The following is a 70,019-nucleotide window of genomic DNA, read 5'->3' as shown; positions in this document are numbered from 1 at the left end:
TGAACCTGCCACGAGTGATTTATGTTTTGTTTTGTTTTGTTTTGTTTTGGGGCCACACCCAGCCGTGCTCAGGGGTTACTCCTGGCTATCTGCTCAGAAATAGCTCCCGGCAGGCACAGGGGACCATATGGGACGCCGGGATTTGAACCAACCACCTTAGGTCCTGGATCGGCTGCCCGCAAGGCAAACGCCGCTGTGCTATCTCTCCGGCCCCCACGAGTGATTTATGAGCATAGAACCAGGAGTAACAAACAAACAAAACAAAACAAACAAAAATTCATCTTAAAATAAATATCATTGTGACTGGGGCTGGAGCAATAGTTAAGAATTCAGGCACTTGCTGTGCATGTGGCTGACCTCGGTTCAATTCCCAACACCCAAGAAGATGCCTGAAGTCAAGCCAAGACAAATCCCTAAGTATAGAGCCAGGAGTAAGCCCAGAACACTGTTAGGTGTGGGCCCCCCACCAAAGACCAAAAAGAAAAGACAGAAGGAAAATGGACAAAGAAGGGGTTTCTGGGTGGTAGAGGACTCACCTTGACTGGTACTGCAGAAAACAAAACAAAACCAAAAGTTTTTCACTTAATATGTTGGGGTCACACCTGGAGGTGCTCTGGACCTAAGCCCATCTCAGTAGTTTGGGTCACCTCTGCCGGTGCTCAGGACACCATGCGATGCCAGAATTGAACCTGGCCAATGGCACATGCACTGAGTTAAGTGCCTTTTAGGATTCCAGCTTGGGCACTAAGGCAGTCTACTTGTTGCCCCTCGATCCCCGGGTCCCTTGGGGGATCTTATAGATCCCTCAGAAGACTGTGTTAGCACTGGAGAATATTTCTTCCCCTTTTCCCTTCCTCCCCAGAGCTGTCCAGAGCCCACTTCCCTCACTCAGATAGGCTTGTTGCATGGAGATGGGGCCAGTGAGCATAGGCACAGTTTTCTCTCTCAGGCACTGCTGCTGTCTCCTGGGGGGCGGGTAGAAAGAGAGAGGAGGGAGAGGGGGGGAGAGAAGTATGGATGGAGGGAGGGTGAGAGGCTCCATCCTCCATCCCCTCTCCATGTTCCCTAATCTCTCCTTCTGGTTCCCCACTTCCCACCCCACCCCCATCTAAAGTCTTACAGTGATGGTTTGGGAGTGAGGGGTGAGCAGTTTTTCAGGCTAACAGCAGGGGGAGCTCTGCTCCATCAGCCCTTTGGGGGTGTAGAGATGTGTGTGTGTGTGTGTGTGTGTGTGTGTGTGTGTGTGTGTGTGTGTGAGAGAGAGAGAGAGAGGGGGGGGGGGGGGGGGGGCGAGGGGGGAGAGAGAGAGAGAGAGGAGAGAGAGAGAAATGCCAGCACTCTGCTCATTTCTGTGTGGTTGAGGGCATCCATCTCTGCCACTTTGGAGAAAAGGGGGCACACCATTCCAGGTGCCGGGGGCAACCTACAAGAAGTCTCATGCCTCCTGGGAAGGGACCTCAGCTTGGAGGCCCTGGTGTTTTTTGGGGGGAAGATAGCAGTACTCTGTGATCAACAGGTCTGGTTGTAGGATAGGGTTGCAGGATAGGCAGACACTCTGACATTTCCTCCCTGGCCTCTGACATAGTTCCTGCTTTCGGGCCAGGCCACGCTGAGGAGACAGTGACCTCAGGGGCCTACTTTTCACTGTAACTCAAAGGACTTGGGGTGACTCAAAGGATGTGGGGTGAATTGAAGGATTTGGGAGACATGACATAGCCAGACTCCTGGGGCCACATAGCAGGGGCTGGTGGACACTCCTGCCATGCACAGCCCGTCAGACAGCTGTGGTCAGGCCCCTCTACATAGGGGACACTCTGGGGTCTGCTATGGCTTTCTGTGCCAGGATGAGGAGCAGGTGACCTGGGGGTGACATTAGGGAGGGAGACAGTGGACTGACCTTTAAGGTATTAGTTCTGAGCTAAGGATGGCAGGTCCCAGGGTTGGCCATGAACCCTGCCTGTGGGTCTTGGCCCCAAGTTTCCTATTCACATGATTATAACTCAGGAAAAAGATCCGGGAAGGAGATGGGTGGGCAGGTTTGGATGGGCTGTGTACTCTGAGCAGGGCCCCTCAAGCCTTGGGTCCCCCCAGCCCCCTGTAAGCTATGGGAAGTGGCGCAGACGGCTTCCGGCACCCATCCGGAGGGAGGGACCTCCCCAGCCTGGGGCTCACCCTCCCAGGTTCTGGAAAATTATAGCATGTGCTCCGGCTGCTGGGGGGATCCGGGAGGCTAAGCCCTTATTCACAGAGAAGGAACGAGCCTCATCACATCCTCCCAGAGGTTTCCGCCTGCACCCCATCTCCATGTCCCTGCAGGGGTGTAGGGCTGGGCTGGGCTGGGCCAGGCTGGGCTGAGGCTGGCAGCCTAGTGAACAGTGCCCAGTTTGGAGACAAACAGATGTGTGCGTGGGGGGGGCTCTAAGCAGCCTTTGTGTCCTGTGTGGGGTCTTGGGGAATCCCTGACTTAGGACTGAGGACACTTTCCTCCCCCTCTCCAGACCTCTTTCTGGAGCAGCCTTGTAAAAGCAGAGATTTCCCCCTTCTAGCCATTGGCAGAGGCCAGTAAGAGGCTGGAGCTATAGCACAGCGGGGAGGGCATTTGTCGACCCAGTTTCGATCTTCAGCATCCCAATGATGCCCCAAACCTGCCAGGAGTGATTTCTGAGCCCAGAGCCAGGAGTAACCCCTGAGCACCACCGGGTGTGCCCCTCCCACAAAAAAGAGAGAGAGACAGATAGAAAGACAAGAGAGACATAGGTAGAGACAGAAACAGGCCAGAGAGATCTCTGAGCACTGCTGGGTGGGGCCCCCAAACCAAGACAGCAACTGCTTCATAGAAATGCACTTGAGCAATGGACCAGAGATGGCCAGTATAAACTCAGGGTTACCCAGTCAGCTCTCAAGAGGCCAGTCAGCTGGGCTTGTGACTCATTCTCTATGTCTGGGACTGAGAAATGCTTCCCGGGTCTTGGTGCAGGAGGGTTTAGGGCTGTTTGGAAGAGTTACAGCTCGAGAGGGCTTCCCAGGCCTCTGCTTGGGGGGAGCCCAGCTTTCCACTTCCTTGGAAGTCCCACCCCTGGTAGAGAGGGATGAAAGGGCAGGTGCAGGGGTGCAGGGGAGAGAAGCAGATGTGGGAGGGGGTCACAATGTTCTCTGGGCAGATTATGGGCAAAGTCTGAGCTGAGAACACCTGCAGAGGGATCCCCACCCCCAGCAGTGGGCCTTTGCTCCTTGCCAGATCTACTGGTGGGTGGTATCTGGGGTCTGCAAGGTCTCTTCACGGCATTGTGGGGGCATCTCATCAGGGTACAGGTTGGCTCCTCAATGGGTGAGGAGGAAGGGGAACCCACATCTGTTACCATCTGAACCTCTCCATGGGCTCAAGGTATACGTCCTGCTTAGTGCTTACCTCTTCTTCAGCGCCAGCTCTCCTGCCTGTCTGAACCCTGCACCCCACCCCCAGGAGCTGGAGGCTGCCTTGAGCACCAGGCCGGCACCCCTGGGCTCTACTGAAGGTGGGAATATTGGCAGTGGGTGTGGGGATGTGGCTCCTCCTTTTCTGGGCCCCTGCCAAGAGCACCCGGATTATCTCCCCAGCTCCCATGCTTCAGAGGAGCCAGGAGGGTTTCCAGAATTAGGATTCATGAGATTAATGGCTTTTTGCTGTCCCCCTTTCCCCCTTCACTGTAAGGCTTAGGGAGCTTCTCCCAGGGGCCTGGACCTCACAGGAAGGCCCTGCAGTAGTGGGGAGCCATGTCTGCTCATGAAAGCGAGGGCCAGGACCTCCTCCTAGCTCAGCCCCTTCTCACGCCTCTGCACCCCTGCTTGGCCAGGTGGGGTCTGAGCCAGAGTCTGGGGACCCCAACTTCAGAGCTAGCTCCTAGACCCCTCCTCCACACTCACCTGGGGGGTACTAAAGCAGAAAGGAGCCCCAGGAACTGTGGGGGTTCCCCCGAAGTAGGTGAGATGGTATCATGGTATCATGTCTGGCCCTGCCCTGACCCTTTGGGGGGCCCTGGGACTCATCTGGCTCCTGGGGGTGGGACAGGATATGTGGGATGTTGGGGACCCCCAACGCCTCATGGATCCTACAATGTGGGGACACCTGTCAACCCTCCCTGCTGGCTCTGCCTCTGTCCACCCTCCCTCTGCCCTCACAGCAGCTCAGGCCTAGGGGCACTCCCTGAGTCTCCTCCAGTGCTGGGGTTCACTGTCGATTCTGTGGGTCTTTAGCCTCATCCATCAGACATGACACATGTCTGCTGAGCAGCTTGGCCTGGTCTGACCTCCTTTCCAGGCCCTGTTTGCACCCCAAACAGCCATGGGAATCCTTGAGATACCAGGCACCCCCTCCTCCACACCCCGTGTCCTCAGCCTAGAATGCCTGTGCTTAGGAAGGGAGAGTCCAGGCAGGGGTGTGGGGTGCAGGGACCTAGGTGAGGGCCATTGCTCCACTGTCTGGTGGTCAGGAGGACCCCACCCCACCCTGATCAGGACAGGTCAGTGTCTGGGGGAGGAGAGGTGCTCAGGAACCCCAAATGGGGTCTCCACAGAGGGTACAGTCCTCCAGCTTCTCTGCAGATTCCTGCCTGAGCCACCTGCCCCCTCCTGTCCTTTCCTCCTGGGGGACCTGAGTGGGCGACCAAGAACCCCCCTTTGCTCTAAGGCCTGGCCTCATCCAGGTGCTGTACCCCTCACTACGTGGTTTGGGGCACCTCCCATTCCCCTCGCACGGGCACCTGCTTGGACCCTCTTGAAGTTCTCCCCAGACCTCCTTCAGCCCCTCATAGGAAGGCCCTTCGGTAGTGAGAAGCCTTGCCTGCTGCCTGAAAGCCGCCCTATCCAGAGTCATCATGGGTGAGGGGCCTGGAGCCTTGGGGCTGCAAATGGCACCTGCAGTCCCACCGCTCCCCCAATCGGTTCCATTTTCCAGTGGGACAGTGATGAGTGTCAGTGATGGAGCTTGGTGCTCCCCAGAGGGCACATCCCTGGCACCAATGCTGGCCCCAAGATGGACCCCAAGGGCTCTGCCCACTGCCCCTCACCCCATGGTCCCAGTTGAGCTTCGTGTCCTGCTCCAGCCCCTTCGGCCAGGTGGGTTATCTCCCTCCTTCAGGGTCTTGTCTGACCTTCCCATAGACAAAGCTGAGGGAGGCTTTCTGGGGACAGTGGTGTGGAATGGGGGTGGGTCAGGCCCTGTGAGCTGATGTGAGGGGAGGGCGGAGGGAGCAGGGGGCCCTGGCAGGGCCCCTGGGGGCTGTGCTTGCCTGCCCAGAGCTGGGGGGCTGGAGAAGTCATTAGGGGGGATTAGGGCTGGCTGCAGCTGTCCTGTCACATCATGGTGATTTCTGCGCTCCGGGGAGTCTCTGAGATTCTGTCTGCCCACCCCCCCAGACCTGGGCTCTGGGCCAGACGGTTCCTCACGGATGGGGAGGTGGTGTGTGTGTGGGTGTCTCCAAACTCCTCATCCATTCTAGGTGGGGCAGGGCTGAGACCTCCAGGTAGGAGGTTTCAATTTTATCCCATACTGGGCCCTGAGACCCCAGGTCCCAAACTCAGGACTGCCCTGCTCTGGCAGGTCTGGGAGTAGGGGGTGCCCACTGCTGTGGGGAGGCCCCAAATTTGCAGCCCTTTATGCCTATCTCTGAAGTGGAGCAGTGTGGGACCCTCTGAGATAGTTGCCAGTTGCCAAGCATAAGAGCCTTGGACACTTTTTGGCATTTTTCCCAGCAAAAGACACCATCTGTGGGCATTAGCGCTGCCAGCTGCTATCTGAGCAGTGAACTTGGGGTCCAATGTAGATTCCAGCTCACTTTAGACTCCCTAGGTACCAGGTGACTGTCCTTCCTATGTGTGCATGGGCTGGGGTTGGGGGGGGTGGCTGGGCCTGGCATGGAGTCAGTATGCCATGGGATAGAGCTCACTGCCTGTGCCCTGTGCCAGGAGACAACGTTATCTGTTCACCCAGGTGTCTGGCAAAGGCCCTTACATTGGCACAGCCAGGGGTCTGCCCTGCGTTCCAGGGCTCCTGAAAGGCACTGCTGTGGGCAGAGGCAGCCAGAGTCCCACGGACAATGGCCCTGGCACAATCAAGCAGCTGGCGCAGAAGGAAGGGCTGGCATGACCACTTGTGGATCTGGGCATCTGCGCTAGCCCTGCCTCAATAAAAACCCACTTCCCTGCTCTTTAGCATATATATCTAATTTTCTGCAGTTGTGGGCAGGTGAGGGGCCCTGCCCTGCCAGGCCTGTGTCCAGCCTGTCAGTTCCATCCTGACTCCTGACCAGGCTGCAGGTTTGGGACAGGCTGCTTGGGGATGGGATGGAGAGTTGGGGTGCTTTGCTGGATGTTCTGAGCTCTTTATTGGGGGTGGCAGGTGGGGGAGACCCCCGATCATAGTAGGGCTGCATTTGAGCTTCTTTCTCACCCCACTGAATTTGGGGAAGGGACAACTCCTCCATTCTAGCACTGAAGGTGGCAGAGGGGTTTACCCATCCCCCTAATATAGCACCCTCTCTGGCTGCCACGTAGGCCTGCTCCCCAAGTTCTGCATCCCTTACAGAGACCCAGGCCCATCTGTAAGTTCTAGGGTGCCCAGTGGTGCCTCTTCAGGGAAGAATCTTCCTGTGGAAGCTTCTAGAACAGAGGTTACATCGCTGATGCTGAACACCTCTGATCCCAGTTGCTGTGAAGGCTTCGGGTTCTCTCCCAGGCAGCTCCCTCTATGGTCAGGGTGTGTGGACTGTGATTACCTGGTGGTGAGGAGAAACACTCTGCTCCAGGCTCCGTGCTGCACCCCCCTAGCCTGGGTGCTGGGAAAAGGCACTTCTGGGTGACTTATGGCCTCAGGTTGGAGGGAAATATAGGAGTGAGAATCTCAGCGCTCCCCAACAGTTTTTTGTTTGTTTCTTTTGGGTCCACACCTGGTAGTGCTCCTGGGTTACCCCTGACTCTACATTGCTCTCAAGCATAGATCCTGGTGGTGCTCAGGGGTCCATATGGGATGCTGGGGATTAAACCTGGGTTGTTCCAGCTCTCCCAATCAGTGACTACCTTGTGCTGCCTTTCCCCAGGGAGGGGTTTCAGGGACCCAGAACCCAAAGACTAGCTCAGAAAGGCCCAGGGGCCCAGCACTCATAGAATAGCTATGTCAAGTGAAGACCGGAGTTCCCAGCTCTGCGAGGCTGCTCCAGGCAAGAGGAGGAAGCAGAGAAGCTGATTACATCTCTCTTGAAAATGTTTGGGGGCTGAAGGAAGAGAGGAGGCCACCCTGTGCTGCTCCAGAATCACTCCTGGTAGTGAGCGGGTTGCCCTATGAGGTGCTGGAAAGGCACCTATCTTATCAGCCAGATCATCTCTTCGACCCAAGTGTTCGATTTAACAGATAATAAGTAAAACCTAGCATAAAAATTTCCACACTGTGAGGACCCAAATGGGTTCTTCTTAAATCTTTGCCCCAGGTGAGGCCACACCCCTTCTCCTGGCCTGGCCCCCGATTCCCAGTGACCAATATGGGTTTTGGTTGGCTAGGGAATGTCTGTCCCAGTTTGGGAAAGGGCAGCCCTCACCTCCCAGTCCCTAGGGCTTCCGCCTTCACATTCTGGTCTCTGGATCTGGGGCATGAAGGTGAGGGGGGCCATAGTGGGAGGAGGGGTGCTCCAGGACGGGGTACCCACCCTCGTTTCCACTCTGGCCTGCAGGGAAGATTCCTGTTGAGTTTCATTTTCTTCCCTCCTGACCCAATTAACCAAGCAAATGAGCTCACTGCTGCTTTATCCCCCCATGGGGAGAGAGAGGAAAGAGAAGAAAGAGAGGGAGAGAGAGAAAGAAAAGAGAGAGTAGAGGGGAGATAGAAGAGAGAGGAGAGAAGGAAGAGAGAAGAGAGACAGAGACAGGGAGACAAGAGAGACAGTCCCAAGAAGCACAGGGTGGTATGTCCTGGAGGTCTGCCAAAGCTGGGTGCTGGCAGTGCAGGTTGGGGTGCTGTCTGTCTCCTGCAATCCATGCTGTATGTAGGGGACATGTCATCCATCCACCTCTGGGACTCTGGAAGAAAAGGGCCAAACATCACCAGGCCCAACTGTGAGGACTTGGCTCCTACAGGCCTCACTCCTTCTTCCTGACCCCTCACCTCTGTCCACTCTAGGTGGGGTGTGTGTGACAAGACCCATCTCCACCCTGCTCTGTCCCCTGGTTCCTGCACACCCCCCGCTAACATCTGAGCCTGTTCTGAACATCTTTGATCCTATTTCTGCAGGCAGGTTGGCGAGGGCAGCCTCCTGGGGAGTCTGGGTCTACAAGGAGCCCCCTTAATTTTGCAGCCCCTCTCTGGCTGGTCTGAATTCTAGGGGTCCAGCCTCCAGTACCAGAAGCACTTGCCCTCCAGCACTGTCCTCTCCCCCCTTGGGCTGCCCCATTTCTTTGAGCCTCAAGAATTCACCCTAATCTCCTTCTGCTTCTTCTTTTTTGTTTTTGTTTTTGTTTTTTTGGCCACACCCGGCGATGCTCAGAGGTTACTCCTGGCTGTCTGCTCAGAAATAGCTCCTGGCAGGCACGGGGGACCCTATGGGACACCAGGATTCAAATCAACCACCTTTGGTCCTGGATCAGCTGCTTGCAAGGCAAGCGCCACTGTGCTATCTCTCCGGGTCCTCTTTCTGCTTCTTTATCTGATGGTTTGGACCCTGCCAGGCTGTGCTCAGGGATCACTCCTGGTGGGACTGGGGGTGGGGTGGAGATATATGGGGTACTGGGGGTGGAGCCAGGGCCATCCATGTGCAAGACAAGTATCTTAACCCTGTACCATCTCCCCATCCTTCCGCTTGGTCGCCTTTGTTTTAAAATTGCGTTAAGGTTAATTAGGCAATCTGGGGGTCCATCATCTCCAGCTGTGCTTGGAGACCTGGGGATCTTCCAGGGACACATGGCTAGAAGGAAGCACACACACTGATTTGTACTGTCTCCTGCCCCTCCAATCCATGCTCTGTTCCCAGCAGCAGGCACCCCTCTACCTACTATTTCCCTTCCTCCCTTCTTGCCCCCCCATCGCTGTCTTCTTCAAGCCCTTCTCAAGCCCTTCTCCACCCCTTCACTCACTCTTCTCCCCCTCATTTCAGGACTTTTTCATGTAAAATCCAATCTTCGGGCTCCCCAAAATCAAACCTGCCTCTCAACTGTCCACTTGACATCCTGAGGCCCTTTGCGTCCTGGCCCACTGGTTCTTCGTCCCAGCCCATGGCCCCAATATCTGCTAGCAGGAAGCTGGGGTGGCCCTAGTTGGTATCTGGAATGCAGAGTGTCTGAGTTAGGGAGGTTGGTGAGGGTTTGTGCAGAATGTGGTTCTCAGGGGCATTTCCTGTGTCGTGCCCTGGGGAGTTCTCTGACCTGCTCCCCAGCACCTCACAGCCAGTCCCCTGGGCATGGTAAAAGCAGCCTGGCATGTCCTGTCCCCAGGCCTGGCACAATTGCTTATGTCCTGGCTGGCTTTGGGTTCAGGTTTCTCTCCTACTGGATGGAGCCAGCTCAGCTGTGTGTGTGTGTGTGTGTGTGTGTGTGTGTGTGTGTGTGTGTGTGTGTGGTCCTGGCATATGCAAAGGGCTGTGGGTGCCCACTATAGGGTCTCACTGCATTCAGCCCAGATTGAGAGGTTTTCTCTTCCTCTAGTCACTCTGGGGCACTTGTGCATAATCTGAGACCAGCTGTCTTGGAATTGGGTCCATGGAACAACCTTGGGGTGCCCAGGGCTGGGAGGTGTATGTGGTGGGGTACCAGGTGAGTTCAGGAGCTGGAGCAGCCTTGACTGGACTGGGTAGCCGACCAGATCTTTCTCCGCCTCCTCAAAGACTCCTGCAGCCTAGGCCCTGTGGGACAGGATGCAGTGTTCGGTGCCTCTGGAGGAGGGTGAGGATGATGGGGCAGGAGCAAGCACCCATCTCCTGACATCTATTCCCCCCTGCTATGAGTCTGCACAATCAGCTGCTCGGGTGTCCCAAAGCCACTCCAGGCTCAGCTCAGGCATCTTGCTCAAAGCCATCAGCATATGGGGGACGGAGCATGTTTGACAATTCCCAGTTAGGCTGTAGTGTCCTTTTTGGGGACTCCCCGCTTTCCTGCTCCTTGACCAGTCATACCTCCGATCCTTGGGCTTTGTCTCTGTGCTTCCCCTTAACAGCTGGGCCCAGGGTCCCCAGACATTCTCTGGTTACTTCTGGACAAATCCTCTTCCCCCCCATTCCTCCTCCCCCACTCCAGACCTGTCACCACAAGCACCTGAAGGCAGCTGGAGAGCAGAGATTCAGAGAGAGAGAGGGGGCATGTCCTCATGCTGCCTGAGACTGTAGGCTCCAAAGCCAACATCCTGGTCCCTTGGCCTAGCCTCACACCTGTCCATGTCTGTGTATCCAGCTTCTGCAGCCATCCTAACGGGTCTTGTTCCAAATCTAGTTTTTTTGGAGGGCGAGGGGGTCACACCCAGCGGTACTCGGGGCTACTCCTGGCTCTGCACTCAGGGATGACTTCTGGGGAGCTCAGGGGACCATCTGGGATATTGGGGATCGAACCCAAGTCAGCTGCATGCAAGGCAAGCACCCTCCCTGCTGTGCTGTCCCGCTGGCCCTACTTTCACATCTTCCTGGGTACCCACACGGGGTGCTGGTCCTGCTTTGAGATGGGGGCTAGAGGAAGTGTAGCTCTTCTGTTCCCTGTCCCAAGGTACATACTCTCCTCCTCAGCTCACCAATACAGGCAGGGTGCCCATTGGGCATTTCCTTCCAGAGTGAGGGAGCCCCGTTACTGTGGGGACTTGGACTTCCCCCAGGTTGAGCTATTATCAGAAGCTGTGTAGCCTCCTGCTGTGGTGGCTGACTCCCCTTAGCTGTTGTGACTGCCCCCCACTACTGCATCTCTTTGGGGACAAGGTGTTCCGCTTCTACCCACATCTGGATGGTATCTGCCTCGTGCCTGCCCAGCGCTAGGATTTGTGCAAAAGCGTTTTTCTTTTTGGCCCAGAACTTGCCTCGGTTCTGACCTTAGGCACTGGCCCTTTGTGTAGACCTGGGTGGAGATTGGGGGCTAGGGGTTCTGCTAGCTGACCTCTGCCCTCTGCCCTCTGACTTCAGCAGACTCCATCCATGGTGAGGGTCAGGACCCCCCCCCTGCCCCCTGTTACATGGCTCAAGAGCCTCCCTGTCAGCCTCACTCACATCTTGAGTTGTCATTAGCAGGAAGAGGGCACATGTGTGTTCAGGGCTGGTGGTTCCCCATGTCCCACAAGTCTGCCCATCTCTCCAAAGTCAGGCCAGCTGGGGAGAGTTACTGAGATTTCGCACGCATTCCTGGGGGAGAGGGTGGGGCTGCTTGTAGGACCCTGCTAGGCAAGGAACTGACCCCAGGCCTCTCTTGGGTATTGGGGAGTTCCAGTGGGTGCAGGAGGTGAGGGCTAGGGGACAGGGGAGCTATTTATCTGCCACAATCCCAATGACAGGTCCCACTGGCCTCCCTCATTCCTTCAGCTGTCCCTCCTCCATTACTTCCCACAAAAGGAATCAGTGTGAGGCAGGGATGGCTATTTCACCCCCTTCTTTTTTTTTTTTTTTTTTTTTGGCTACACCCGTTTGATGCTCAGGGGTTACTCCTGGCTATGCGCTCAGAAATCGCCCCTGGCTTGGGGGGACCCTATGGGACACCGGGGGATCGAACCGCGGTCCGTTCCTTGGCTAGCGCTTGCAAGGCAGACACCTCACCTCTAGCGCCACCTCACCGTCCTCTCACTTCACCCCCTTCTAGCTGAGAGGCCATCACCACTTTAGGTCTCCCTCAAGTAAAGAAATGTAGTGGGGTGCAGGTTGAACCCCTTGAGGCAGGACCAGGACTATCAGACCCTCCAGTTAGTAGCTTAAAGTGCAAAGGTTAAAATGGGGGGGCCTGATTTTCTGGGGGGGTCCCATGCCAGACTGTTCCAACACTGTCATCACCCATTGCCCCCCTCTTCCACTGCCGGGCACCCCATCCTCACCCACAGAGCCAGACAGAGCAAAGAGCCCAGATTCTGTTCCTGCAGAGAGCAGACAGGTCAGGGGGCAGTGTTTCCCCAACGCTTTGCCTACCCTCCACTGGAATGAGATTCCAGGGGCTATGAACCTGCTGGAGCCTCCTCTTTCTCCCATTATCAGGCTTCCTGAGGTGAGAAGATGTGAGGGGCGGCCTGAGAGCAGCCAGGGGCTGGGTTTGGGGGTATGCCATGGGGGAATTGAGGTCGGCCATGGTGACCCCAGGATCTGGGCAGCATTTGGGTTTGAGGAGACGTCACCTAGGGCTGTGGTCTCAAGCTAGACCTCAAGTTGCTGCCCATCTGCCCCTTCCCCACCCTAACATACACTCCCAGCACCCAGAAACAACCTGTCTGCTATGCCCCCTGCCCCTTCTGGGGCTCTGATTATCCTCTCAGCCTTGGTGTGCTCCCACAGACACCCCCAAATACCCCAGAACTGGAGGGGTGGGGAAAGGCACTGTGGCTTCACCTCTCGCTTCCTGCTCCTCTCTCAACACACTCTGGCTTTAAGGGGGTGGTCCAAGCCCATTGACCCCACACCCCCTACCAGCCTCAGTGCTTCCTAATAGGTAGAAGCTGCCTTCTGCTTCCTTTGGCCAAGACGACTTGAGCAGTGTCACAAATTGGAACATGCAGGGCTGGGAAGATAGCACAGCAGTAGGACTGTTTGCCTTGCATGCGGCTGACCCAGGATGCACCCGGGATCAATTCCTGGCATCCCATATGGTCTCCCGAGCCTGCCAGGAGTGATTTCTGAGTGCAAAGCCAGGAGTAACCCCTGAGCTCCAGGTCTGACCCCAAAACAAAACAAAACACAACAAATTACAAATTTATTGGAACATGCAAAGAACAGACGAATGGCTAAAGAAGCAGTGGTACATCTACACGATGGAATACTACAGAGCTGTAGGGAAAAATGAAGTCACGGAATCTGCTTTTTCAAGGAAGGTTATGAAGATTACTATGCTAGGTGAAATGAGTCAAAGGGAGAGGGACTGACATAGAATGATCACACTCATTTGTGAGCTATTAAAAGAAACATTGTATAGTGGTAATACCCAAAGATAAAGATGAGGGCCAGGAGGACAACAACAGCAGCAAAAATCTGAAAACCCAGACTCAGCCGCTTCACTGAGACACAGCCCCCTTTCTGGGGAATCAGGAAGAATGGGGAACTCACAGGGCCATGACCTTTCCCAGTTGTGAATGACCGTGATGGCACCCCCATCATGATGGTACACTGCGGATCTTTTCTGTGGGCACAGAACCACTGGCGTCACCGGTTCTCTGTGCAAACCCATGGCTCTGTTTCACCCAGACCAGCACACACAGAAAGGGGCTTTTCCTGGCGTCGGAGTGGTTGCATGGAGCAGTAAGGCATCTGTCTGCCTTGCTGGTGCTAGCCTAGGACGAATCGTGGTTTGGTCCCCCTGTATCCTATATGTTTCCTCAAGCCAGGAGAGATTTCTGAGCATATAGCCAGGAGTAACCCCTGAGCATCACTGGGTGTGGCCCCCACAAAAAAACCCCCATAAAACCAAAAAGGAAGGGCTTTTCCAAAGTTACCCTCGAGCCACGATCAAACATGCTGGGGTGCACTAGCACCCCAAAGATATAGATATAGATTGCAGATCTCCACTTCCTTCAGGGAATCCCCAGATCTTCTTTCCATCTGGTGCATGGAGAATCCCCACTCTGAACCCCCATTTCCAGGTCCACCCAGGGTTGCTGGAGACTTTGGAGATGAATGAGGAGATGCTGAGTTTCATGAGGGCTTATGCATGGTCTGAGGGGTGCTGAGATTCAGCTCTGGGGTAGGCCTGGGAAAGGTGTGAATTCCTTAGCACACCTAAGGAATTCCTCTCTTAGGTTGGGAGCGGTGGACATGGGTGTCCAGCTGCCTGTACCACACTTCTCCTGGGACCCCACCATCACCTCTTCTCAGGAAGAATCCTCCAGATTTGCTGGGTTAAGTGGCCTTGAATGGGGGCAAGGATTGGGAGCAAAGTTCATTATTCCACCTAGCACACTGCTCTGGTCCTGCCAGGGACCATGGCTCGGGAGGAGCACTGAAGATTGGGGGTTTTGGGACAAGGAGGGGCATGGACACTTCACACCCAGGGGGTAAGGGGCACAATTGGAGGAATCTGGAGGACTTTGGGACCCTGGCCCATGCAGTGGGAAGGAGGAATAGGGTATATTAGTTCTGGAAGATTCCAAGAACAGCAGAGTGAGACTTCGGGGATAAGGGGCAGCAGCTGGGATGTAGGATTTGAACAGGGGATGTGGGGATGTGACTCACAGATGGTGGTTTGTCCCCATCAGCAGACTAGTGAGAGAAAGATCGGGGGCTCTTGGATACTACTGGGGGTTTGTGGATATCGGAGACTTGAGGTCTCTATCACCAGCCCCAGCCAGGGGCCTTCAATGGAAGGCAGCTTCTGGGTCCAGAACCCACCAATGGGCACTCAGGAGCTGTGGGGTTCGTCTGGAGCCCTGGGGCTTCCCACTGCCTATGGGGCTTTGGGCCAAAATTCACATGACTGAGCTTCCGGTGAGTCACCAGCTCCCAGGACCAGGAAGACTCGCCTGTTCCCGTGTGTTCCTGACTCAGTTATGGGGTGCCCCTCCCGCTGCTGCCAACCCCCTGTGCTCCCAGATCTTCACTGCGTTACAAAACTACGCCCGATACCATCTTTCCTGGAAGCCTTTCGGCAGGGCCTTGCCTGCCTAACACAACGCCATCTGATACCCAGTGGGGTTCCCATGGGCTCTGTGGACCCGCCCCGGGCACCTGCACCTTGTGGGTGGATGGGACTTGTCATGGTGCCCACTTGTCCCTGGGCAGAGGATGGCCCTGCTCTCAGGGCTGGCACCTTTTGGATTTTAGGTAGTTGCATAGGGAGTCAAGAGTCAGGGCTATAGATTGCAAACTTGGGGTTCATAGTCCTGTTTCTGGCAGCTAACTTGGTTGTAGAGGCAATTCTCAGTGCTTCTCTATTGAGAGGTGCCGGGGCCCACTATTTGGGGTGGCAAGAATTGAGCATAGGGAAGTACTTGGCACTGCAGGCATGTAGGGTGTTGGCTGTTGACTGGCATGCAGGGTGTGGTGCTATTGGCGCAGGGGAAACAGCAAAGTGGGTTCCCAATTCCTGATTCTTCTCTTGTGAATCTTTTGGGTCTCTTTCTACATTCCTGCCCCACGAGGGCTGGGCCAAATGATCTTCTTGGTACTTTTTTTTGGTTTTTGGGTCATACCCGGCAGCACTCAGGGGTTATTCCTGGCTCTCCACTCAGAAATCACTCCTGGCAGGTTGGGGGACCATATGGGATGCTGCATGCAAGGCAAATGCCCTACCTCCATGCTATTGCTCTGGCCCCTATCTTCTTGGTACTTTCTACGACAGGCAGGTAGGGTCATGCTGGGGGTCTGCAGGATGTGTGTGGTGAGAGTCTCAGCTGGCAGTGCACAGTGGCTACTCATAGTGCTTTGCTCAGGAATGATCCCTGGCAGTGCTTTGGGAGTTTTGGAAAGCATGAAACGGGTTGGCGGGATGCAAAGCAAGTATCATTATCTTCTCTAGTTTTCTGCCCCCTCAAACATTTGTTAAAACCCCAGGAACCTTTCAACAACCCCTAGCCCCTGTCTCTGTGAGACATGAAAAAGTGCTCAGTGTTCTCTTTCTGGGAGAGGCCAAATCAAATCATAGTGCAACATCCCAGTGTCTTGGCCAGACTGGAGTTCAACCAGGATAGGCAGTGGCTCTATCATGGACAGACATAGTGATGGTGCCCTCAGATGCTCCTGGCAGTGGGCACCAACCTGTGCAAACACTTTGGAAGTGTGTAGGCTTCCCTGCTATCAGAAAGCAGAGTGCTACCATTTGGGGGAATTGGTGGGATATCTGGGGGGTGGAATAGGGAAGCTTCAATATGATTCAGTGTAAATGAAGGGGACCACCAGTGTTCCCAGAAGTAAACCAAACCAAACCAAACCAAACCAAACCAAACCAAACCAAACCAAACAATGAGCTTATGGGATTAACCCCAAGAGGAAAGTACCTAGTGTGGGCACATCTCACTGACACTATCTTGGCGAAAAGATGGGCACAGGAGTGAACTCTAACTTCCCCCACTTTGGAGCTTCCAGAATGGAGGATTGCTGGGAAGGACCTAGTCCCCCAGTCTTGATTTGGAGGACCACACCTGGGTATAGCTGGTGAAGTTGAACAGAGGCTCCCTACTGGGGTTGAAACTTCAGGGGGCAGGTTGGAAGTCTGTGCTGTGGATGGAATGTCCCCAACTCTGTGGTGTTCGCCCAGGGCAAGGCCCTCGCTGGGCTCACACCTTATAGGACACAATTTCAGTTTCTCTGTGCCCATGTCTCTCATTTGGAGGGTGCAGGCCAAGGAGGAAGAGACTACGAGGGGTGTCACAGGACTCATAAGGAGGTGCAGAGCCGACCCCAGGATGGTGTCTTCCTGGATGATGCAGTTTCCATGAGGGATTTACTTCCCTGCAGCAGTCAGCTGTCCAGAACCAGGCAGGGGAAAAATAATAGTCAGCGATAATACGATCTTAGCTTTGCTCCACAGAACACTTACTTGTCCCAGGCATTGTGTTAAGTACTTTACAAAGAAATGATTCTCCTTTAATCCTCAGATCAGTCCCTGGTGGTGGGGACCACTATTATCTGCTTTACAAATAACTTGCTTTCTACCCAGCACTTTTTTTCCCATTCCATTCTGTTCACATAGATTGAGAAATAAACCTCAGGGAAGGTAAGCGTCTTGTGTGAGAGTTACACGGTTGATAAATGGTGGGGTTCGAAGGGAATCAAGGTCTCTTGGACCCTTTTTTCTTTCCCAGATTTTCAATGAATGTCCACTGTGAATTGAATTGACAATAAAATCAGCATCTAAAAAGACTGCAACAAGGCTGAAATGCTGACCCTGATCATTAAAATAGAACATAGAAAAGAGACAGGGAAATGACCACATTTAGGAGAAAAAAATAGATTGCCTAAGTATAGGGTGAAGCCTGCTTAGAGAAACACAATTTAGACTCAAAGGTTCTTTATCCACCTATCCATTCACTCATCTTTCATCTACCCATCCATCCACCCAGCCACCCACCCATCCATTCATCCACCTATTTATCTATAATTTATCCATCCCCACCCATTTCCCTGTCCATCATTCACCCATCTATCCATCCATCCACCTATCATCCATCATTCCACTTACCTACCTATCCATCCACCTATGCATCCATTGATCCATTGATTTTCCCACCCACCTGTCAGTTCACCTATCCATCTATCCACCTACATAACCACCAGGAATCCTCTGTTTTATGCCTAGTTAATTGCACCCAAGATGTATGAGAGTTCAGGGGAGAAAGGACACATGACTAATGTACCCCATACCTCTCTCCTTGCTGGTTACGTCAGTCTCAGGGAAGAGTATTTTACCCCGGTCTTAGGAATGAGAGGAAGCAGTTGGTGTTTCTTAGGAATAGAAGGAGTAACTGGGATTGAAAAAAAAATCTGCTCTTTTTAAAAAGAACTTTTTGGTTCTTGGCAAAACTGCAGGAAATCCCATGTTGCCTGGCCCCAGTGTGCACAGTCCTTTCCCTTCTACCACAGTGCTATGGCAGAACTTCTGCTGGCTGTGAGCCTACTGCACATGCTTGGACCCAGCTCATCTGCTGCTGCTGCTGTGTCAAGGCAGGCATGTCACTAGGCTGGACATGTAGTGTGGGGATTAGATTAGACTGGACTAGATTAGATCACTCAGACTAGAGCTCAGAAGCAGTGATGGGAGTGAGACCTGCTGGACAGCCACACTACAACTCCTAGGAAGGGCCAGATTGGGGGGGGGGGCTGTGCAGGGAGCACCTCGCTGTAGGCAGTGTTGGGAATTGGTGGGGTCAGGCACCTACTACCCTTTCTGCTACCATCACAGGGATGTTCCAGCCACCAAGGTCTGGCCCTTGGTGACAGGTGCCCTTGCCCACCTTGAGCTCAGGCTGAGCTCAGGCTTCTTGGGGGTAATTCCTACGTGACTTTAGCTCTTCATTTATTTTTGATCCTAGCATTGCTTATGATTTATTGCTGATTGGCTCAGGGGACCCTATGGGATACCGGGGATGGAACCCAGATTGACTCTGTGCAAGGCAAGTATACACCCTGCTGTACTATCATCCCAGCACCTACAGCCATAGCTTTTAGACATACTCTACTTCAGCTAGGGGCTTACAAATTCCTATGAGGTCTAGATGGACCCATCACAGTATCACAGAGACTGGCCAGGGAGGCTGAGTAAATGAGCAAATGAATCCTGTAATTGGTCGCATTGACAGTGGAGTGAAGCTCAGGTCTTGTATGCCGGAGATCCAGGTTTGATCCCCCAACTCCGCTCAATCCCTTGAGCACCGAATCTGAACACTCCTTTTGCAGTACTAGCCGCAAATCTGGGGTTTAAACAACTGCCCCTTGATTGATGGTGAGGGCTGGAGAGGACCTTGGGGGAGGTAGATCTGTTTGGGCTTCAAAGTTGGCTTCATCCTGGACCTTCAGCCAGGCTGGGGCAATACTAGGCCCAGCTGCCTGGAGCCTTTATTCTGTGTAGGGAGAGGAGCTGGTGCCCGGCCTGGAGCGAGGCATCCTAAGGGGCTTTTGGGGGAGTGAGGAGGGCAGCATTTCGGGACCCCACCACTTCTCCCACCCGAGAGCTGTGCCTGACACTAATTGACCAACCTCCCCCTGCTGCTGGGGGGCCCTGCTTATCTGCCGGAACGCTCTAGTTAAATGCCAATTAGGATGTTCTGTCCACTGCTCTCTCTCGATATATTAATAATGTAATTAAGCATTTATTGCCTGTGCAAATGAAAAAGGAATGGAACCGGGCAGTCCGGAAAATGGGGGGAAGGGGCGCTCGAATTGTCAGTGGGTGTCTGGTTCACATCGGGCGCTAGGCTGGCATTTCCAATTAGGGGCCCCACCAGCTGCCAGCAGCTGCTGCTGCTGTGTCTCCCTGTCCCCCCTCTCCCACCCCCCCCATCCCCGCTTCGGTGCAGGGGCTGGTAGGGCCAGGTTCCAGGACTCCCAGCTCTCCTCCCCCTCCTTTGGGGTACAGGGTGTAGATTTCAGTGAAAGGGGATGCTCGTGGGGGTGGGGTGGGGTGTCATTGAAGCTGATGCGATGCCCCCCCCCAGCTCAAGATGAATTGGTCCTGCATTCCAACCTGGAGATGGGAAGCAGATGGTGTTGGGGGGTGGGAGGTTGTCAAACAGGAGCTGGGACCATCTCCCCAGCCAGTCCCCTGGATGGAAGGGGGAGAGGTTAGCAGGGCCCTTCAAATCCAAGGGGAGGCGTTGCACCACCCTCTCTCCCTTGTTCCTGGGATCTGTGGGGCATGACACGTGTGACTTGACTCCAGAAAGGGACCAGGAGGGAGGCTTGGTGGGGGCTCAGCTCTGTCCCATAGTGAGCCATGCCTGCATAAGGACCTTGCCCAGCCTGGGAGCACAGCACCTAAGATGGCAGCCGGGTGGAGGAGCGCACGGCAGGCAGAGCTGTTTTCAACACTTTATTTATAAAAAAGTACATTTTTTTCCCTCCTCAGTACAGTTTTCAACCCATTTTTTTTTAATACAAGTGAAAGGGGGTGAGGCAAGCACCCCCTCAGTCAGGAGAGGGACACGGGAGGTCCCTCCTGGTGTCCGGTGTATATAAAAGAGGAGGGCCCTCGCGTTCCTGCCCGGAACCCCACTCCACACGGTTGAGTCACAGGGCAGCACCGGTGGGGGTGGGGTGAGGGTTCCTCTGGTCACAGGGTCCCCCTCACGTGCTCCTACCAGTGCAGGGTCTGGCTCCAGGGTTCTCTGGGGGAGCCCTTTCTCCAGAGGAGCTACTGTGTCTCCCCACAGTTCCCGATTCTGCGGTATGAGGGGGGCATGTCGTGCTGTGCTGTGGGGACTCTGGCTTGACTTTTCCCGTTCCTTCTGAAAAGAAGCTGGTCCCACCCCAGGTTGGACCCGCAGCAGGGTCAGGAGGAAACGGAATGGGAGTGTGTGTGGACACAGGGCAGTGAGAGGCCGGTGCTGGCCAGGCAGCGGATTTGGGCTTCCAGTGAGGGTGGCTTGGGTGGGGGGCTGGGAGGCACTGCCCCAATGGCTACCCTCATGCCCACCTCCCACAAATCCCATATCCCCGAGCCCCAGAGCCACCCAACCCTGTGCTTGTTCTTGTGTGCCCCACCATGCCTGCAGCCTCGACCCCACAATTTGTGCTTAGTTTTCACGGTGTGGGGAGAGGGAGGTGTCTTCGAGGACCCAGTACTTTGGCCGGGCCTCAAGTCCATTGTGCGAAGAATTGGGGTGGCAGTACAAGGTCAGAGGAAAGGAGGGCGGGGGGTGCCGGGGAGGCAGTTTCACTCAATTTCCAGGGTGCAGAGAATCCCTGGTGGTCAGGCTCCCAGAATCTCATCCTGCCTTGGGGCAAGGGGGACCCAGCAGAGGGCTGGCTTGGTATAAGATTGGGGACGGGGGATATAGACGGATACATGATGCCTTGACTTGGGGCCAGTGTGCTCCCTACCCCCTCCAGGGTAGCAGAACCTAACATGCTTCTCATCCCAGCCTGGCATCCAGAGACCCCGAATGGCATGGCTTCAGACTTGCTACGTAGCTACTAGACGAACTGGGCAGGGGCAGTGGGGGGGCCCAGGAATGCCAGGGCCTTGTGTAGCACCAGGTGACAGGGAGGTGGTCAGTCAGTGCCGTGGGCACACCGTGGTCTGACCCCCTAAGACTGGCTCCCTGACCTCTGACTCTTCTCTAGGACCAAGCTGCCAGGCAGGTTTGAGCTTCTTGTACCCCCAGATCTTTTCCATGTGGAGTGGAGGCTGAGGCACTTGGAGCTGGGGGGCCCGAGAGGTGGGAGTGGGGGTGGTAAGGGAGCCCAGAACTCCTTGCCTTGGTCTCTGGGGAGCCTCCCTTCTTGTAGAGGGGACATCCTGTTGCATGTCGTGGGGCTCTGAAGGGCCACCACAGGGCATCCCCATTCCTGCCCTAGTCATTCTCTCTGCCCTCACCATCTTCCCTGCCCCATGGGTGCTCTCTCTTACAGGGAGATGCCCAGGACATGCCCTTGCTCTGAAGAGGGGTGCAGGTGGCCCCGGCAGTGAACAGCCTGGCTAAGGCGTGTGACCCCAGAGCCGGGGAAGGTTGGGTGGCAGGTAGGTGTGTGAGGTTGGGATCGGCCGGAGCGTACACTGAGTCCTGCTCCGTGGGGCTCACCTGCTCTCTGGGTCAGTGAGGGACACGGGGAGACCCCCCCACTCCTGCACAGGGCCTGCCTAGGGGCCCTCCCTCATGCACACAGGGCCCAAGGCTCCCAGGCAGGACCTGCCCCCCTCATTTTGTCTCTCAGGGCTGGAGCTCATGGTGGGGAAAACATGGGGAGGTTCCTCTCCCTGGGAAAAGGGGAGCAGCATTTGGGTGGGGGGAAGTGAGGCTTTTCCCTCTCAGAGCCCCTCCACCCCCAAGGGAGAGAACATGAACAAATTCCAGTGTCAGGGGGCTAGCACCCCAAACCCCGGGGGGTGCCTAGCTACAGAGGGCAGACATAGGACTCCCATGAGTAGGGAGGGGGTGCTGGGGGACAGCGAGACCAAAGCCACACTCGAACACAGCACCGGGGGGGGGGGTCAAGGAGGGCCACCAAACCTGGCAGGGGCTTGTGCCCGTGAGTCTGAGGGGCTTCTGGGCAGTGAGGGGCAGGTGGGGGGGCGTGCGGGTGCTGCTGGGGGGTGTAGGGTCCTACACGTACCACTCCTTCTTGGAAATGAAGGACCCGTCATTCTGGGACACCATGTTTTCAGCCAAGTCCAGTTGCTCAGGATCATACTGGTAGCCCAGGGTCCGGTCCCCGTAGCCATCTTGCCGTGCCTCGGCCTCATCTACTGTGAAGTAGGGCCTCTTGGCGTCCTCGTCATACTTGGGGTGGGGGCCCCCCAGCTTGCGCTCGCCGCCACCCTCATCGTCCTCGTCCTCCTCATAGCTGCTGCCGCCCAGCGGGCCGGGCTTCTTCTCATCGTCTGAGTCGTCCGGGTACTGCAGGTTCTGAGCCGCGGGTGGGTGATGCTGTGGGACTCCAGCCTTGCTGTAGCCATTGCCGTACACGTGTTTCTTGGTGCTATAGTCGCCTTTGAAAGTGTGGCGCCGGCGACGCAGGGCCACCACGATGCCACCTACCACGAGCAGCAGCAGCAGGATGCTGCCTACCACGCCTCCAATGATGGCCGTGGGCACTGGACCGGCACGGCGGTCGTGCTCAGGAGGGGCCGGTGTGTAGGGGAACTCTGGTGGGGTGGAAATAAAAGAAGGTGGGGAGACAAGACAGGACAGTCAGCATGTGTTCCCTTTGGGGAAGAGAAAAGGAGATGGGCAGGGCAGTGGGAGTGAGAGGAGAGGAACAGCATTGGTGACCTGGGAGACAGTGACTCCCAGTAGGTGCTAACTGTCTGTCATTGTCACATACCCCAAAGGTGGGAGAGGCTACAAGACATACCTGGGAGTATGCCCCCCACTCCTGGTGTGGATTGTACCAAGCCTCATGCCCAACCCTCGATGCCTGCCCGTTTGGGGGTCTGTTTAGGAGCAACCCTGGCTGCCTCAGTCCCTGCGGTGCTGCCCCAGAAATGTGAGGGGGCAGTGGTGGCTACAGAGGTGTTAGGCTGATGGGTGTAGGAAGGTGGGAAATGTGGAAGGAGAAAGGAAGCAGATTAGGGGAGGGCAGGCAGGACAATCGGCTTGCCTGTGTCCAACTCTGCTGCCCTTTTTTTCAAGGTGGATGCCAGCCCAGAGGGGTCCCCAGGGCAGTTATTGTAGATGATTCCTGGCACTACCACTGGGGGGCACTGGAGACCATGTCTGGTGGGCAGGTGTGGGAGAGCTCAGGTGCTGACAGGGGCCAAGCCCAGGCTCAGGGCAGGCTCCCACCAGCTCCCCACCCTGGAGGGCTCCTCTGAGCCCCACCCATGCCCCAAGCCAGTCCATGGTCACACCAGACAGCTGTGGGGCCACCCCTGGGACTTGGAGAGACACAGCGGAGCCGCATCTTCCCACTTGTCACTGCTGCATCCTCGGCAGTCACACCGCCTGCAGATATTTATTGCACTTTGTCCTCCCTGCCCACTTCCGGGACAGGCTCCAGGAAGCACAGGTGCTTCCTGGTTCAGCAGGTCCCATCTGCTCACTGCCTCTGATAGCTGCACACCTGTTTACCAAGCCAGGCCCAGACAGGACCAGACAGGCCAGAATTAGGCCAGGATAAGACCAGGACTAGGACAGGCCGCCTCCAAAGGGGGGCCCCAAGTGGAAGAGGCAGGACCCTCACTTTCCCCGTGCTTTCCACTAGTTTCAGCCACACACAACTGTCCTCTTGAGCCACCTAATGTCCTCCCTCTATCTACCCACCCATTCATTCATTCACTATCCATCTACCCATCTGTTCATCCATCCATTCATACATCCAGCTATCTGTCCTCTGCCCCTTCACTTATCTATCTTTGCACTGAACCATTCATCTACCCATCCACCACCTGTCCATCCACCTATCTAGTCTTCCACCTAACACCCTGCTCCATCCATCCATCCATCCATCCATCCATCCATCCATCCATCTCTCCTCTGCCCATTCACCTGTCTATTCTTCCATTTTACTGTTCTGTTGGTTTGTCTATGCACCTATCCATCTACCCATTCACCCGTCCATCCACCCAGACAACTGCTCCAGCCATTTACTCATTTGTCCTTTCAGTGAGGCAGCCCCTCCATCCATCTGTTCATCCATACACCCATCTACCCAGTCAGTAAACTTGTGCTGAGCATCTCTCAGCTGGTTACAAGGATACACGATACTCCTGGTCATAGCAGGGAATCAACTGACAAACTCAACACCCTGAGATTAGGGAGCTGATGCAGCTTCTTAGTAGGGCCCAACCAAAGGGAGAAAGTAGGACTTGGGGACAAAGTTCCTGGTGGCAATACTGGGCCTGCCCTGTCCCGGCCAAATGCTAAAGAGCCACCCTAGAATCTTCTTTCCTAATGAGATGCCTGGTTTCTGTGTCCATCCTGCAGCCTTTTTAAAGCTCCCTGGGTGCAAAAAACCAGGGGCCTGGCTGGGACCGGAGGGAGAGCACAGTGGGGAGGGCATGTGCCTTGCATGTGGCCAGCCTAGGTTCAATCTCCAGCATCTCATCTAGTCCTAAGCACTGTCTGGAATGACCCTTGAGCACAGCCAGGTGTGGCCCCCAAACAAAACCAAACCAGGCGTTGATGCTGGCTCCGAGGTATCCTGCAGGCCTTGCCTGCTTAAGCCTGGGGCTTCCATCCTTGGAGCCCTGAAGCAGAAAGCAGTAGAACCGATACTTTCCACTCTCACTCTAATCCTGGGAAACCCCAATACAAGACAATGAAGAACAGCACAATAGGTGAAACCCTTAGGGGCATACTGAGTGACACCAAGCACTGGGCGCTTCTCTTGGAGGCTGAGGGCTCACATTCCCAGGACTGGACTTTGGGGTGCTGTCCTCTGAAACTCCTCAAAGCCTGTCTGTGTCCTGCATTGGGCCCACCACCTTCCCCTCAAACACTTTCCACCCACTGTCTCCCCTCACCCCTGGGAGCCTCAGTTCTCTGGACTCTTCTTGCTTTTCCCAGGGTTGAAACCTGCTTCAATCTTAACTCTCAATAAACAGCTTGTGTCTTTCTCAGGTTTTTCCAGTGGAATCTCCTTCATTCATCTCTGCCCCCCCCAATACATTTGATTGGACCAGACCTGGTGGTACTGGGGCTATTCTCAGCCTTCCTGGTTGTTGCTCCTGGCAGGGCTTGGGGAGCCATGTGGCACCAGGGGTCAAAACTGGGCCTTCTACATACAAATTTATGTTCATGTATGCTCAGTCCCTGGAGCTGCCTCCCCCTACCAACTATCCAGAACCCAGGTTAATTTTCGCTACGTAGACCTTTGTCTACAGCATCTCTTGCCTGTCTGTGTCCCAGGGTTACTAGCTCTCTGTGTTCCTGTTTCAGCCTTGCTTCTTGGTAAAGTGTTTATTTTTTGTTTGGTTTTGGGCCATATCCACCGGCACTCAGGCGTTACTCCTGGCTCTGCACTCCTAGCAGGCTCGGCAGACCATATAGGATGCTGGGGATCTAAAGAACCTGTTTTGGCCATGTGTAAGGCAAACATCTCTCTGTACTGTTACTAGGGCCTCCACTGTACCGCTTTTGCTCCTGTGAATACCCTGCCAGGAAAGCCTTTCCTTGCCCCTGGGCCCATCTGTTCAACTTCCTCTTTGTGTTCTAGATGTCTGGGCGCTCATGACCTGCACCTCGCCTGGCACCAACAGTAGCCTGTTGCATTCCATTAATTGTGCGTAGACTGACATGTGCAGGTCACGTCTATGATAAAACATGCGGCAAAACCAACACAAATGCAGACCGGGGGACCTGTTGGGGGAGGTCAGAGGGACAGCAGAAGCATCGGCTTTGGAGACACTGTGGCATAGATTAAATTCAGTGTGCTAGGGAGGAAGGAAGGAAATATTCTTTTACACTGTCTGTGATGTCCCAGAACCTGGAGGAAACTCAAGTCTGCTGCTTTTCTTTTAATGAGATAGACTTTTGGGGACTCCCCTCCAATTGCTGACTGCAGAATTCACTGTTTCACAAGGTTTGTGGGTGTCCCCAGTGGACCTGTCAAGTCTAACGCAGAGTACACCTAGAACCTTCCATGCCTCACAACCGCCCTCGCCCCTGATCCGCTCCAAACCATTAGCATCTCCCACCTGGGTGATTGCAACAGCTGCCTTCCAGCCCCACCCTGTTCCTCCACAGACTAGTTTCGACACAGCAGCCCTGAGATCCTGTTAGATCTGGAAGCGCAGAATGTTCTCCCAGCTCGGTGGCCCGCCCCTACCTGACTTCATCTCCTGCTTCCCTGGGGCACTGCAGCTCCTCTGCCAGCCCCTTCCTTAGCGACCCTCATCACAAGCCCCCTGGAACCTCTTGTCAGCTCCTCTATCTGCATTTTCTTCCCCCCCTTTTTTGGGGGGGGTCACAAACAGTGGCACTCAGGGGTTACTCCTGGCTCTGTTCTCAGAAATCACTCCTGGCAGGTTCAGGGGACCATATGGGATGCTGGGATTCGAACCACCATCTGTCCTGGATCAGCTGCATACAAGACAAATGCCCTACCACTGTGCTATCTCTCTGGCCCCTCTGCATCTCTCTTGAACCTGTCACTAGGTTGGCATAGGGACCCCTCCCCACATCTGTGTGCTCACACAGACACCACAAGGGGTAGGAACTGGGACTCTTAGATGTCAACAGAAGCACCCACACTACCTGGCACAGGGCAGGGATTCAGGGATGTTGTGTAGGAATATTTTATTTGGGATATGTATGTGCTCAGGGATGACTCCTGATGGGCTCGAGGGACCTTATGGGGTGCTGAGCATTAAACCTGGATTTTATCTGATCTCTCTGGCTCTGCTCAAGATTAGAGTGGGACTCAGCATAGCAAGTATTCCAGGGATGTTAGAAAGAAGAAAAGCACAACATGGGTTGCATTCTGGATTCTGATTCTGTCCAGGGCCAGTGGTCCTCAAACTATGGCCCTCGGGCCACATATTGTATTTGTATCTGTTTTGTTTCTTCATTGCAAAATAAGATATATGCAGTGTGCATAAGAATTCGTTCATAAGTTTTGTTTTTACTATAGTCAGACCCTCCGATGGTCTGAGGGACAGTGAACTGGCCCCCTGTTTAAAAAGTTTGAGGACCCCTGGTCCAGGCAAAGAGGAGTGAGGCAGTGTCTTGAGGGCTGATGGTCCTTTTGTTCAGCTTTGTTTTCCTTTCTAAGTCCTAGGGAGGGTCATGCTTCCAGAGGAATAAAAAAGGCTTTGTTTTGGGGCCCCTCTCCGCAGTTCTCAGGAATCACTTCTGGCTCCGTGCTCAGGGGACCAAATATGGTAGAGGGAAGGAACCTGGACTGGCCCCGTGCCCCTTTGACTTATCTCTCTGGCTTCCCTGGGGGCCAGAGGATCTTTTGGGGACATTCCCGTGCTCAGGGACCACTCCTAGTGGTTCTCCAGAAGTTTCTTATAGGCCGAGCAGGCTCCTCCAGCTGGTAAGCCTCCTCTCTGTGCCAGTCACGGCCAGTTTGGAGGTGGAAGAGGGGGTTTAGGGGGGCCTACTCACTGTGCTATGAATTTCAGCCTGCACAGACAGTGGGAGAAAGAGGTTTGGGGCTCCCCTCCCCATCCCTGCAGCTGTCACATCTGCCAGGAGCCAGCTATAGAGCCACAGCTGGGAGTGGTGGAGAGGGGGGTGGTGGGGTGTCTGTCGGGTGTCCCCTGCGATTCTTTTACAAAGGGACAGCCGAGCTCCAGTCCCTGCAGACTTATAGCCTCCCCTCTGTAGTGCAGGCTGCTGAGGCCCATGGGCTTTGCATTCTTACAGGACTTGGAAGACTTGGGGGTTGGCTGGGGCAGTTTTCCTCTGGATCCCGGAAGCCAGCTGCCCTGACCAAGGCCCCAGGACAAAGCTGGACCTCAAGCGAGGCTGGGAGGCCACTGCGGGGACCACAATTCCCAGTAAGCCTTGCTGCAGCAGCTGCTGCGGGTGGGCTGTCCTGAGGTCATCCCGGAAGTCCTCCCTCTCCTCCTCTCTGCAGCTGCAGCAGCTGTGAACAGTGTCAGACCATCCAGATCATTGGGGCAGGGCGACAGGGTGGGAGGGCCTAGCCCAAGCTCGCAGCTGCCGTGGCCAGCCTGGAGGGAGGGTGGCCGGCTCCCACCCGCACACTAAGCACGCTGGCCTTGCCTGCTTGCCCGCACATGCCTGCGAGCTCCGAGGCACACCCGGGCACACGCCTGGGCACGCACAACCCCTGGCTTCCCGCCTCCGCCCCGCCACATGCAGAGCCGCTCCCACCGATGGGGCCTAATGGAGTGGGGGGGACCTCTCAGCCCAGGGGCCTCCCTGCTTTGCTCCTGCTGACACCCTGCCCCGTGGTGGGGGCCTTTTTCATCTGGAAAAGAGTCCCCTGTGCCTCACTCAGCCTCACCTCCAAAGGAAGGAGAGAGCAGAACTCACAAGGTGATCTTGGAACCTCAGTCCTTGCCACCTCCAAAAGAACCTTCCATGTCTGGGACCAGGAAATACTTTTTGGGAGGTGCAGGGCTTCAGGGCTTGGCAACGTAAGCTGGGGGTCTGCACCTCCCTGCTCATACCTCCGACACAGCTGGGCATGGTGTTTCTGGTCTGTCTAGGGAAACTGTCAGAGTAATACTCCTGTCCATTGGCTCCTTGGAATTCCCATGTGTATCCCCCAAATTGGCCCCTTTAGTTACTCTCCTTCCATATAATCCACTGCCAGGCCCCCGACCCTACCACTCATACTTGTAGGACGATTTCAGGGCCTGGGACCCAAAAGCATGTCGGTGGGGCAGGCCCTCCACTGGGATGTTCCTTGTTTCCCTGCACAAACATCTGGGAAACCATGGCTGAGTAGAGGGTGGGATTTGATAAGTCAGTCCACTCAGCTGTCTTGCTTAGGCCTTCCCTGCAGCCTACTGGGAATGGGGTGCCCTGAGACTGACAGGGACTAACTAGGATGACCCCTCCTCATTGGGCTGAACTAGTGCAGGTCTTCGGTGACTCCCTGACTCCGCATCCCTGGGGAGGCACCTCATACTTCAAGACAAAATTCCAGGCGGCTGCAACCAACAGGGCTACAGTTTCAAAGTACCAAACCTCAGGAACTGGCCCACCTCTGCTGGGGTCCATCCCCTCCTGTGGGGGGGAATCTTGTTTGTTTGGGGGCTACATGTGGCAGTGTTCAGTTCTTACTGCTGACTCTGGGATCAAACTGGGGTGGCTGTGTGAAAGTTGATCACCCTTCCTGCTGTACTATCATTTCTCTGGCCACTTGGGCTCTTGTTCTAACACCCCATCTAGGTTTCCTGAAAAACCTGGGGAAACTGAAGGGGACACCACAAGGGTGTTTGGTGAAACCCGCAGAAGCGAGGAGCAGCTGGGAGCCACGGGGTCGACACTGGGAATGAATACTAAGGGGACTGGTATGTTTGATCCACCTCTGCAGATAGGAAACTGCTCCTGTGTTTTCCCCAAGTGTGGTATCTGGCCCCCCATTCTAGCCTTTGAAGGGACTGCCTTGCTTCCCCCCCCCCCCCCAGTCACTATCTGACATGGCTACTGACACAGTTGTCAAAGAAATCCCAGGAAGGGAGTTGGGAACAAAAGGCACAGGGTGGGAAACTGTTCCCAACCCAGGCAAGGGGGACCTGACTACCAGCAACCATTCATTCTGTTGCTGTGTCTGGAATGTACCCACAAACAAGAGCTGCCTGAGACAGGCTATGTAGATGTGCCCTCCTGAGCCTAGTCTGCCTTGCCTACCTGTACTTGAGGCCACTTCCTGTATAGCTGGAGAGCATCATAACATCACTTCCTATCCTGGGAAGACCTGCCACTGCTGTCTCAAATGCCACTTGGGCCTTTCACTCTCTTGCCTTGTTTAGATCCTTTTCGTTTTGGGAGGGAGGCCACACCCAGCGATGCTCTGGGGCTACTCCTGACTCTGCACAAGGAACCGTATGGGATGCTGGGGATTGAACCTAGGCTGGCTGCATACAAGACAAGTGCCCTCCCTGCTGTACTATCACTGGCCTGCTTTAGATCCTTTTTTATCAGGGATGGTAATGACAGAGGACCAGTCAGTAATCACAGAGCAGGCACCGGGCATGGCATGGCAGGCCCGGTCAGTGCTTGGCCTACTCTGACAAGGCTTCCAGGCACAGCCAGTTGGCCCCACTCTAGTCCAGGGCCTGTCTGGGTCCAGCCTCCAGGTTCTAGTACACAAGAGAATCTCCCTCAGAATGCTCATGCCCCGAGCTCTGAATGGCACTGCTGAGGGCATGGGGTCAGGGCTGTCTCCCCATTGTCCTCCCTGGAGCTGGCAGGAGTGGTAAAAGCCTTGATTTTCCAGCCCTGGGGCTCTCTGTACTGCAGGAGGCCTTCCCCTGCACCCTGTCCTCCTTGCCAAGCAGGCATCACACAGCAAGTGATATTGCTGAATCCTATGCCCTTTATGCCCCCAGACCACTTGACTTTGACATATGCTCTTGGAACCCCTTAACTCATCTCTCACTGGGGTCATCCTGGCTGCCTCCTTTGACTTTCAACAGAGGAAATAATAAAGTCAGCGCCAGACCCCTGCCAGAACTCAGGGCAATGGGAGAAGAAAGTGCAGGGCATCCTGTGGGAGTGTGGCCGTGTGCCCAGGGCTGCTCGTACCTGTGATGTTCACCTCCACCTGGCCGGAGCGGGTGCCAATGGGATTGGTGGCTTCACAGATGTAGGTCCCCGCCACACTGTAGCTGAGGGGACCCTTGAAGAAGAGTGTTCTGTTCTGGGCCTCCACACCCTTGGGGAGAGAGCCGTTCAGCCTGCAGGAGTAGAGAGCAGAGAGCAGGTCCAGGTTGTGGGAGGTGTACTTAGACCCCCATTGCCAGGCTCCCAGCTCTTCTGCCAAGGAAGGGTCTGTCTTGGAGGGGTAAAAACAATTATCTCGGGTGCCTGAAAGTTTTAGTTGCTCCCCGCCCCTGTCAGGTGCATACAACACACAGCAACACGAGGACTCCTGGCTCCTGGTACTTTTGCTTATGTACATGGGCCTCACAGCAGGGGGATCTGAATCAGGATGCCACCTCCTGGACCTCTGAATTTTAACCAGGGGCTCAGCTTGCTTAGGAATCTTGCTCTGTGTCACGATTAAACATTGTTTTCCTGGGGCCGGAGTGGCGACGCAGCAGTAGGAAATTTGCTCGCACATGGCTGACCTAGATGGACTGAGTTCGATCCTCTGGTGTCCCATATGGTCCCCTAAGCCAGGAAGGATTTCTGAGCAAATAGCCAGGAGTAACCCCTGAGCATCACCGGGTGTGGCCCAAAAACAAAACAAAAAAACAAACAAAAAGCATTGTTTTTCTTTTTCTGGGGATGGGGAAGGGCCACTCTCAGTGGAGTGCAGGGACTACTCGGGGGACAAGGTTTTGCCTGTGTGGGGAGCCCACAGGGGTGTCCTGAGGACAGAGGAACCTTCTGTGCTGAAGTAGACAGGTAGGCCTGGCATCTGAGGACCCCCTCTGGTTTCAGGGAGGATGTTTAAGGGGTGGCCATGTTCTCTGCTTTGGGAGGGAGGATGGAAAACACAGTGCAGGTTTCCCTCCCAGTCCTTCACTATCCTGCTGTGTGTTCCACAGTCCAGGGACTTGGAGCTGGCCTGTGGTGACCCTGCTGGGACAGAGGCTTCACCAGGTTGACTGGCATCTCCTCTTCAAGACCACTGGGTGCAGGAGAGGACTAGGTCCAGAGGTGGATCTGGGATGCTCCAGAAAGCCAACCTCATGGGGCAGCCCTAGATAAAAATAATCTTGGGAGTCGGGGTGAAAAATGACATGTGTCTGCAGCAGGAGGAGTGAGGCTGGGCAGGCTTTCAACTGTGGGGACATAGTGGGGTCTCTCCCGGGTGCTCCCCTTTTCCCTGGGGGTCCAGTGGCACTCACGTAGTCCAATGATAATCGGTGGCTGGGGGGTTGGCGTCTGCATGGCACGTGAGTTTCACATCGCTGCGCTGCAGGTACCAGTTCCCGTCGAAACCCTCAATGACCACTTCTGGCTCATCTGTGGGGTGAGGGGCTTGTTTGAAAAGGGGGTTCAGGAGAATCAAGTGAAGGGGAGGATGGAGGGTGTTAGAGGCGGTGCCACAGGATGGAGAGGGTGGAGCCACAGAGTAGATGAGAATAGAGTCATATATAGGGGTGGATCTGGCCAGTCACAGGTTTGATGGGTGGAATCTGATGGGTGATTCTGATAGGGCAGAATTAGTGGATATGGGCAGAGTCATGGGATTGACTGATGGGTGGAGCCAAAGGGGAACAGGCAGAGTCACTGACACCTCTAAGGGAAAGAAGGAGCACAGGAAGGAGATGGGGCTGGGAGTAGGAGCAGAACAGAGGTAGGGCAGGAAGCGCAAGAAGGAAGCTCATTTGTCTATACCCACACCAATCCCCGGGCTGCCCCCACACTCACACTGCACGTTGAGGGTCACACTTTCCCGGAAGCGGTCCGTGTGGTAGTTGACGATGCAGGCTAGGGTCTGCTGGTGGGCGTCCCGGCGGGGCACCAGGCGGTAGCTGCTGACCACAGTCACTGTGCCATTGGGGTTCCGGATCTCTTTGTACTCTGCCTCGCCCTTCAGCCTCGTCTCCCATGACACCACGCTGGGGGGTTTCCCGTTGGCCGATGTGCAGGTGGCCACCTGCATCTTGGTGTCTGACCCCTTCCTGGCGCGGAGCACGGTCGGGGGGCCCTCCACCCAGTTGGTGGGTTTGGCTGTGGGGATGTGTGTGTATGTGTCAGAGGGAGCCATGGGGCCAAGGTTCCAGGCCCTTGGGGCTCCGGCTGATCCCTGTTCCCCATCCCAAAAGGTCTCCAAGTTCTGTGGGTCTGACCGGCATCTTGCCCTTGTTGTGCCCACCATTGGTCAGCCGTGTGGATGGAGCATGCTTTAGGCAACCTGAGCCCAGTTTGTTTCCTGCTTGTGGCTCTTGTGCCATTAATGCCTCCTGATCATTCCTTCCCGACCACCCCTAGGTGCCCAAGAAGCCTGGTCCTTGGCTCTGGCTCCAGCCCGGGCCACACCCCTGTGCTCACAGGGCAGCTTACCCATTATAGTGAGGTTGAGCTGGCTCTCGCGGTTGCCCGCGGGGAAGGTGGCGAATTCACAGATGTAAACGCCCTCATCTTCCAGCTCCAGACGGGACAGGCGGATAGTGCCGTCAGTGAAGGACGGCCGCAGGAAGTCCACGCGGCCGCGGTATGGGGCCAGCACCGACTCACCCATGGAGGGGTTGTAGATGGCCACATTCTGCTTGGAACCGTTGGTAGCCTTCTGCCATGTGACCTGAGTGATTTTCACGCCGGGCAGGGGGTTGGCAAAGCTGCAGTGCAGCACCACGTCGGTGCCAATGAACCCGGACATGGAGTCGTTCACTTGCACTGCCTGGCCATGGGCACCTGGACAAGAGAGGAGGGTCGGTGTCAGGGGCAGGTTCACTGCCCACCATGGCTCTTTCTTGTTTGGAGTCTGAGTTGAATCATTGCTAGGCCGGGTCAAGCACATAAGGCCCAAGCAGCATAGGCTCTGCGGTGAGAAGGACTGGGTTACGCCCACAGCTTCGTATTGTCTCTCCCCAGCACTGCTGATGTGACCCCAAAACCACCCCCCAAAACAACTCCTGTTTATTTTGATAACACCTTGGGGGTGCTGGGAAGTGTTAGTGATGACAAGTGCCTTTGTGTCAGGGTGGCACCATAAGTGATGCCTACGGCCACCCCTGTATGCTGAATGTGATATCACACGCTGTGCTATCTGGGCCCTGAGTCCAGCTTCTGTGACCCACCCCCCCATTGTCAAATAATAGTGACAGAGAAGAACGATGGGGAGTAGAGGGGAGGAACACCTGGAAGGTGAGGGAGACCAGAAACTTGGGAGAAGAAAATGGTCAGCAGCCCATGATCCTGCCACTCAGTGTAATGCCCAGAATCCTGTCCTGCTCTGACTTTTCTCCTCTAAATCTAGGAAACTTTTGTTATTTTTGGTTTGGGGGCTATAACTGATGGTGCTCAAGGATGAAGCCTTGTTTTGTGCTTGGGGGAGGGGGTCACTCCCAGTGGTACTGGGGGTCCCTATTTGATGTCAGGGTTTGAACCCCGGATTCCTGCCTACAGACCACATACTCAGCCCATCGAGCTATCTCTCCTGCCCTATTTGTTTTTGGGTGCTGGGGATCGAATCTGAGGTCTCTGGCATACAAGGCAAATGCTCTACCAATGAGACACAACCTTGGTCTGTACTGTTTGTCCTTTTTTTGGTTGTTCCAGGAGCACTTGCTCCATCCTTGGAGACACTTGTTCTTTCTTCTTTTTCTTTTATTTTTGGGTCACACCTAATGGCACTCAGAAGTTACTACTTCTGGCTCTTTGCTCAGAAACTACTTCTGTCTTGGGGGACCATAGAGGATGTTGGGGATCAAATCTGGGTCAGCTGCGTGCAAGGCAAACACTCCCAGCTGTGCTATCACTCCAGCCCCCATCCCGGTTGTTCTTAATCAAGAGCCACGCTTTATGTCTGGTTTCACGAACATCTAACACAGTGAAGCGTCATTCATGTGGCTTCATAGCAGGAAATGCACATTCACTGGGGAATATCCAAGGTGTAATTTTCCCAGGGGGGCCCAGCCAGGCTGCTAGGAGTCACCTTCCTCCTTGGTCCTGGCCCCCCTGTGGGGCAGATGAGAAGTTGCTTGCAGCATCCATCACAGTGGCCACTCCTGCTGACTACAATTTCTCCCTCTGGGCAGCCTCAGGTCCCTCGCCATGCTTCAGCTGACCCATGTGTCAGGCCCTGCCTTCTTGTCCAGACTCTCTTACACTGTGTTTTTACCACATCAGACAGGCCCCCATGAAAATAAGCCGCATCCTCCCCAACCCCTACCTGCATAGTTCCCTAGACCAAGGATTTTCCACAGCAGGTCAGGGACCAAAGTTGGAGGGCAGGTGCAGAGAAGTGGGAAATCTATCTGCACCTGGGTTCGAACTGGCTGCACTGAAGTTGGACCAAGTTGGACCTGCTGGGGTGCAGGGTAAGAAAGATAGAAGGAGCTAAAAGGTTCTTCTCCCACCCCCCCCCACCCCCGGGGAGACCCAATGATACCAAACTTCTCCCCCAGACTGCAATGTATCCCCCAAGCTCCTATCAGGTAAAGGTGCTTTCCATCTCTGTTGCTGCAGTGCCCAGTCCGACACACACTTGTGCCAACTTGCAAGGGCAGCTGTGTGTGAAAGGAGGCTATTGGTGCCAGTGTGGCGTCTGGGGATGTGTTGGGGTCCTCTGTTTTTGGCATGGGTGCTCCATGTTCCTTGGCATGGTTAATCAGCACCCCGTACTTGGCTCAGCCTGTGTCCCCATTTCTCTGCCTGTCCTTCTAGTCAGATTATGTGCTCTCTCAGAGACACACAGGCAGGAGGACACAGGTACCCCAGTCCCTTGGATCCACCTCTTTGGACCACTCCCAAGTCAATGGGGCAGGTGCTCTGGAAATGTCCCCCCAGATATGCTCCCAGGAACCCCACTTTTCTGTCCCTGATGCCCTCTAGGATACTCACACCCTAAGTCTTCCATCTGTGCCCTGCTCAGGGCAGGGTGTGGGGTGCAGCTGGTGCACTCCAACTCCCCATGTGGACCCTCTTCTACCTCTCTCAATGACTCCTTCCTGGCAGTTTCCCTCAGTTCCCCAGTGAGGTCAGGGCTGGCCCAGACTGAGGCAGTTGCAATGCCTCCCTCCCTGAGGGAGAAGCGGGTGCTCCTGCTCCCTGCTCACAGCCCCACTCAGCCTCCTGCCCGGGGCACCCCAGCAGCTGAGATAATGTAGGTATAATTGGGGAACTTTCACCACCGAGGAGCCAAGCCCGGAACAGGAAAAGCCAGTTGGAGGCAGGGCTGGGGGCAGAGTCTCTGTGCTGTTTCTCACCCCACTCTTGCAGTGCCCCAACAGACCCTGGTATCTTGTTCGAGGCCCAGTGCGGGCATACGAATCCCCTGCCCGTCCATGTTGCAAAGCAGGGGCAGATGACCTCTCGGACTTGGAACTCTAGTGGCACCCACCTCATGACCCTGGTGAGCTGGGAAGTGGCGAGCCTGAAATTTAGTATCATCACCGTTTTCCCCACCTCTATCACTGTCATCTCCTTCATTACCATCATCCTCACCTTTGTCATCTTCATCTCCAACACCACCACCACTACCCTCACCTTTCATCCTTAAGGCAAAAAGCAAGCCTCTTTTCCCAGAACTTCATAGATGCTGTGCAGGGTGCTTAGAACCTCTCCAGGAAGCCCTTCCTACTCAGTAAGGCCAAGTTCCCACAGATGGATGGCATCAACCTGCTTCCTAGATGCTGGTCTTGTGTGCTGATGTGTTGGCAGAGAATAGGACAGGAAGGCAAAGGCTTGTCCAGAGGTGGAGATGGCAGCATCTAGACAGGAGCCCACTGACTGGTCCTAAGCACTTAGGGTGGCCCACAGAAGCTACCTTTCCCCCACTCCATTGGGAAGGGGTGTGTGTTCTGGATCATGGGGCCATCAGGGATGCAGAGGGGCTGAGCACTTGTCCGAGGATGCACGACCTCTGCCCCTACTCTCCAGTTTTTGGGGGCACCATGGAGGTCCTTCCATCAGAAGGACTCAGAAAGAAGACATCTTCCTGGCCCCCAAGAACTCCCGTGCCTCAATTCCTCCACTCACACTTGGGATGTGCAATTGAGGCTGCCTGACATGGCATCCCAGAAGTGCTGAGGCCACAAGGCAGGCGTCCCCCTCCCTTCCCCCTTCCAAAGACTCTGCAAAAGCCCCAACTCAGCAACAAAATACAAAGACTCCGTCAGCAGTGGCTGCCAAACCTGCTCCCAGCCCTGCCCACCTGCCCTGCCCACCTGGAGGCTAATCTGAAGGCCAGCCTGGGTTCCCATGAAGCAGGGTGTGGCTCTGAGTGGGGGCTCTGCTCTTACTGCCTTCAGGGACCCCGGATCCTGTTGCCCTCCCTAATAGGCTGGACCAGGACAAGTGCAGGCTTGGGGATTTCTGGCCTGGGATAAAGTAAGACTATGTTGGGGGTACCTGAGGTTCCCCCAGAAGGGTCTCTGAAACTCACATCCTCTGGGCCTCAATGTTGGGGTCCCCCAGGGGTGCACCTCTGGCTCCCAGAGTGGCAGAGAGAGAGTATCTGGTGAGGAGCCCCCCAGGAATGAGTGATTTGATTCAGGGGTTGATTCATCTGGGGGAGTCCCACAGCCGAAACCCTGCTGAGTCATTGCCCCCCCTAGACCTGTCACCCACCCAAATGTCACCTCTGAGCCAGCCAACTTCCTGTTTTAGGTACTGCGGTGCACTCTCAGGGCAGCTTTCAGGGGTACAGACATCTTCACCCCCTCGTGCCAGCAGGAATCCTCCCCCCTCTCCCCTCCCCCCGATCACACATCTCCTTTATTCCAGGTGTCCATGTAGGCTCCCTTCTGGACCCACACGGGACCCTAGGCTGGCAAGGTGGGAGGCCATAAGGAGACAGACAGCAGCTGAGTCCTGCAACCTTTCTTGAGGCTCCGCACCGCACCCCGTGGGCTCCCCAAATCCAGGCCAGGTCTGCCAGGACATTGTCCCCTCCATGGCCACAACACCCCCCCCACACACACACACTGCTTCACACTAGGGGACTAATTGCTACTGTTGGGGGGCAGGCGCCTCCACCCTATATTTGGGGTCACAGAAACTGCAGAGGTTTCCTCATGGCTGCCCCCCCTCACACACATGGAGCTGGTTAATGATGGGCTGTTAATGACGGGGCTGAGGCACCCAGGCGCCCTGGGAGGCTGAGAAGGGGGTGCGTGGGAGAGGAGGGGGCGCAGCAGCCTGGGAAAGGCTCGGAGGAGGGCCCAGCACCCCCCCCCCCCCAAGGCAGGCAAGCAGCCCTGAGGGCTGTGGGGGACTGACTAGAACCAGCAGCACAGGGTGGGGGACAGGATGAATCAGGAGCCACTCTGCCTTCTCCCTTCTCCCACTGGGGGTGCCTGCCCCACTCTCTCCACTCTGCCCTTTGCCAAGGGGGCCTGTCCTGGAGCTGCCCCGCCCAGCCACACCCCTCAGCCTACCTCCTGGACTGCTCCAGGCCCCGCTGCCTGACCACACACGCACACGTATGCTGATGTTATTTTTCTAGGAGGCCGAGGTTGGGCCTCAGTTTTCCATTCTGTAAAAAAGATGAAGTGAGTGTTCTGGGGCCCCGAAGGGCTGCCTGGCCCTTGCCCCACAGCCATGCTTTCCCCGATCAGCCTCTGAAACTCTGTTGTCTACACCATCTGCTCTGTTGCCAGCAACTCCAAGAAGATCCTCCAGGTTAAGAAGGCCAGGAAAGCCTGATTATGGGGTTCACAGCTATTCCTGTGCCTCAGAAATGCAGCTCCAGCACCACCTCTGGGGCTCCAGTCCAGACCCCCCCCTCAAAGCACACACCCTCCCCTAGCAGTCTCACTTTCATATTTCCCACTTGCATCAGCTCTGCCCCTGACAGATCCCAGCACTTTCCTCTGAGATCTGAAACTTCATTCCTCCCACCAGCCCTTCTCCCTCACCCTGTCCTCCCTCTATTTCCCCTCCACACCTCCAAACAGACCCTCCCACACAGAAACATCACCCTCAGCTTCCCACAGCCCTCACGGCCAATCTGGCCCCTTCAGACACGGGGACCTCCTCTGCCCTTGTGCCACTCGTCCCTTCTGTGGCCCCATCCCCTGCCCTGCACCCTCCACTGAAGTGTGTGCCCTGTTCCCCGCCCTCTTCCACTGGAGGTGTGAGGCCCCTTAGCAGGTGTTCCCGCACCCCCAGGGCCAAGCACCTGTCAGCACCTACCCATGCACTCCCGCCCCTGGGGGCAGGCCTGGGCTAGGGTCCAGTCCTCAGCACCCCGCTTAGCATTGGGGCACTCCAATTGGCTGGTGGAGCTACGAGCAAGTGGCGGGTGGGTGGGTCCCTGAAAGCCCATGTCCAGGGCATGGTATAGAGTGTGTGTGTGTGTGTGTGTGTGTGTGTGTGTGTGTGTGTGTGTGTGTGTAGAGGGTGGAGAGTGAGAGGCACCTGGGAAGTGGGGGTGCAGATCTCAGGATCTGTTTTCCTGCTGGAAGTAACACTTCAAAGGCTGCCGAGAGGCCAGACCTCGTCCCACCCCATGCCCTGCTTCCCTCCCCAACAGTTGCCCCAGTTTTAAGCATCCTTGCACCTGCCCTGCCTCCCTCACCCCAGAATGTCAGCAGAAAGTGTCTCCTCACCCTGGCCAGCAGCACCCGGAGGCTCCTTGCGCCTCCCCTGGCAGCCTGCAGGCGGGGCCCAGGGTCGGGTCACCATCCCTGACCACCATCTGCCTTTGTCACATAGTTGGGGGGTATGTGGCCAGTACTCTGTGACTGGGGGCTGCTGAGAGAGAATGAGTTTGCTGGGGGTTCCCCAAGGAGAGACCCTTGGAGGCACTTTCCAGGATCTGAGCCCCATCACTCTGTGTACAACTGGGTGACTCTAAGGGGCTTGTTCTCAGGGAAAAAGGGTGACAGGTGCATGATGGCTGCACTAGGCTGCTTAGGTTACCCCAAGCATCTGGATAGACCTGGCCTCACAGTGGGAGTTAATGAGCTGGTCCCCAATTTCTCTGTATTAGACAAGGAGGGAGCCCTCCAGTGCTACTTCAAGGGTTAAAAACCCTGTACCAAAGGGTTCACAGCTGCTCTGAACCCTCAACCCAGGTTCCAAGTTTCAAGTGCTGGATGGGGAGGGAACCAGGGTGGTTGCTGGAGCCACAGAAACTCCAGCCACAGTGCAGATCAAAGGCACTTTGCATTGTCCCATGTATTATAGCAAGTTTGCCGATGGCCCTCTCTGGGAGGAATGCCCCCCAACATCAACCCATGCAGCTGGCTCCCAGGATTGTCAATGCTCAGATCTCCAGCAGTCAGACCTGGGCTTGGATGGGTCAGTCGGGTCAAGAGGCTACAAATTCAACTTCACATTCTCCAGAGGCTAAACTTAGGGGTTTGTTCCTGGTCAAGCAGTGATGTGGAGCCCCATATGGTGGTTGTGTCAAGCAGACCCATGCAGGGGAGGGAACTTTGCAGGGAGGGCACCCTTGAAAGGCACTGTCCTAGGGCTGGGCACCCAGACAGGGGCTGGGCAGGCTGTATGTCTTCCTGGCAGGGGAGCCTGCTCTTGGGGTTGGTGATGTGTACTGGGGGTGACAGTGGAGAGAGATCAAGAGGCTCCCATGGAGAGTGGGGGACCCGGCCTGCAGGCTGTTTGTACGTCCTCAGAGGATGGAAGGTCGAGCCAGGGAAGAGCGAAATCGAGAAAGAGCGAGAGAGCAAGAGGAAGCGAGTGAGCCTGCAAGCAGACGAGGGGGCTGCAGGGGTGAGGGACCGCGTCTTCATACCCGGTAAACTGCTATCATTGCAGGAGGATTTTCACCTCATTTGGTTCCTGCTTAAGTGAAATCCACAACATGTGTTCTCTGCATTAGTGGAGTGTGGGTGCTTAATTAGTGGCAAATTCTTCCATATTAAAGTCATTACGTTTTGCCGTTTGCTCTTCTCACCCCCACCCGGTCCAACTCCTCTGTCTTCCTGGCGAACCGAACGGGGCAGCCTGACCGCAGCCTCAGAACAGGGCCCAGCATGAACCACCCAATGCTCTGTGCTCCTGCCTCTGCTCCCAGCGACCATTACGCGACTGTCCCAACCCGGGCTGGCATATCAGACTTCTTGAATGGCCACTGAGCGCCCACGGCCTGCTGGGGATGAGGGGAATTGGGGGGGGGGGGCTTCTCCAGGGCAAGAGAAGAACAAGTGTAGGCAGGAGAGAGGCAGGCGGATTATGAACAAGCTGTCGGGGAGGGCTGGGAATTTGAGGAGGGGGTGGGAGGACCTTACCCTGCAGGGACATGGTATGCAAGTGCTGGTCCCACCTCTGACCCATGACCTGGGGTCTGCAAGAGGAGATCCCCAGGACTCAGGGAGTCTCAGAAAGAAGTTGTGAATTTGGGGTCTGTGTGTTTGTGGCAGAAGAGCCCTGGGCAGCTCTGGAGTTTGCAGCAGGAGGAGCAGGATGTGGAGTGGTGAAAGTGGGGTTCTCTGGCCACTGACCTCTCCTCATGCAAGGATTCTCCAGGGGCTGGGGCAGAGGCAGCACCCCCCCCCAACCCCAGCTTCCTTGGGGGAGACTAGATAGAAACTCCTTGAGATCCAGCTCCGCAGGCTCTTGTCTGGGGGTGTGTCTTGGCAGAGGATCGTGAGAAGCCAAATGGGGAGCACTGTTTAGGGCAAAGAGCGCCCCTAGTCCAGCCAAGTGTCTCAGCTGTACTGCTGAGCTGGAGGGTACCCAGGTGCCCGTCTCCCAGAACTTCTCTCCAAATAAAGGCTGGTCCTCCAGTTCACCAGCCTCGCAGTACCCACCCTGCTTAGAGCAGATGCCTTGACCACCAACAGAGTTTAGGTCTCAGCGCCACCATCAGCCTGAGCAGATAAATGGGGCCTCTGGCCTGGGGGGAGGGGGGTCCTCCCTTTCCATGTGCCAGATGGAAACCCTGAACCTGGCACCTGCAAGACTAGCAACTCTGCTTTGCCCCACCCCTCCCTTGGATTTGAGCCCTACTTCTGCTGCTCAGGGGTCCCTTTTCTCTTAACGTGCTTTTTCGTCCTTCTAGGGGGGAGTGAAGGGTCATCACAGGGAAAAAGGTGGGGATGGGCCCGGTGGGTGGCACCTTCTTCCAGTTCCCTCCCCCACTCAGCCTTTCACTGTCCCCCGCCCCTCTAAGCAGAACCCCCCCCCACAGGCCTGTTGCCCCATCACCATCTGGGGTGTCAGTTTCGAGTGTGGTGTTCCCACCCCCACCCCCTTCGCCACCGGCCGACCAACATGAATCTCCGGGGCCTCACCCGGCTCTGCCCCAGCTCAGACTTGTCAGGTTTGAAGAGTCACCAGGTAGGGGCTGGCGTGCCCAGACCCGCTTCCCGCCTGGCCTGGTGGAGACAACGCACACGCCGGCCACAGGGCATCGTGCCAATCCCGGCCGCCGGCCCCACCCTACCCAGTGTAGCTGTTACACAGCACTGTGTGTCCCCCCACAGAGCCCAGGGGTGACCTGGGTGGACCCCACATCCTGGGGTTACTTGTCACCAACCCCATGGCCTGTTCTTGTCTATCATGCACCCACAGCAACTCAGGGAGCTGTGACCACTCATGTGGGAATCGGAAGAGGTTGAGAGCCCATGCAAAGTCACACAGCCTGTGTGAGCCTCAAACTTGAGTGTGTGTGTGTGTGTGTGTGTGTGTGTGTGTGCCAATGGTCCATGCCTATTTATTAGAGGCGGGCTGGACTCCCTGCTCTCCACCCTTCAGGATCAAGAGGGTCTCCCTGTGTCCCCAGCCCTTCCTGTTCTTGGTTCCCAAGACAGCAGGCTAAGAAATTTCCAGTCCAAGATGTCAACTCTGGCCATGACCCCTGGACAGCTGGTCTTTTCAAGCACGGGGGTTGGGGGAGACTGCTGCCAGCTCCCCTCTCCACATCCTAGGCTCTGCCCTGTTGGCTCCTCACACTTTCACTCCTGCCTCACCGAATAGTTTAGGACTTGTGAAAATGAGTTGTTTCTGCCCCTATCCTGGGCTGGAGCAGGTGGCCCGGAAGGGGGACTCTGATATTAGGGGGAGGTCCCAGGTGAACTGACGGGTGTGGAGCTGGGGGAGCTGGGACTCAAGTCCAGGCCAATATCACACAGGGACTGTTGGGATAGTGTGTCAAATTAGCTTAATGAGGGGGCCCTGGCTTTAATTGGGGCCCTCTGCTCCACAGCGTCTCCGGCTTTCATTTTTAATGCTGGGAAAGAGGGGGTGCCTCTCTACCACTCCCTCTCCTCCCTCCGCTCCCCCTATGTTTTCACCCCGGCTTCTGGCTCAGGCGCTCAGAAAGGCCCCTGCAACTGCTAATTGGGTTTAATTACTGGGGTAATTAATGATCCAGCTGGAAAACCAAAGTGGGTGAATTTCTGTGTCTACAGAGAGGAGTGTCAAAGGGACAGAGTTGGGAATGGGGAGGAGGGGCAGGAGGGAGAAGGGGGTCTACCTGAGAACCCACCCCTGTTCACAGATGAGGGAAGGGAAATGCAGGATCCAGTGGGTGAGATCTAGCAGCTGGCATTGTGGGCTCAAGAAGAGCCTTTATCAGCCAGCACAGATCTGAGCACTGTGGGAAGAGATGGCAGGTATTAGGGGTGGCCCCATCACAGAGAGGGACCCTCAATTCCTCAGCTCCAGCCACAGGGGCCATGGGAGATGGGGAGTGTGGACAGGCCATGGTAGCCACACCAGCCCTGTGCTGTCTTGTATGTTGGGTCAGCATGCTTCCCTCTCCACCCCCTGGCTTCTGTGCTGGGGGGCCCAGATCTGAGTGTCTTAACTTCCATGGCCACATACCAGCTCCTTTTCTGTGCCCCCTTCACCCCTTGGGGTCCTCTGCCCTGCCTCTGCATTGCTACCCAGCTGCATCTCCTTCTAGCAGGCTTCTAGAGAAGAACCTGGGCTTCCCCTTGCTGTCTGCAGCCCTGGTGAGCCCAGCCACCCAGTTCCAAGCCACCTTCTCCTCTCCTGTGGGAAATAAGGTGCAGGAGGTGAAGTGGGAGGTCCAAGCCACACCCCCAGATAAGTGGATGGACTTAAAGACAAATCAGATCTTGTCACTCAAGGCCCAGCTCTCTGCAGCCCAGGGCTAAGGCTGGGCCTCTATCAGCCCTCGCCATCAGCTGCCCTGATCCCTGCTTCCTCTGTCCCTCCCCAGATGCCTGCCCAGCAGCCTGCAGCCAGTGCTCAGCCACCAGCTGGGTCCTGGAGATGAAAGAAATTAGGGGAGACCAGTGCCAGCTTGGGCCCTCCGCCCTGTGCCCTCTGACCTGCCTGCTAGCTGGAGTCGGGCAGCCAGAGAACATAGGCGGCATGAGACGGGAGCCTTGTCTGGCTTCTTCACTCGTTCAGATTTTATTTATTTATTCTTTTTTAGGGGAGGAAGTGGGGCCACACTAGGCAGTGCTCAGGGGGCTACTCCTGGCTCTGCATTCAGGGATCACTCATGGCATGCTAGGAGACCATAGGGGATGACAGGAATAGAACCCTAGGTTGGCTGTGTGCAAGGCATGTGCCATTACACTGGCCCCTCTTTTATTTTTTTCAAAGCCAATTTTGTGTGTTGAGCTCCGGTGACTCCCTGAATTTCCTCGCTCTCTCAGGCTTCAGAGTTTGGGCAGTGGCACGTACCAGGCTCCTCAAACCTAAACTTGGTAGGAAACTTAAAGACATAGCGAATTGCAGAGGGTGGATTGGCTTTACAGGCAGGCCGTGGGGGCCCATTAATGGAGAGCCCCCTACTTTTGTTGTCTGGCTGAGAAGCTCACCTCTCCTTTCTGTGTTCCCAGCACTGTTGAGAACCTCATCCCATCCAAGACTGCAAATGCCAGGGGATCTAGAACAGAGGTGCTCAAACTTCTTTGGCCAACCACCACCCTTTTTAGAAAAAAGAATTATATATCCCTCCCACCCCCCAGTATACCATCTTTAAGCAAATGAAGAAAAGTGACTCCCAATTGCAGCTGAGATGACACTGCCTCCCCCCCAGAAGTATGGTCCACTTTGAGGGGCCATAAAGGGCATTAACTTTCTACTTTGGTTGGTCAATGAGCTCGTCCACTTTCCTTCAAAGATGTGAAACAGTAGTCCAGATCAGGGGTTTTCAACTAGTCTCAGCCCTCATGGGTTCACAGAACCATAATAGACATGGCGACCCTGAGCCAGAACATAGCCGCATACCCTGTGCTGTGTGCCATGGGGCCATGCTGCTGAAGGCCATGTTGCTCTGTGCCATGCCTGGTGACACTTCCAAAATGCTTGGGATTCCCATTTTATAGACTTGGTTTCACCTAAAAATTTCTTGGGCAAGGGGCCCGGAGAGGTAGGACAAGGGTAGGACATTTGCCTTGAATGTGGCTGTCACTGGCTTACTCACTAGCACCACTTAAGGACCCCTGAGCTCCACCAGGAGAGATCCCCCAGCATTGAGCCAGGAGTCAGCCCTGAGTACTGCCTGGGTGTGACCCCAATGTTCTCCCCAGACCATGAACACTCGGCCTGGCCAAGCAGAAGATTCTGGAAAGGGGTCTCTGGAGGGCAAGTTGGCATCTCTGCTTGGTGCTCAGGACCCAGCGGCCTAGATCATAGGAAGGTGCCCCCCCTCGGTCCCTGGGTGCCACACAGAGGTGCTCTGGAGTTCAACCCCTCCAGCGGGTGGGGGTGGACAAGTGAGGGAAGCGGGGAAGCAGGTCAGAGCAAACCTGTCGGGCCCCACCCCCAGTGCTGGAGCCTGCAGGACCAGAACCAGGGGCCCTGCCTTGACTTGCCCCAGAACACGCCTGAGTGGGAAGTGAGGGCGTGAGTCAGGATGGTGGAGGGGCAGAGGGGACAGAAGGTCTGTCCCACCCCATGGACAGGGCCTGGAGGAGGGGCTTGGGGGGGCAGGGCTGCAGGGGAGACAGGTAGAAATGGTGGTTCCAGGGGTCCAGTGGCCAGTGAGCTGCAGGGGGCAAAGACTGGGCAGGGGGCAGTGCCAAGCTGCTGGAGGGAGGTTTTCCCCATCCGTGGATGTTGGGGTGGGGTTGGGGTGGGAAGACGAAGACGGAAGGTGAGTGAGATGGCAGGGCCGGGGCGGATGCTTTGAACCCAAGGCAGCCGTGGGAACTGGATTTTGACTCAGGGCCGAGGGGAGGGGAACCGGGTCTTCATTAGCCCCCCCTTTACGATGTGAACCCAGGCAGTTAAAGCCTGCACTGTACTTGAGCCCTCGCCGCGTCCCTTCGTCTGGGCCCTGGCTCACTTCACACCGGCCTCTCAGCCACTTTCATCTTCAAAGCGACCGGACGCATCCAGGGTGACTCCTCCTGTTTACGAGGCCCGGCCTCCTCAGGCCTCCTCACTGACAGTACCCTTCGTGTCCGTCCTCCCACCCCCCCCCCCCCAAGTAATCAAGGCCACCCCTAGCAGAGAGCTCTTGCATTTCCTACCACTTGGGTTGTACTGAACCCAGTACCAGCCATCAGTCCTGGTGCCTTGAGTAGTAGGTTGATGTTAGTATTCCCCCCATTTTTTTTTTTTTTTTTGGCAGACCAGACCCAGAAACTGACAACTTAGTTGTGTGTGTATGTGTGTGTATGGGGCTGTCACTTCCACTGGGTGTCCTAGATCCTCTGCTCAAGACCAGCCTACACTAGGCTCTTTGTGGGGAGTGACCAGGAAGGAGACCCTGATGGACAGTTCAGGGGGTGCTAGAACTGACTCCACTAGCCCAGGACCCTTCCAGGCCTGACATACCACCTCAGAGGCCCTCAGAGGAAAAGGCTCTCTGGGAACGCTGGGGCAAGGAAGTGAGTCCCTGAGGGCTGCAGCTGTCCCTGCAGAGGTCAGGTCCCCTCCTAGGGGGCTGCAGTGAGCCTCCCTGTACTGGTTCCACTGTCCATCTAAGAGCATTTCTGCTGGGGAAGTGCTTGACTGCCTGGTACTGACCACCCAGTGACCATACTGGCTGCTTCCTGGGGCACTTGGCACCAGAGGTGGGGGTCAGGGAGAGGACACAATAGCCGCAGGCCAAGGACACACTAATATCTCTAATATCTGGTCACCGGTGGCCCCAGGATCCAGCCCAGTCCTGCCTGGACATGGTGAGCATGTTTGACAAAGAACCTTCAGGAGGCAGCCATGGGCCCTGGAAAGAGGCTGGTAGGTCCTGTTAGCAACCTGAACAAAACAGCTCTCCCCCAACCCCTTCCTTCGCCAGCTTTCTGGAAGCTTCCAGGTCCTCCTTCAGTGAAGTTAAGTGACAATAGTTTGATTCCAGGAATCTAGGGAGTGCCTCATTCTGCGGATTCTGAGGAGGCCTGCCCAATTTTGGGGTTGTTCCATGCACACTAGCTTCTTGCCTGTTCTGGGGTGTAGTTGTTTCTGAGCACCTTGAGGGAGCCCTATGTCCAGGCTGTGGACTCCAGCTGTGCCAGCTGTTCCCACTCATGCTACTTCTCCCAGTGCCTAGCCAGATATCCTCGCCAAACCCTGAACCCGGGCACCTCAGGTGGACAGACACGACCTCGCATCTGGCTGGCATCCCATTGGGGTGTGTCCCCACATCTTTTCTGCTCCCTCATCCCTCAGATGTCATGAGGGCAGAGGAGCACTGGGCAGCTTGGGGAGGAAACTTAGGGACTTTGTCTCATCTCCAGGGTCTTCAGAATGGCCCTCCAGTGCCCTGGGGGAAACTGAGGCTCAGCACAGTGGGCTGGCCTGGGGACACAACCTGGTCAGCTACTGGCTTAGCCCCACTGCAGACCTCTGAGGTGGGGAGAGCCCAGCACATGTCACCTTAACAGCTCTAGATGGGGACCTGGCTGAGTTGCTCCATGTCTTCCAAGTGTCGTCCCCCCCTCAGAGAATGCACCGTCCACCAAAACTGTCCGGGCTCAGCTGAGGCCCCCGTGTATCTAGTTTAATTCACACCATCACGTCATTTACTAACACTAGCACCTCAGCCAAGAAAGGGGTGCCTGGGGAGGGAGGGATCAGAGACCCAGGGAGAATGGGGTGTGCCGACACGGGAAATCTTCAGTTTCTCTGTTGCTTGGTTAATCAGAGTCTGGGCTCTGTGCAGCCCCTAGTAGGCCCCAAGTGCTGGCGGAAACTTGCACTCTGACCTCAGAGGACAGGGGGTTGCTGTGGGGTGCCCCTCCCCACTTTCCCAGGATCCCTGAGTAGGAGGCAGGATGAGCTGGACCTCTGCCCCTCTGCTCTGGCCGCCTGGCTGGAGGAGAGGCCAGATTGTGAAACTCTCCCAGGCTTGCCAACAAGGTGGGGCCTGGTGTGAACAGGCGCTTCTGGCAGGGGCAGGGGCAGTGGCAGCGGCAGGCAGGGCTGCATCAAGGAAGCAACCACCTCCCTGCACCCCATGCTCTGCGCTCTGGCTGTGTTAGGATGGCCTGAGAGGGCCCTGGGCGGGAAGCCTTGACCTCCCACCCAGGAAGTGAAGCATCTATTCGTAAGACACTGTGAGTCAGCGATTTGGGTGCCCAGGGGGCCAGGGTGGGATAACTGGGAAAAAGCAAGTGCCCAGCCCAGTTCCCATTCAGCCTCAGTCGCCACTGGTTACCCAGAGCCTGGACTCATGGTGCCCTTAGCTTTTTAGCCTGGGAACCCCCAAGGTGACAGCACAATGACCCTGAGAGTAAAGGACCATAGGGGAGTGAGGAGGGCACCCCATTAGGGCAGGAAACAGATACTTGAGGAACCCCAGGAGTCAGAGACTCAGTTTCCCTATGAAGGGACGCTGGGGTTTTCTGGGTTCCAGTCCCACCAATTCCCCCAAGGCGGATACAAGAGAAGTCTGTGGACTCTGTGTCTCTCTTTGAGGACCATAGAACACCCCTTTGCTGGGCTTGTCTCTGGCTTCAGGGGGGCATCTGGAGCAGAGCTGGATCTGGGGGAGATGTTAATTAGTCCTGACAGATTAGTAAAGGAGCCTAATTTATTCTCCAGGTCTCATTTCCTTCCCTGTGCACTTTCTTTTCCTTCCTTTCCCACAGCGGCCAGGGAGACAGAGGGGGAAGAAGGTGGTGTTGCTGGACAGGCTGTCCCCTGTCTTCTTGGGTCTTGGGGGCACCTGACATTAAGCTGTCAAATGGCTTCCAGTGATCTATCTTGACACCCCACAGCCACTGTGGGCTCGTCTGGCACCCCCCCCCCCCCACTGACCTGCTCAGGGGCAAACACACTTGCAGTGAGGGCTGGAGTGCCTAGGGCCTGAAGGGGGACATCTCCTCTCTGAGGGACAGTAATCCCTGGCCATGAGGCCTTCTGTGCAGAGGTGAGGCACCATGGAGGGGTCACCCTGTCCCCTCCTCGCTTCCAGCTCTCCATGGGGCAGAGCACAGGGTCACACCCAGTGATTCAGTCTGACTGACAGGGCCTGACAATGCCCGTACTCAGCCCCAGAGGCCCTATTTGGGTACTTTTTGGGGCATGTGGTGTATCTGTTTCCCTAGATCCACCCCAACAGGCCAAGGACTTGAAGCCAGGAATATGGACCCCTTGAGAGTGTGAACCTTGAAGGAAGAGCAAAAGGTTGTTGGGCAGAGCAGGTGCAACAACATTGAGCCAGGGGGCACAGTCAGGCATGAGGGTTCCTTAGAGTAAGATGGGGGGGGGGTTGGTGCCCCCAGAGCCCACTCCTTCCCACTCCTCTTTCTGACAACTGCCCTCCTGGTCCTGGAAAGCTCCCCATCAGAGACAGGTCCTCTCCCCTCTGCCTTATGCCCACTTTGTCCCCATGGACACTATAGGAATGATGCCTCCCTCCCTCCTATAATCCTGCACCATGCCCTGAAGGACACCAGTGATCCTGTGACACTAGATGAAAAGACAATTAGATGCCTTGTTTCCACAGGGCAGAAGGTGTGCTGGACCCCCACTCCCCAATTTAGGAACTGGACCCATATTAGGGTGGCTTCCGTGACTCTCTGAATTGAGGAGGGATATGGGTCTTATGACTTTCTTCTCTGTATCCCAGCTTCAGGGAAGGGCCTCCTGCTAAGCCCTGAAATGGCTCACATGGCCCCCAAAGGAGGGGGGGGGTTCTCTGGGGTTCTGACTTCCCATCTCCTGCCTATACTCCTCTCTCCTGAACACCACACTCTGCTCTCCTCAGTGGTTGAAGGTCACCTCATGTCCTCTTGCTCCCACCCCACCTACTCCATCTCTCTCCAAGGGAGCACCGTGGAGGTGTCTAACTTGGAGAATGATCTCTCTCCACCTTGTCACCACAGAGCACCCAGGCCTGAGCACCCCGACCTTCCCTTCTCCATTCACCTCTGCCCTCAGTCAGGGCCCACCCTGCTGTGCCTGGCCAACCTCATCCCAGCCAGAGACACCGGCTGGAGAACGAGGATCAGGAAGAAACTTTTCTTCTTGCTCCAGAAGCTCAGGCTAGCGGGAAGCCAGATGAGAAAACAAACAATTACTGAGTATAGCCTGCTGGGTTTGGTGTTTGCTTTCCAAACAGGAACCTAAGAACCTAAAGCCATGGGCGTTAGCAAGCTGGAGCCAGCAGCAGATAGAGATATCAGAGAAAAGGGAGATTCCTCTCGGGGTTCTGAAGGGTATGAAGGAGTCAGAGGGTACATGTGGAAGGGGGATAGATTGGAGCAAGGGGAACAAGGGGGAGAGGAAAGGAGGAGCTACCACTGTCTTTAGGAAGTTCATGCGGTGATCGGGGCCACCCATAGTAGGAGGTCACAGGGCAGGAGGCATGCAGACAGGAAGTGTGTGTACATGTGTCTATTTGTGTATGTGTGTGTGTGTACAGAAATGGAGAGCTGGGAGGCAGGGAGGACACTGTAGTAATAAGTTCCGCATCTTTTTTGTTTTGAAGTCACACCCATGGGAGGCCACAGGCTACTTCTGGCTTTGTGACCAGGAATCACTCCTGCTAGGCTCAGGGGACCATATGGGATGCCAGGAATTGAACTCAGGTGGGCCGCTTGCAAGATAAATGCCCTCGCCATTGTGCTATTGCTTCGGCCCCCAGAAGCTCTGTATCTTTCACATCTTTAATCTTGAGGCTTTTGAACTCGTATCAGTCCTACTAGGAGCCATGCCAGAAAGAGGGAGGATCACAGGTGGGGATTCAGCCCCAATCAGCTCCTTTGCCAGGCAGTAGCCATCCCCAGATATAAAATTGGGGGTGTCCTGTCAGCACAGTGGCTACAGGCACCAACCTCCTGAGAACTCCTTTCTGTACCATCCCAGATGGGGAGACCAGGGTGACCCCACCTTCTGGCCTGTCCCCCCAACAGATAGCAGGCCTGACTGGCATGTCACTGTGTCAGGGACACACAGGTCACTGGGCAAGCCACAGCGCTGTCTGCTGAAGGCAGGCCAGGCCCCTGGGATAGCTGAGCACAAGAGAGGAAATGAGGCCAGAATTGAGTATGACACAGAAGTGCGTGTCCAGAAATAGAGAAGGTGCCTTCCTCACACCCCACTTAGTGTCTGGAAATGGGGGTTACCACCGATGTCCTAACTTAGTTCTTCACTGAGCCCTGGACCTGTCCACCAGTGGGGACATTCATGTCCCAGGGAAGGAAGCAGAGCCTCACCTGTCAAAACAATCTGTGTAGACTGGGGTTCCTTGCATAGGGCCCCACACATCAGCCTTCCCCCCAAGGGCATTGCTCAGTGGCTGGTGAATAGGTGTGTGTGTGTGGGGGTGGGTGGGTGAGATGCAGGAGAAGTGGAGGCAAAGAGGCTGAGCCTCATGGAGGCCGGCCCAGGGAAGATGCTCACTGGGCCCAAATAGAGACTTGGCATGTGGGCGCTCTCTGGAGAGCAAAGCCCAGAGGGTGGGCTGCATCCCTCATACCACCCCTGTGTGGTCTAGAAGAGGAACAGAGTATGCTGCAGGGTCTCCCTGACCCCCTGGGGGTGGGGCAGAGTGGAAGGGTGGAGCTGGCTGATATTTCCCAGCATCCCCCAGGCCACTTCTCTCCGCAAACCTGTCTCAAGCCGCTTGGTCGTCATGGAAACAGGCCGGAGTCGAACAGATGGTATCCTCTAGCCAAATTCCAATTAAACAGGGCAGAGAGGACCAGAAAGGGGGTGTGTGAGGCTGGGCCAGGGCAGGTTCTGTCCTCTGACTCAACCGAGCCACCCTGAACCACCCCCGTGGATAGGACACCCAGATAGGACACCCTGAAGGGCAGTCAGTCAGTCAGTAGCTGGGGTCAGGAGAAACCTCAGAGGAGGGAAAAGGGCCCCCAGGAGGCTTTGCCCTGTCACCCCAACTCTCACCACCAGTGGGGTGGACTGAGGAAAGGTGACCTCGGAGAAGAAGCATCAGGCCATATGCAGTAAGAGACATAGACAGACAGACAGACAGACAGACAGACAGACAGACACACACACACACACACACACACAACATAGCAAACATGGCACATGGGGAGTGGGCAGGACCTCAAACAACCACACAGGACCATAAGTAGAACTACATAGAGCCACAGACAGAACCCCTTGGGAAATATGTATGCCTACACTGTAATATATGGGACACATACACACACATGCATGAAGACAGTACCACATGGAGCACATGTATGTAGATAGAACCCCACAAGGTACATGCATTCATGAAAGAAACATACAGGGAGCATATATGTACTCAGGGCTTGTGCTAAGGCCCAGCCTTGTCATTGCTTAGAGTTGTGTTTTAAAACAGTTCTAGGAAATGCTCTGAACAAAGGCGCAGTTTATTCCTACATATTTATAAATGCATACTGAGGATGTATCAGGTGCCTGGACTCAGTCTCACCCTCTGTGCTCCTGGCCCAGGTCCTGGGTGCAGTGTCCCCAAGACACGGACACTGTGCTTCGGGAAGTCCCAGGGCCTTGGGTCCTGGGAGAAATGATGAACTAACCTGGGGGATGTAATTAGAGAGGACGGTGGGATGGTTTAGCAGGGTTGGAGGAAGGAAAGGGAACAGAGACATGGGGGTGCATAGTGGGGTCTGGGGGAAAGGTAGCCATGAACTAAGACCCCAGAATCAGCCCAGGCATGGAGGGCCTCACACAGGTCTAACACATGGTCACATGTCTACTCTGGCCATCAGAGACAGATCCATGCTTAGACGTACTACTGAGATAACAGCCCCAAGGCCTTTGGGGCTGCACAGCATGGAGTATGAACATGAGACACCGGGCGAAAGGGTCCTTTGATGCCAAGGGGGCCTAAAAGGGTCCAGAGTGGGGGTTCAGAAGAAGTGAAGCAGGACCCCTAACATATGGGGCCATTTTGGAGCATCTGCACCAGCACCAAGTTGGTTTCATAGGAGCCATTTTTGGCTGAGTGTGGATAAAACTCAGTGCCTCAGACCAGCTAGGCATGTGCTCTCGACCACCTGGACCATCCTCAGCCCAATACTGAGGAGGGTTGTCATTGGCAGCCATGTTGGGGGCCTAGCGGGGGTCAATCATGAGCCTCCTGCATGCAAGGCATAAGCTCATCTGGGCATGCTGCAAAAATAGTGATGTGGGGCCCACCATCTCACTAAAGGGTACAGGGTGAAGGAAGACAGAAACCAGAAGATGGAGAGGTCACAGGGGAAGAAGTCCAGGGGACACTTGTTCTTTCACAGTGGAGTTGGGGGCTCAAGGCTGCACTCCAATTGTGGGGACTTCTCGGAGAAGTTCCAGTCACTGAAACCTGAGATGGGGTCTCCCTCAGGTAGTTGTGCACCCACTACCCGATGTTGGATGTCACCCTTCAGCATCGTATGGTGGGAAAGAGGTAAGACTCCCTGGTTCCTCAACGTCTAGCACACAGGACAGCCCCCGAACAAATGTGTACAGAACAGCTCCAACACGCATGCATGGGACAGCCCCCACCCCACATGCCTGCCTTGTCAGATGCTAAGGGAGCCCCGGGCTTGGTAGCAGGAGAGCAACATGCTTAGGTAGCTTGCTATGAAGGTCGGTGCAGACAATGAAGACATGGGGAGCCCCCAATGCCTCAGAGGGTAGGGAGGGCTATGGAAAGCTGCAGAATAGAAGCAGTGAGAGCTGACCACACATAGATAAGGAGGATGAAGGTGAGGGGGGCCTGGCTGAGGGATGCTGAAATGGGGGAGGCCCAGCGGGCTGAACCTTAGGCAGAGAAGGCCTGTACATGGTCTCAGGGAGCTGTCCATGGCCAGGGCATGGTGGGGCTGAAATTGTACAGACTGGGGGGAGTCTGTGCCTTTAAGACTCCATCTTCTGGTCCCCCCCACACTCTGCTCCATCATGTCCCCTGCTGCAGTCCCCTCCAGCCTCCCTGTCCCAGTTGCTGGGCTGCTCAGCTTGTCTCCCTGTGGCTCTACAGCATGTATAATTCTTTAGAATTCCAGATGCTGTAGCAGGACCCAAAACACCCCTGCCCCCTCAAAGCCTGGCCCTCCCTGTCTCCCCCACCCCTGACCTCTGGTCTACCACAATAGTGCAAAAGGGTTGGATTGGACCTCAGGATGCAGGGCCAAGACATAGCACAGCAGGGAGGGTGCTGGCCTGGTACATGGTCCACCCGGGTTTATTCCCCGGCATCCCATATAGCACCCCCAAGCTCCACCAGGAATGATTTCTGAGTACCATGCCAGAAGTCAGCCCTGAGCATCGCCAGGTGTGGCCCTCACACAACAGAAACAGAGAAGACACGGATCTGAACCCCATCCTTAGCCCCTGCCCCCAAGACACCACCTTGGCACCTGGGGCACTTCTGTCCCTCGGGGTCTGGCACCAAGTGGAGTTCAAAGGTCACCTTGGATTGACTAACTGGCCTCACCCAGCAAGCAAAAGGAGAGAAAAACCCCAGGATCACCCCTGGCCTACCCAGGAGGGAAGTTGAGGGGCACCACAGCAGCCCCAGATTTCTCCCAAAGCTACTCCAGGCCAGAGAGCACAGGGAAGGGGCAAGGCAGGGGTGGAGGTGGGGGGCTGAAATTGGGGGGGAAGTGCAGTGACTTATTAACCAGGGTGACTAATCATTAACCAGGGCACTCCTGGACTGGGCCCAATTTCTGATAACACCTTTTGGCCAGGGCAGAGTTCCCATGCTGGGCCCCCAGACTCCCTCAAGTCGCCCTTCCTGCTGTTTCCAGAGCTGGATGACAGTGATTGACGCTTCCCTGGAGGCCTGTTCCCACTTGGTCTGGGTGACCTGGGGGCAGTCTGTCCTGTCCCACCCTTTATTTTTCTTACCCCAGAGACTCAGGCGAGGGGGAAGGCCAGGGAGTGCTAGCATCCAGGAGGGTTCAGGGAAAGGGGGGGCTTTGAGGTGAACGGGAAGATAGAGCACATGGGGGCAGGGACTGGCTGAGGGACCCCATATTGGGTTACTCCTAGTCCCAAGGAGATCATGGATTGTCCACGCCACCAACAATTCCAATAATCCCAAGGCTTGGATTAAGATCACCACTGACCCAGGACTGGCAGTGGGGACTGAGTGGGGAAATTGGGGGCTCCTTAGCCTGATGTTTGCCTCATTCCCACAGGACAAGACCCCCCCCCCCAGTCACTGCACCCTGCCACAAGGGGTCTATGGGCATAGGAAAGGCTATTGGGGATGCCTGCAGGCACCAGCTGCCTGTGTTGTACCCCGAAACCCCACAATTTGCTCCCTTTCCAGCCCATGCTTCCAGCTCCAACATAATTCCCTATTCCCACCAGAGCTGAGAGGTTCCCCATTGTGACTGACTATTAATTCCGAGGACATTGGGCTGGGAATGGGGAGGTGGACTGGGGGTATGTGGCTGATCCTCCGTCTTTGGCTGGTTGCAACGGGGCCTCATCCGGGGACTCAGACCAGCCCCTCCAGATGCTCACCTGAGAGGGTAGCACAAGCCATGATCAAGTCTGGGAGAGGAGCCTGGGGGTTGGGTGGTGTGCAGGACAGATGCCAATTTGTGCTGTCTGGGCAGGGAAATGGGGACAGGTAGAGGGGAGGGGAGCTGCAGGGATCCCTATCAGCTGGAATCCAGGCAGGGTAGTTTGGTGAAATGAATAGCAAGAGCAGTTGTTTGGGGGGCTACAGACAAAACAAAATTGAGTCTGAGCCTCCCCTTTTCCAATTGGGGTTTAGAGGGCACCATAACTGACTGCACATCCTCCACCATCCTAACTCTGGCCTCAGCTTGTGAGTGGGTTAGAGGCTCCCCCTCTGTCATCTGGAAGGACAAAGTTGGGACTGCGATCAGGAGGGTGTGCATGGAGCAGGTGACGTCAGGCCATGTACATGCAGACACACACATGCATAGAACAGGCCTCCACTCATAGAAACCACACATAGAACTTAACCCCATACTTTACCCGCACAGACATGCACAGAACAGATCCCCACGTACAGCCCATGACCTCATACACCCAGCCCATGACCCTTCAACACACGTGGAACATGATGTCATATAGAACATGCACACACATGCACAGAACAGGCCTCCTGCACACACTATCCAAACTACATAGAGAGCATGATGTCATGCATAAGACGCACGCACACACACAAGAGAACACGGCCTCCTGCACACAGTGCGTGACCTTGCACACAGACGCACCATCAGTAAACGCAGCCCGTGTACCCAGGGGATGGGAAAACACGAGACAAACAGCCCATCAGCCACGTCTGGTGACAGGCAGAGCCAGATCCCATCAGGGTAGCTCCTGGGGCCAGGTCCTGAGCAGACTGTATGTCGGGGGCGTCTGTCTTCCAAGAAGCTGATCCATCAGTTCCTCAGCTCTCCTCGGGGAGATAAGGGACCCCCACTGTCTCTTATCTGCCTCTGGGGAGGTGAGGGTGGGCGACGGGTTGAGGGTGGGTGGCCAGGCAGGACAGGGCAGGCTCTGGGGAGCAGAGGCTGTCGCCCGACTTGTCACAGACCTATCCATCAGGCCGACAGAGATAATCCGAGCTCAGCTGGCCGGGACACTGATTACTCTGGGGCCCCATAAACAGACCCTGCGCAGGCAGAGCCGAACCATTCATCATCCGAGGGGCAAAGCAGGCCAGGCCAGGGAGACGGGGACTTAGGGTGGGGGAGGCTCTGTGCCATGTATGTCTGCCGAGTCAGTTGGGGAGGCCCAGTGCTGTGTCTGTCTACCAGCATTTTCTGACCTATCGGGAGAAGCCAGATCTGCTGCTGCCACTGCTGCGACTCATTCCCCGGGGCTACTACAGTAGCACCTAGCAGCCTGGCTAGGCCAAGAGGACCAAGTGCAGGCTCTGGGGGAGGGTTGGTTCCAAGATGTCAGGGCAGGGTCAGGCAGTCTCCAACATCCTATTGCTTCTAAGGACTTTCGGGGTGCAGGGCCCCAGAGGTCACCCTGGAAGTCAAGTAACTGAAGGAGTAGGAGGAATTTTGGGTCCCGAACAAATCTGTAGGGTCCCATGGGGAGTTGTGTGAAAGGTGCCATGGCCCAGGGTGGCCCTTGAGGGGGACAATTTGTGGTCATCACTGAGAGCCTTCATGCTTTCTGCCCACCCCTTTGTTTTGGGGCAGTTTTTAGTCACCTTAGCTCCCAGGAGATCAAGGCTGCTGGCCCAGAGGACCCCTTAAATTTCATCCCACTCTACATCAGGGCCCACCCATGCCACCTTTTGGGATCTCTGGGTAAGGGCAAGAGACCAGACCTTTTAGATGCTTGGGACAGGCCCTGATTCAGGATCACTAGCTGTGTCTGAGGCCCACCAAGGTTTGCCTGCTTGGGAACAGCTGGTAGAGGCAGCTCCAGGCTGTTCTTGGGAAAAAGCCATGACACCTGCCTTGTTGGGGTCCCCAGGGGAACTGGGAAGGAGCCCCTATAAGGCTCGGGATGGCAAGGAATTGAATTAAGACAGTCACCCCAAACAAAGCTCCAAGGCACAGCAGAACCGAAGCTGGGTGGGGCAGGTGTGTAAGAATCCGGCTTTTTTTTTTTTCTAGCACCTATCAAGGCATCAAGATACGGGGATGGTGCCTGCAATGCCACCAACACTCCCAGCATGCTCTGGGCTTGTCGGGATGCCAAGGGGTGCTGTTGTGTTCTTGGGAGCAAGGCCTTGTGTAATGCGGGGTTGAGTAAGGGCCAGGGGTCTGCTCTGAGTCTTGGCTCTTCTGGAATGGGGTTCCAGTTGGGCCATGCCCACCCGCTGTGTAGTCAGACCCTGAGTCTTTCTCTGCTGGACCCCATTTCACAAGATGTCAAAGCAGGAGTGACTACAAAGTCACCCACATCCAGAATTATGGGGATTAGGTGTTTCCAACAAACAATGCCTGGCACCCAAGGCCTCTTCACAAAAGCCGGAGGTCTTAAGAGTCACAACAGGCCACCACATGTATGTTGCCTCCTGGTACCACCATTCTCCACTGCACAGACCCTGGATGGGTTCTGCCATGCCATCTATACCCATCACCTCCTGTCACCCCAGGCGGGAGAGCTGCATGGACAGAGCCATGGGAAGTTGTTCCCTCTAGGGCTAGGGAGTGGGTGCACAGTGAATAATATTTACCCCAGTTGGGGGGCTCACCAAGGGTTCCCCAGGCGTGGCTCAGTGTGCAGAAAGGTCCCCAAAGAGGTCTAGGAGGCTGGAGAGGACCTGAATATAGCTCTAGGCCCAGAAGTGCCTTCTCAGGCATCAAAGCAGGACCACCAGTGATGCTTTGGGGGATCATTGCCTAAAGCAGCCCAGACAGGCAGTAACCCATCCCTAAGGTGGGGCCTGCAGCCTTTTCCCTTGAGACACCAGGTCAGCATTGCGGATGTTCAGAGTACTGGGAAAGGCCCAGAGCCCCAGTTCCCACTGCCCTAGGCACAGGGTCTGCAGAAAAGTCACAGATCAGGGACATGCAGAGCCTGTCCAGGTCTCAGGATTTCCTCCTCTTCAGAATTGGACCCCCATGAGGGCTTCCACAACCTGCCTCCCCAAGGCACAGACAGCTTCCGTCTCCTGTCTGCTCCAAATGGGTTATGGGGGACATCAGGGGTGGAAATATGGGGCAGAAGAAATAGCTTCCATTGTGGTGGTTCAGAGCCATAGTTTCTTGATGCTGCTGCTACTCAAGCACCTCCTGACAGGGTATGGGGAGTCAGAAACTTGCAGACCCTCAAAGCCCTCCTTGATGGAGTGGGGGTGTCCAGAGCTCAGTGGAAGGTATGTCCAGCTCAGGGGATCCCAATGTCCAGTTAAAGGGGCCAGAACCCATCGGCCAAGAAGGTAGAGGGACCCCAGATTTCTGGCTTCGGACAGCACGATCCTGGGCTCCACAATTAAATTCCCACAGGACACAAGGGCCACCCCCGGCCCGCTTGGCTGCCTGGTCCAGGCCTCCAGCTGTCCCTCTGGAGCTACCAGCCGGTGGAACTAATGTCCTCTAATGAGATCCGGGCCGGCGTGGCCTCGAGCTTTATTGTCTGTGGCTCAGTAACGACGATGACGACGATCCTCATCAGGCCGAGGCAAAGCAGGTCCGCGTGGCCCAGGAGGGGGCAATCTGTACCAGCCTTCTCCTCCCTAACCCTGCCCCATCCAGGCCGCTCGTTGCCTCTGCCCAGTGAGTGGGGAGCCAATCCATGCATACAATCACACACACGAACACTTGTGCACTTGTATTCTCTTCTAGTCACATAAACACACATCGTACGTTTAGACTCGAGTCATTTAGACCCGAACATCTTCACACATGCACTAATATAATCTCATAAGACTCATACACATCTGCACACGTAATATTATAGATTCACACACATGTAGTCATATACACAGTACATGAATTCATATACACCTGTACACTGTCTGGGACCCCACAGAGCCCTTCCCAGGGTGCTGAGTGGGAACAGGGAGCCCCACAGCAGAGGTAGGTATCCTGCTTCCTGCTTCATGGCCAGCTCTGATGGGAAGGAAGGAGGTACCCGAGCGCCGTCTCCAGGGGGAGCCGTGCTGGCACAGAAGTGGAAAGCTTGAGGGTTGGCACAGTCCCCCACCAGGCCATGCCCCACGCTAGGCTTGGCTGTGCACTCTGCTTCTCTTCTTTGATTCTGTTTCCAGAGTGGCTTTTGGTTGTTCACCCCCCCCCCTTCCCATTTCTCCTCCTTGACCCTTGATCAGATCTTCCCAAATGCCTTTGAGCTCTGGATGCTGCACACCCACTGCACAGAGGGAAAATTGAGGCAGATCCCTGCGGCTGGACTGAACTTCTGCTCACTGACTGGACCCTGCCTGGCTGTCTTGCTATGCCCTATGGGGTTCAATCTGTGAGCATCCTTTCTTGTCCGGGAACTCTGCCCCGAAACAGAGAGGTTCAGATCATGGACATAGCTCTACCTCCAGGGGTACAGAAACCCCAGCCTGGCCCAGTGTCTTCAGGAGTTTTGACTACACCAAGTATGCACGCAGGATTCTAGGGTCTGTGTGGTGCCTTGAGCCCAGCTGCCCCTCGAGGAAGTGGGCAAGGCTCAGCAGCATGTTCCAGTGCTTCAGCAGAGTACATCCAGCAAGCCAGGGGTTAAGTGCCCTTGGGGGTGCCAGTACCAGCAGCTCGGGCTTCCCTTTGGAAAGGTGATCCCTGCGTGGATCTTAGGTTACCTCCAGCCCAGCCCCATCTGCTGGGCTCTGCAGACCTAATCTGGGGGTGTATGGGAGGGGATACTGCATCGCTCTCCAGCTGGGCTTGGGCACTAGGGTGCTGGGAACTCAGAAGTGTCCCAACATTGCTCCTCTTTTCACTGTCCTTACCAGCCCCTGGGGACTCAGGGTCCTGCAAGGCAATTCAAGGAGTACCAAAGTCCATGCTTGCACCCTTTTCTGTGACCTCAGGGGGTGGGGCTTGCCCTGGATCCTTTTCACAAGGAGCTGAATGAAGTAGAAGATGCAACCCCGTTTCCCACAGCCTCTCCTAGCCATCGTGATGGAGCCAGTGTGCAGGGAGCCCTAATTCTGCTGGTAGGAGATGGGGCAGCAGTGGGGAGAGCAGCTCCCTGCAGACACAGGCTCTGTCCAGGCACGTGTGTGTGTGTGTGTGTGTGTGTGTGTGTGTGTGTGTGTGTGGTGTGTTCTGGGAAGGAGCAGGCTGAGGTCAAAACATGGGCCACCTCTCAGCACCATCACCATCACCAACAACGTCACCAACATGGCCCCATTGATTGGTGTCCCACTGTAGGACCCCAATACACACATCCAATGCCCTGTGAACATGTATGTACATACCCGCTCTAGACTGGGCCAGCCCTGGACATGCCGATACCAAGCCCCTCTACCCTGGCACAATGGCCCAGACCCAGAGTTTACAGATCAGTGACACCTTTCTCTGCCGCCCTCCCAGGAAGGAACCCCTCAGTGGCCCTGGAGAAGATGGACGGTAATTACACCTCAGTGGGTGCTACCACTGTGCACCCTCATACTTGTTCCTTAGCTGTCCTAGATCCCCAGGCTCAACATGAACGTCAGTGGGCATTGTCCTGAGTCCCAGGCTAGTAGTGGCCAGTGAGGCGGTTTCTGTGTGCCTCCGTGTAAGGGCAGGGCTGTGGTCTCATGGGTCAGCCGGCCATAAGGGGCTGTTTCCAGGGACACTTCTTGGGGGCACACCTGAGGCTCCTCCCAGGCATCCCACTTGGCGCTGGGCTCAGGCCCTGTCTGCCTCTCCCTGATTCCCATCCTTGACTCACTGGCTTGCAATAGGCACCGAGTCCCTGGGCACAGGCTGCCAACCCTAGGCTGGCAGGATGGGTTTTCAGGGGAAGTGGCTGCTGAGAAGGGTGCCCTGCTCAACAGGTCTTCCCGGGGAGGGTGTGGAGAACACCTGAGGTGTGTGCGCTCTCTCCAGAGGGTTTGGGGAAGCCAATTAGGGAGGCTTTGGGGGAGGGGGGGCCAGCAGGTACCTGCTTCCAAGGCTGGGCATCCCCAGGGGTCCCCCACCCCTCTCTGGGGTACACCCCACTCTCCTCTGTGCAGCAGAGACCAGAGTAGCTGCCAGTCAGTGAAGATACACACATGTACACTCACACAATTATACACTCATCCAAGCACACAGAACACACTTGCGCACACACACACAACACACAGAAAGAAGCTGTGGGGGCATGGCTGAAGTTAGGGGGTCATAGCACACATAAGGACGTAGCTGGCTACCCCTACCCTTCCCCTTTCCTGGCTCCTTCAAACTCCCTCGTCACAGCCACGAACACCCAGGAAAGAACGTCAGCCTATATAGGGGGTGAGGGGGATGAGGGGGGTGTGGCAGGGTCTAGTGGCCTCAGTGGCCACGGTGGTGGGGTGGTGGGTGAGGGTGGTGCCAGGCTGCCTGCAGCGGGGGAGGAGGGAGGGCCAGGCCAGTAGGGGAAAGGAGGGGAGGGGAGAGAGGCAGGGGCGGGAACTCTGGCTGTCCCCTCTTATCCCAGCCCTGACAATTAGGACCATTGGGGGGTGCAGCGCATAAGGGAGCTGATTTAGGGCCAGTCTGAGCACAGACTGGGGGAATTAGGGGGTTGGGGTGGAGTAAGCGTCCTCACCTCACCGGAGCCAGGTGAGCTGGCACCGCCCCCCTCCACCCCAGCCCCCATGTCCGGAGTTGGGGGGCAGGGCTGGCCTGGCTGCAGGAAGAAAATAACAAAAGGATGGGGGGGGGGGACAGCAGTCCGGTCCCCTCCCCCAACCTCCTGCCCTTTGTCTCACCCAGGATTAACTCTTCCAGTACCAGGAACACTCTCTAGGCTTTAGACTTGGGGTGCAGGTAACGTGGGGTGCATTGTCCCTTCCCCAAAGCCAGCACACCCCTGCTGGTGCCCACCCACTCGAGTTGGTTCCCGGGAGGTCCTGAGAGGGTCCTTCCCCTCTGTCACACCCCTCTGAACCGGGGCAAGGCGCAGGGTGCCCCATGATCTCCCTTTACCCTCCCCCCACCCCCACGGGACCTCACCCTCACTCTGCCCACACTCTGCCCGGGAGCACCGACTGCGCTGCCCAGGGAGCCTGCAGCAGAGTAGGCACCTCCTCCTGGGCACTGCCAGCTGCCCACTAGCGGCGGTTCGCTCCTCCCTGGCCGGTCCTAGGTTTCCAGACCCAGGATAAGACACCCGAAGGCCAGGACCACGTGCTCCGGCCAAGCCCCCCAAGCCTCTCCCAACTCCCCAGCGAGAGGCGGGAAACGCTCTCAGATTCTCTGCAGCGGACAGGAGCCCCCCCCCCCCCAAAAAAAAACCTCACCGCCAGCCTGGGCTCCACACCACTGAGGAATCAGGGCGCTTCCCTGGGGGGACACAAAAGGGTTAAACGCAGGCGCCAGGGACAGGGTCGGATTTGCCTCCTCAACGCATTTTCCAGTTCATTCCCCAGCACAATAGGCCCGGGCAATCTAAGATTAGCGCCCACCACCGCCGGGCCCCGGAGGGGGGGGTGCCAACCGAGGGCCACCCCGAGAGGACGCAGCCCGGTTAACCCCTCCGCCGCCGGCGACTCCAGAAAAGACACGAGGGAGCCCCTCGGGAAAGTGGGTCACGCAGCCACCGGATTGAGAACGAAGCCAACCCCGCAACGCCTCCACCAAGGAGAACCCCAGTCCAGCCCCCAAATGGGAGCGGAGTTGCGTGAGATTGGGGGGTGGGAGAGGAGGCCTTGCCCAGGATTGGGGGTGGCCAGGGCACCGTGCGCCCCGGGCCCCGCAGGTGAGCCAGAGCCGGCAGCGCCTCTGCCGCAGGAGCGCGCTGCGCTCCCCGCCCGCCGTGCGCCCTCTTGCACGAAAAGGGCCCCCCCCCAGCGCCCCAAAAGCGCCGGGCACAAGGGCTAGAGAGAGAGAGGGAGAGGCGCTCCCCCCACAACCTGCCCTTCTAAGCCCGGGGTCCACCGGGGTGCCTTTCCCCTTGGGGCCATCTCCTCTCCTCCCCTCTCCAAGGCGATTATTTTGCTTTTATGTAACATTGTAATGTTTCCAAAACTGTATCCCGTGCGGGAGCCGGTTAATAAAGACATAGAAAGCGATGGTCCAGTGTTATCCTGATGGAAACCCGAGTGGAGAAAGTGTCTCTCTCGCTCCAGATACAATGTGCATCCATCCGACCGCACCGCTTCCTTCCAAAAACCCTCTTTGGCCCAGCGGTGCCACCCTGCCCCGTCCATTTGTTTCTTTGCCTTAGGGAAACCCTGAACCAACTTTCCAGCTCCTTTCACCTCCAAACACCCAGCCGTGCCCACCAACCACGCTTCCAGTCCCAGCGAGGCGAAGGAGAAGGAAAGAAAGAAAATAAAATAAAATCCAAAGACAGAAGGAGGAGCGCGCTTACCTGGAAGGAAGAAGGCGCTTAAGCCCACCAGAGCGAGTGGCCACCAACGTCCACCGGCGCCCGCCAGCCCCATCCGGGCCATCGGGGTGCGGGGGCTCCGGCGAGAGGATGGGTCCCAAGGAAAGCTTCCCTTGCTCTCCAGCCACCCTCGGGGAAGTCGAAGGCGGCTCGGTGCCGGGCGGGGTGGTCCCCGGCGTCTCGGGGATACGAGTCCGGCGCGGCCGGGCTTGGGGATGAGGGTCGACGCGGCGGCAATCGGGGGGCTCAGAGGCTCGGCTGCTGCCCGCCGCAAGTTGCTCGAGCCATAGCCCCTTCGCCTCCTCTTCCTCCTCCTCCTCCTCCTCCGCTCTCCTCCCCGCGCCGGGCCCGCCCTCTTCTTCCACGCAGAGTCGGGCTTGGAGAGGGACCCACCTCCGGTGCGCCCCGCCGCTGCGCGCGGGCTCCGGGCTCCGGCCCCGGCGCGCTCGCTCACACCCTCCCGCTCGGCTCCAACTTGCAGGCGTCCATGGCCGTCCGGCCGGCCGTCCTCCGATGGGTAGCGGCACGATCGAGCCCGGGACGGTGGGCTATGTGGTGATGGGGGGTCCCAGGCGGCGGGGAGCACCGCGCGGTGGAGTGCGCAAAGGCAGCGGAGCCGGGTGCGCCGGGGTCTCCCTGGAACAATGTGGGAAGCCTAGAGGAGCTGCGCTCTCTGCTCTCTCTTTCTCTCACTCGGCCCGCTCCAGCTTCTCGCCCGCTCTCCCCGTGATGTCAGACTCTGGGGGGGCGGGATTACTGTTAACCCCCTCTTGGCTGCTAGCGCAAAGCTGGTTGGAGCGCGCGCGCGCGCGCGGAGCCCGGCCTCCGCCCACCGTGCCAACCTTCCGGCCCAGGGCTTTGGGTGGCAGATCCCCGGGAAGGAGGAGAGGGGTCCCACCCATCCCCAGATCAAGGGGCTCCGGAGAGGCTCCCTTTCTGGTCTTTGCAGCCCGGGAGAGAAACCCCGAGAGCTGGCCGCGCTGCTCGGGCGCTGACAAAGGGAGGCAGTGACCCCTAGTGGCCGGCGACTTGGGGGAACTGGCGGGTCGCGAGTGGGGGGTGGAGTCCGGGGAGTGAGCGGAGGAGCGATCACGGTGCTCCAGGAGTCCCAGCAGAAAGGACTGCTATAGGTCCGCGTCTCCAGACGCGGTCCCTGTTGCACCGATGAAGAAGCAAATGTCCCCACCGCTGTCCCCCTAGACGCGTAGGGATACTCGCCTGGAGGGGGTTCCAGGGGCCGCGAGTGGCGAGGGGCTCGACCCCAAGCGCCCCCTCCATCACCTGCGCGCTCCCGACCGCGCCCCGCGGGCATCCCCGAGGAGTGGGTGAAGGTTCTATGTGTCCAGCTTGCAAGAGAGGGGCTTTTTGTTTTTTATCCCCTATACGCAAGCGACCGACTCACTCCAGCAAAGGCTTTGGAGCCGGACTCTGCTGGCCTCTGCCCGCACTTTTGTTTCCCAAGGCCTTTGCGGGATTCCCGCCAAAGCGCCCCATCCCAGCGGAGAAATCCGCGATTGCGCGGGGACTCGCCTTTCAGTTCTGTTCGCCACCCAACGCATCCGTATGCCATCAGCTTCTTGACAAGACCGTCCGGCCCTCCGTGCTCCCGGCAGCCCAGTGTGTCCTCCCCACCCAAGAGAATTAGGGCCCAGGAAAAGGAGCTAGGCTGGATGCTTAACCAAGCAGCGCCACTTCGCCCAGTCCATCGCTTCCCTTTGTCCAGCGCCAGGAACCCCCAGCAAGTGGCTGTTCCTGATAAGATTCAGTTCAGCTTCCCGAAGGAAGGAGGACAAACAGGAGTCAGGGCAGGGAGGCCAGGGCTGGTTCACCCTGGGGGGCCATCTCATTCAGGACCTGCTTGAATGTTCCCATGGGCACAATCGTACACGGAGATGTGTGAGAGATTTCGCTGCTAACAAACATCCCAAGCTTTTCACCCCCAGGCTTAAGTGCCCAGGCTTAAGGGACACTGACATGGCAATCACTCTGAAGACACTTTGTCCAAAACAGATGCTCTGGACACAATTTTAAGTGTCTTCAAAACATACACCGAGGATTTGGAGGGTCTTGGAAGAGTGTCCAGTTTAGTCAAAAGTGGGGGGCGAAGATGTAGGAGGACCCCTGGGAGGAAGGGCTCTGCTGAGCATGTTTAAAAAAAGGGGTGAGGGTTGGACATTTAGGCCCCCCTAAATGTTGGCTGTAGTAGGAACCCAGAACTCAGGACAAGGAAAAGCCAGGTAGGCTCCCAGAGGATTTCATTCATGCTGGGTTCTCTGCTGAGCCATAAAGATCAGAGCCACTCAGGGGCCTGTGCTGGCCTCAGACTGAGCTGTTGCTGTAAGGGCTGCAGGCTTGCTCAGGGTTGAGGCCATCAACATCTCTATGCCTCATTCCTCACCTCCATAGAGAAAGCTCCTTAGATGCTAAATTCTGAAAGGAGCGTGGTTTGGGGGATCAACAGGACTGCCTGGGGTGACTGGAGTGGAGATAATGGAACCAAGTCACGAAAATATAGGATTATTTCCAGGTTATTTTGAAACATTTACCTAAAACACATCAAAGTTGAGGTCAGAGTAGTAACACAGCAGGTAGGGTGTTTGCCTTGCACACGGCCAACCCTGGACGAATTCTGGTTTGATTCCCGGCATCCCATATGGTCCCCGGAACCTGCCAGAAGTGATTTCTGAGCACAGTACCAGGAGTAACTTCTGAGCACCGCTGGGTGATAGTAGTTATTTATTTTGGCTGAAATCCAAAAACAAGTAAATAAAACACACCAAGAACCCACAAGCATACCAGGAGTATGTGTTTATATGTGCATTTGTGCATGTGTGTGGGTTGGGGGTGCACGGACAGAGCAGACAGTTGGGGAGAGGCCAAGGAAAATAAGATTGAGCTTGTTTACACTTCCAAGTTGACTCACTGCACAAATGTTTTCTTTGAGAACTTCCGGTACCAGGTACTGAAGCCATGCAACCATTGGCAGCCAAGCCCCTCTGCAGAGGGCCGGGGGATAGAGCAGTTCTCTGCCAGAGCAACCTCCAGTGCCTCCCTGGGGAGTGTGGGTGCTTCTGGTGTCATCCAGCAAAGGGACATTGCCCCAAGCCAGGGACTCAGGTCAGATTTGACCCCTGGTTTTGTCCCTGTGGGAAAACTCAGAGCTCGGGCCTGTGTGGGAAGGTCCTGTAGTCGGTATTTTGGATTAGAGGGAGGGCAGGTAGGTGCGGTCATGCTGAACATCTGGATGTTTTGTTGTGTGGCAAGAAGTTGAGAGCTACACACCAGAGACTAGATGGTTTCAGTCATCTTTGCTGTGGTGTTTCAGTACGGATGCCAAAACTATGGATTCTGCCTGAGCCTGTGCCTGAACTCCGGTGACACTGTTCCATTCTGGTCACCAACACTAGCACCCCACTCTGCACCTTCCTGCTGTCTGTGCTGGTGATATCCTCAGGGGAGGCAAGAGAAAGGTGACAGTCAAGCCCTTGGGCCTCCCAACAAACCTGGGTCATCAGAGCCCAGCCCTGTCTCTCCAGAACTCTGTGTCCCTGGAAACACAACTTAACATCTCTGTGCACTGACTTTTCATCCATAAAACAACAGCCGTGGGGTTTCAGTAAGGAGTTTGTGTGTTAAACCCACTCACTAACCATGGGTGTCAAGGAAGTGTTGGGTTGCCACTACTTTGACACTGCATCTCTTATCTCTTCTGTAGTCTCTACTCTAGTGAGAGACACATAGATCTTTATCTTAAAACCTCTGAGTTTTCACATTATTTTTGTTGGTTTGTTTTAGGGCTACACCTGGCAGTGCTCATGGCTTACTCCTGGCTTTGAGCTCAGGAATCACTCCTGGTGATGCTCAGGTGGACCCTATGGGATGCCAGGAATTCCAATTTGGGTTGGCCACATGCAAAGCAAGCGCCCTCCCCACTGTCCTGTTGCTCCTCCAGCCCCCTTCCTCTGAATTTTTCAGAATAGCTTGAATTCACAAGAGTTGGGGTTTGCACTGATAGTCTAGGGCTCCTGTTGGTCCTTTGCCCAGCTTCCCTGATGCTTTGCATAACCACAGTACATTTGTCAAAACAAAGAAGTCAGTGTTGGATCCCCTCTGACCTGAGTTCTAAGCTCCAAGCTCCAAGCTTCATTTGCTCAGATGGCTCTTTCTGGTCTAGATATCCTTCAGGCTGCTTTGCATCCACCACTGAATTGGCTTGCAGTGTAAATCAACTACATCCACTTTTTCCTATGCCTGTCTTCAGCCTGGACAGGCTGGTCTTGCTCTTTGCTCTGCTCTGGTCATTCGGGTCTCAGTTTGTGTGTGTGCCTTCTCTGGCATGGTGTACTTTGCCCTGTCAGACATGGCCATTCTTTGTCTCAGTCGGGGTTTTTGGTCATCTGGAATGGTCTTGGATTCTCTGATTTTTCCCTGCTTGGCTGCTGACCTTTGTAGACATGGGGTGGAAGGGACTTGTCGACCCTCTTCTCTGCTTTCTCCCTGGTGCCTGACTGAGCCTATACCAGGTCGGGCTCCAAATGAATCAATCCATGTCGGTTGACTCACTTGCCTTCATGCCACCAGCTGCCAATCCCATTTCATCTCAGACCGCAGGGTTTTCATCCACAGATAGAAGGATTTCATTTGTTCAGTGGTTTTCCACGGTGCTCTGAGAGTCCTAAAGTGTCCAGAGTGCTGCTCTCCTGTTTCTAGGAGCCGTGTCGAAAGAGTGGATTTTTTCCCTGTGCTTCTAGCCTTGGGCTTTGCAGATATACCCTCCTTAGGATTCTGCTAAAAGGAATTTCTACGGGGGCCTGAGCCATAGCACAGCAGGTAGAGGATTTGCTTTGCATGGGGTCAACCTGGTTATGATTCCCTGGCACCACCCAGATTCCTGAGCAAAGAGCCAAGAGTTAGCCCTGAGCACTGCAGATGTGACCCCAAATAAAAAAGTTTAATATTCCCTTTTCATCACTGCCCACTGCCCCAAATCTATTCTAGCATTAGAGCATTATGCTTAGTAAACAATTGCAACCTTTTCAAACTTCATGCCTTTGTAGTATTGTTCTTTTTTGTTGTTTATTTATTTGTTTTTCATCCAAACTCGAGAGTTACTTTTGGCTCTGCCCTCAGAAATTATTCTTGACAGGCTTGGGGGACCCTAGGGGATGCCAGAGATCAAACTTGAGTTAGCTGCATGAAAGGCAAACGCCCTCCCTGCTGTGCTATAGCTCAGCCCCTATTATTCTTATTTTTGAAAATCTATTTATTTGTTTTTCTTTTGCAGGCTGTGTGAGCAGGCCCAGGTTTCCAAACGGAGTAGTGCCATCGGTTGTTGCTGGAGCTGGGTTTTGGGAACTGAATCTGTCGATCAGGTGCATTGTAGACTGGTCAGTGAGGGAAGAGTGGGGTAGGAGAGGAGTCACCATGGAGGAGTGGAAGGAGGTGCCCATGGTGGCAGCTGTGACAGAGAGGAGGGGCGTTAGAACGGGGCTCGGGTGCCAGTGACCTTTGTATGTGTGAGGATAGGGTGGGGCACTGTGGGGGGTGTGCAGAAGGCAGGTGTGAGGCAGAGGCTGTGGGTGAAAAGTTCTGAGGTAGCCAGGCAGTGTTTAATGGATCTGGAACTGTAGGAGGCTCCCCCTGACCAGGTGCCTGTACCCCATGGGTAGCTGCGATATTAAGAGCCACTGAGCATCTTGTCAAAAAAGAGCATGGAGGGTCCGGAGAGATAGCACAGCGGCGTTTGCCTTGCAAGCAGCCGATCCAGGACCAAAGGTGGTTGGTTCGAATCCCGGTGTCCCATATGGTCCCCCGTGCCTGCCAGGAGCTATTTCTGAGCAGACAGCAAGGAGTAACCCCTGAGCATCACCGGGTGTGGCCCAACCCCCCCCCCAAAAAAAGAGCATGGAGCAGGGGAGACGGTGTAAGGGGGGCTGCCGAGGGGTGTTTTCCATGGCGGGCCCTGCTGGAGGGAAACTGGGTGCACTGGAGTACAAAAGGGGTGGCCTGGCAGGGTGATGGCTAGGGGGAGTCAAGGGACACAGAGCAAATGGAAGTTATGGGGGGGCTGGCAAGTTAACATTGCAGATGTCAATTCTCAGCAAAGTGGGTTATTTAGCCCAAGTGAGGAGAACTTGGGGCTCCTAGCAGAAAGGGCTGAGGAGGTGATAGGAGGGTTGGCCATCTCCCCAAAACCCAGAGAGAAGGATGGCAGAGTCTGTGTCTCATAGAGGACTTGGGGGGCCTGTGGGCATAGTGGGGGTCAGGTTAGATTCGCTTGAGTCTGGAGGTG

At 55.9% G+C, this 70,019-nt stretch overlaps 1 protein-coding gene across 1 annotated transcript; it reads right to left on the bottom strand.

Moving 5' to 3' along the window:
* Positions 1–19,628: 19,628 nt before the first annotated feature.
* On the bottom strand, positions 19,629–64,120 carry NECTIN1 (nectin cell adhesion molecule 1). Its single transcript, XM_049777930.1, has 6 exons — positions 63,710–64,120; positions 32,876–33,226; positions 32,240–32,542; positions 31,714–31,831; positions 30,443–30,594; positions 19,629–22,416 (listed from the first exon to the last, which is right to left on the bottom strand). The coding sequence occupies exons 1-6, from the start codon at positions 63,789–63,791 to the stop codon at positions 21,875–21,877; spliced, it is 1,548 nt and encodes a 515-aa protein (XP_049633887.1). The 5' UTR covers positions 63,792–64,120; the 3' UTR covers positions 19,629–21,874.
* Positions 64,121–70,019: the final 5,899 nt, after the last annotated feature.

The sequence above is a fragment of the Suncus etruscus genome, chromosome 8 (genome assembly GCF_024139225.1).
Source record: "Suncus etruscus isolate mSunEtr1 chromosome 8, mSunEtr1.pri.cur, whole genome shotgun sequence".
Classification (NCBI taxonomy): Eukaryota; Metazoa; Chordata; class Mammalia; order Eulipotyphla; family Soricidae; genus Suncus; species Suncus etruscus.
Note: the sequence above shows the minus strand (reverse complement) of the source record. Positions and strands in the feature narration are given on the sequence as shown.

What these genes read in the sequence shown, in the direction of transcription:
- NECTIN1 (XM_049777930.1), bottom strand. Translation starts at nt 63,791, where the DNA reads ATGGCCCGGATGGGGCTGGCGGGCGCCGGTGGACGTTGGTGGCCACTC. An exon ending in TGTGACCCTCAACGTGCAGT is followed by an intron (nt 31,832 to 32,239) that starts GTGAGTGTGGGG and finishes CTCACCCCACAG; the next exon opens with ATGAGCCAGAAGTGGTCATT. An exon ending in ACCGATTATCATTGGACTAC is followed by an intron (nt 30,595 to 31,713) that starts GTGAGTGCCACT and finishes CTACTCCTGCAG; the next exon opens with GCTGAACGGCTCTCTCCCCA.